At 55.7% G+C, this 65,820-nt stretch overlaps 1 protein-coding gene across 5 annotated transcripts; it reads left to right on the top strand.

Moving 5' to 3' along the window:
• Positions 1–24,941: 24,941 nt before the first annotated feature.
• Positions 24,942–63,243, top strand: KCNJ12 (potassium inwardly rectifying channel subfamily J member 12). Of its 5 annotated transcripts, XM_055576258.1 has the most exons (5): positions 24,942–25,540; positions 45,588–45,673; positions 52,352–52,470; positions 56,407–56,586; positions 58,544–63,243. In XM_055576258.1, the coding sequence occupies exon 5, from the start codon at positions 58,604–58,606 to the stop codon at positions 59,885–59,887; it is 1,284 nt and encodes a 427-aa protein (XP_055432233.1). In that variant the 5' UTR covers positions 24,942–25,540; positions 45,588–45,673; positions 52,352–52,470; positions 56,407–56,586; positions 58,544–58,603; the 3' UTR covers positions 59,888–63,243. The 5 variants fall into 5 exon arrangements, with proteins under 5 accessions (XP_055432233.1, XP_055432231.1, XP_055432232.1 ...); XM_055576256.1 differs by lacking the exon at positions 45,588–45,673; XM_055576257.1 differs by lacking the exon at positions 56,407–56,586 and having other exon boundaries at positions 24,943–25,540; positions 58,544–63,242.
• The last annotated feature ends 2,577 nt before the right edge of the window (positions 63,244–65,820 follow it).

The raw sequence follows: 65,820 nt of genomic DNA, 5'->3' as shown, positions 1-65,820 counted from the left end.
ATTAGGTCATGGTTCTGTAATGCTGCTCTCCTAGCTGCCTGATCAGCTGCTTGGTTCCCTCATGCCACTTCCGTGTTCCCTTTTTGGTGTCCTTTACAGTGGGAGACTGAAACCTCAGTGTGCAGATGGACTGCCTCCAAGAGTCTAAGAATCTGATCACCATATTTGATTGGGGGCCCTCGGGTGGTCAAGGGGCCCCTTTCTTTCCAAATAGCCACATGTGCATGTAGCACCAGAAAGGCATACTTGGAGTCAGTGTAAATGGCTATTCTTTTTCCTTTTCCCAGCTCTAAAGCTCGAGTCAGGGCTACGAGCTCAGCTAATTGGGCTGAAGTACCTGGTGGCAGAGGCTTAGCCTCTATGGTCTCAAAATTGGAGACTACTGCATACCCGGCTCTTCTTTTTCCATCCAAGACAAAGCTGCTTCCATCAGTGTACCGGATTTCCTCAGGATTGGTCAGAGGATCTTTTGACAATCCCTCTCGGGGTTTTGTCCAGTGGTCCAAGGTTTCTAGACAAGAGTGAAAGGGCAGAGAGCCCTCGGGGGTATATAGGAGGGTGGCTGGGTTAAGAACCTCACAAGGAGATATAGTGAGGCCTGGATTTTCCATCAGCATTACTTGATATCTAAGGATTCTTTGATCAGACATCCATAAATGGCCTCTCCCATTTAGGAGTTGTTTTACTTGGTGGCTGGTAAAAATAGTTAGTTTGCCCCCAAAGGAGAGTTTTAAAGCATCTTCTATCATGATTGCAATAGCTGCAAGATTTCGAAGGCAGGGGGGCCAACCTCGGGAAATTGGATCGAGCCTCTTGGATAAGTAAGCTACAGGCTGGGGCTCAGATCCCAACCTTTGAGTTAACACTCCCAAGGCTATTCCCTCACTTTCATGGACATAAAGTTGGAATGCTTTTTCTGGGTCTGGCAACCTCAAGGCAGGTGCCTGAGTTAAGGCCTGTTTTAGTGTAGCCTCTGCCTCCTTTTGAGGAGTTCCCCCCATCAGTGGGATTGAATCATCTCGTCCCTTTAAGCTTTCATATAAGGGCTGGGCAATTAGACCATAATTGGGTATCCAGATTCTACAATAACCAGTTAGCCCCAGGAAAGCTTGCAATTGTTTTCGAGTCGTGGGGGGAGGGCAACTGGAGGATTCCTTGTACCCGATCAGAGGACAGCCTCCTGGACCCGTGTGTAATCTGAACTCCCAGGTAAGTGACCTTTGTCTCGACCATCTGTGCCTTAGCTTGGGAGACTTTATATCCCCTTTCTGCCAAGAAGTTTAGAACCTGAATTGCATGTTGTTGAGCACTTTTCTCACCTGGAGAGCAGATTAGTAGGTCATCTACGTATTGTAATATTTTCCCATTAGGTCCCAGGTCCAGATCTAGGAGATCCCGGCTAAGGGCCTGTCCAAACAGGTGGGGGCTATCTCTGAACCCCTGAGGTAATACTGTCCAAGTCATCTGTTGGTGTTTTTCTCCTGGGGCCTCCCACTCAAAGGCAAAAAGGTATTGGGATTCTTTAGCCAGTGGTATGCAAAAAAATGCATCTATGAGATCCAAGACTGTAAACCACTTGGCACTGGGTAGGATTTCTCCCAAGATTACATAGGGATTGGGTGGGATGGAGGGGGACTACAACTTCATTTATGATCCGGAGATCTTGAACCAGCCGCCAGGTTCCGTCTTTTTTCTTTACTGAGAGAACTGGGGTGTTACACGGCGAACTGGTGGGGATCAATAGCCCACAAGCAAGTAATTTATTTATTAAAGGCTATAGTCCCTCCCGAGCCTCTCTTTTGAGAGGATATTGTTTCCGATTAGGAAACCGAGTGGGATCTCAGAGGACAATGATGACCGGTTCAGCTTGGTGGGCTCGTCCAGGAATCCCCTGGTCCCACACCTGGGGGTTAATTTTGTCTTCCCATAGTTTTTGGTCCCTCTCTATTGAAGGTGTAATCGGTTCTTCAGTAGTAACCAGGAGCTGTAGAGCTCTAGGGGCTGAAAAACTTCCCATCACAAGGGTGGTCCCCAGTTTAGTGAGTATATCTCTTTCGAATAAGGGGGTAGGACACTCAGGGACCACCAGATACTGGTGGGAAAATATTTGCCCATCCCAGCAACAAAGAAGTGCTTGGGTGAATCTTTTACTAGTTGCTTTTCCTGTAGCACCCAAAATGGTACAGGTTTGGGAAGAGAAGGCTCCAAAGTAGGAGATCAAGACAGAGTAGGTAGCCCCTGTGTCAACCAAGAAATTCTCGGACCTACCTGCCACATCCAGTTGCACCCTTGGCTCCAGCCCCGTGATGGTTATCTGTGACAGGCGGGCTGGCTGGAGCGGGCCGCTTCAGTCCTCTTGAACCATCGTGAGGGTAGGCTTGGTGCTTGACCTTGAGACTCTTGGGTCCCGAGGGCAGAGTGCCGCCCAATGTCCCAGTTGATGGCATTTGTGGCAAGCCATTCTAGGAGACTTGTCACAGATTGGACATTCTTTGGCCCAATGCCCCGCCTGTCTACAGATCAGGCATCTGTCTCGTGCCTTGTCCCTCAAGGACTCGGGGTTTGCCATAGGGCTTCTCTGGAGGGCGGCCAGCATCTGGGCATGCCTTGTCTCTTTCTTTCTCTCCTCCTGGGCCTTGGCCTCCTTCTCCTGTTCTCTGTTATAAAAGGTATTGGTGGCTGTCTGGACCATCTCATCTAAAGAGGCAGCAGGGTCCTGCTGTTGTAGCTGCTGTAACTTAAGAGTCTAAGCCCAGGTTTGTAAACTTTTGGAGTGCCTCTTTTAGCCTCTCCAGAAAGGCAATGGGGTTCTCATTGGGCTCCTGAGTTATTGCTGAGACTGGGCACAGTCCCACAAGTAATCATGGGTGGACTTCCTTAGGGGTGAGTCTTTCTGAAGCTTATCCTACCCAGAACTGTTGGAACCTGAGAGCCAGTCGTCCCTGGGTCAGGGTGCAGATCCCTAGGCAGGCTGAGGTGTGACAGCCTCCTAGAGATCGAATCCCCGGGCAGGTCGAGGCATGATGACCTCCTGGGACCCCTGGAACTAGAGGATCCCTGAACAGGTTGAGACGTGACAACCTTTCAAAGACCGATCCCTAGGCAGGTCAAGGCATGATGACCTCCTGGGACCCCCCGGACTGGAGTTTGGGCGTCCCCAAGATCTCCAGTGTGACCAGTATTGGGTAGGATTAGGGGGTTGGATATTATAGAGTATTTCCCTCCCAAGGCCAGCTATTTTCTGGTTGTCTCTCCAGAAGATTGTAGAGGCAGTCTTATGGGTCTGGATGGGGCTCAGGAAAAGAGCATGAAACAGGAGGGAAGGGGGCAGAAGCCAACAGACCGACCCAGAGGTGTCAGGACAGCTCCAAGGCACAAGGTCAAAAGAGGGAGGAGTGGGTGGTTCCCCAAATGGCTGGGATGATCCTCTCACTCATTAGCATATGAATTCCATCCCCTCACAAAACCTAGCCAGGCCTAATACCATGGCCGCAGCCCTTGCCCTCGGCAATGGTTCACACCCTGAAGGGTGCCTTCTCTCTGGATCCTAACAAATCTACCTCTTATCGCTTTGTCTCTCAATGAATTTTTGCAATGAGACATCAGAGCCTGAGTTTCATTAGTTTTGGCCGGGCTTGAGTCCCGGGAGAGAGCTGAAGGACAGGAGGAAAAAGCAGTGGGAAAAACATGCGAAGGAATCCCCTTCATAGCCCACCGGAAAATTTGCTAAATATCTGACCGGTGCTCACAGTTTCATTGGTCTGATCCTTGGCACAGAGAAGAAAAAGGACAGAAGAACCCCCACCGGCTTGTGTAACAGCTACTGGGTCTCAGCAGATAGCGCCTTTGGGACATACTGAGGAGCAGCCTCTCCAGAGTCCCTCAATTGTGCCCCCTGCTGCCCACCTGTTTGCGGGAGGTTAGAGGAAACAAGAAACGAGAGATTGTAAAGGTCCGTCCAACCATAGGAGCGAGGACCTCTTACCTTAACCGGAGGTCTTCTGGAATCTGAGACTGGGCCGCGTGAGCTTTCTGCTGAGTTCGTTTTTCGCTGTCCCGGTTTCTAGCACGATGGGCCTTCCCCTGCGCTGGGTTTTTTCGTTTCTAGCGTGGGAGCTTCGCCAAGTTGGGCTTCTGCTGTGCTTGGCCTCTTCCACGCAGAGGTTGTTTCAGCCAGGTTATATCCAAGTCACGGCACCATAGATGTCACGGGAGTGTATGTTCCTCGGTTCTTTGTCTCGTCACAACAAAGATTTGGAGCGACGGACATTAAAGCCCTCGGCACGTCACAGCTCTTGGGTCTTGGACAAACCGTGCTACAGCTCTTAGGCAAATCAGTGTTATAGCTCTATTTTATTTAGACGATAGCAGGAGAGTGAGAGAGAGAGAGAGAGAGAGAGAGAAGAGCGCACGCACGCGGGAGAGAGAGTCCATGAGAGAGCGCTTTGGCTCCTCCTTTTATGTTTTTTTCCTCTACCTGGGCCTGCCCTATGCAAATTGGGCTTAGCCAGGAGTGCTATTTGTTCTGCCTGAAGTTTTCACTCTGGTCCTCGGACCTTCTTTAGCCACCGCCATTTTGGACTCCTTTTCCCTATTCTACCTACCTAACAGACACATGGGGACGGAGTCTGAGGGAGCAGCCTCCTCCAGCCCTTCTTGTGCCCCTTCTAGAGGCGACCACTGGGTTCCTTATGTGTCCTTGCTGTGTACACACAGCATTGACACAAAATTGTTTTTTGGTTATTTTGAACAGAAAAAGGCAGCATGTGTGAATGCTGCCCCGCACCTTGCCTTTCTCTCATGTGTCACCTCCAGAAGTGTTTCCTGGCCAGAGCTATCGAGCCACCGTGCTCACGGTCTCAGCTCTGTGACGCTCTGAGTGCGCCGATGTCCCTTGCGTCAGCACCCCGTGGTGGGTGTCCTGACTGTCCAACCTTTTGTTCTGCACACAGGCTGCTCTTCACCAGTGGCATGTTGGGCCCCTGTTGACCTGGGGAAGTAATCTTTCAGTGTCATATCTTTTTGCCCTTTCATACTGTTCATGGGGTTCTCAAGGCAGGAATGCTGAAGTGGTTTGCCATTCCCTTCTCCAGTGGACCACGTTTTGTCAGAACTCTCCACCATGATCCGTCCATCTTGGGTGGTCCTACACGACATGGTTCATAGTTTCATTGAGTTAGATAAGGCTGTGATCCATGTGATCACTTTGGTTTTCTGTGATTGTGGTTTTCATTCTGTCTGCCCTCTGATGGATAAGGATAAGAGGCTTGTGGAAGCTTCCTGATGGGAGGGACTGGCTGTGGGGAAATCTGGGTCTTGCTCTGATGGGCAGAGCCATTTTCAGTAAATCTTTAATCCAATTTTCTGTTGATGGGTGGGGCTGTGTTCCCTCCCTGTAATTTGGCCTCAGGCTGAACTATGGTAGGGGTAATGGCTCCCAGGACTGTTGTTGTATTCAGTGCCCCTGACCCCGTGGCAGGCCACTGTCGAGCCACACCTCTGCTGGAGACTCCTGGACCCTCAACAGGCCAGTCTGGCTCAGTCTTTTGTAGGGTCACAGCTCCTTTCTCTTGGGTCCTGGTGCACACAAAGATTTGTTTGTGCCCTCCAGGAGTCTGTTTCCCAGTCCTGTGGAAGTTCTGTAATCAAATCCACTGGGCTTCAAAGTCAAATTCCCTGGGGGTACTCATTCCCTTTGCCAGATCCCCAGGTTGGGGAATCTGTTGTGGCCCATAGAACTTTTGCAACAGTGCGAGAACTTCTTTCATGTAATTGTTCTCCAGTTTGTGGGTCATCTGCTCGGTGGCTCTATGGTGGGGCTAATGGCCACCTCCCCCATGAGTATTTATGCCACACACGGTGCCTCCCAGGTCTGCTGCAGCCAGAGCTCCTGTCCCTGTGACAGGCCACTGCTGACCCATGCCTCTGCAAGAGACACTCAAGCACTCAAAGGCGGGTCTGGCTCAGTCTCTGTAGGGTCTCTGGGCCCTGGTGCTCACAAAGTTTTGTTTGAGCTCTCCGAGCACCCCTGGCGAATATGGGGTTTGATTCTAAATGCACTTTTGCCCTTCCTACCATCTTGCTGGGGCTTCTCCTTTGTCCTTGGACATGGGGTATCTTTTTTTGGTGGGATCCAACATTTTCCTGTCGATGGTTGTTCAGCATCGAGGTGCGAGCTTGGAGTTCTCACAGGAGAAGATGAGCGCACATCCTTCTACTCCACCTTCTTGAATCTTAAGCATCCCACTGTGAGCACCCAGGCTGCTGGCGCCCTGTGGGGTGTGATTGGGTGTGAGCAGCTGATGGTGTTTCCTCTGGGATCTCAGAGTCCAGGGGGCTCACCATTACACCATGGAGCCTCCATGGGCCTGTCACTCCCACCTCTGTGCCAGGCCTCAATATGCTACTGGAAAAGAGCAGAGAAATATCTCAGGAAAGCATGAAGAGGCTGGGCCAAAGCAAAAACAACACCCAGTTGTGGGTGTGACTAGTGATGGAAGTAAAGTCTGATGCTGTAAAGAGCAATACTGCATAGGAACCTGGAATATTAGGTCCATGAATCAAGGTAAATTGGAAGTGGTCAAACAGGAGATGGCAAGAGTGAACACTGACATTTTAGGAATCTGCGAACTAAAATGGACCAGAATGGGAGAATTTAATTCAGATGACCATTACATCTACTGCTGTGGGCAAGAATCCCTTATAAGAAAAGGAGTAGCCCTCACATTCAACAAAAGAGTCTGAAATGCAGTACTTGGGTGCAATCTTAAAAACAACAGAATGATCTCTGTTCATTTCCAAGGCAAACCATATCACAATTATCCAAGTCTATGCCCCAACCAGTAATGCTGAAGAAGCTGAAATTGAACGGATCTATGAAGACCTACAAGACCTTCTAGAACTAACACCAAAAAAAAAAAAAAAAAAAAGTCTTTTTCGTCATAGGGGACTGGAATGTATCCAGGTATCCAGAGATACCTGGAGTAACAGTCAAGTTTGGCCTTGGAATACAAAATGAAGCAGGGCAAAGGCTAACAGAGTTTTGCCAAGAGAATGCACTGGTCATAGCAAACATCCGCTTCCAACAACACAAGAGACAACTCTACACATCGATATCACCAGATGGTCAATACTGAAATCAGATTGGTTATATTCTTTGCAGCCAAAGATGGAGAAGCTCTATACGGTCAGCAAAAACAAGACCGGGAGCTGACTGTGGCCCAGATCATGAACTCCTTATTGCAAATTCAAACTTAAATTGAAGAAAGTAGGGAAAACCACTAGACTATTCAGGTATGACCTAAATCAAATCCCTTATGATTATACAGTGGAAGTGACAAATAGATTCAAGGGATTATATCTGATAGACAGAGCTCCTGAAGAACTATGGATGGAGGTTTGTGACATTGTACAGGAGGCTATGATCAAAGCCATCTCCAAGTAAAAAAAATGCAAAAAGGCAAAATGGTTTTCTGAGGAGGTCTTCAAATGATTGAGAAAAAAGAAGTAAAAGGCAAAGGAGAAAAGGAAAGATGTATCCATCTGAATGCAGAGTTCCAAAGAATAGCAAGGAGAGATAAGAAAGCCTTCCTAAGTGATCAATGTAAAGAAATAGAGGAAAACAATAGACTGGGAAGGACTAGAGATGTCTTCAAGAAAATTTAGAGATACCAAGCTAACATCTCATACAAAGATGGGCACAATAAAAGACAGAAATGGTACGAACTTAACAGAAGCAGAAGATATTAAGAAGAGGTGGCAAGAATGCACAGAAGAACTATACAAAAAGATCTTTATGACCCAGATAACTACGATGGTGTGATCACTCACCTAGAGCCAGACATCCTGGAGTGCGAGGTCAAGTGGGGCTTATGAAGCATCACTATGAACAAAGCTAGTAGAGGTGATGTAATTCCAGCTGAGCCATTTCAAATCCTAAAAGATGATGCTGTGAAAGTGCTGCACTCAATATGCCAGCAAATTTGGAAAACTCAGCAGTGGCCACAGGACTGGGAAAGGTCAGTTTTCATTCCAATCCCAAAGAAAGGCAATGCCAAAGAATGTTCAAACTACTGCACAATTGCACTCATCTCACATGCTAGCAAAGTAATGCTCAAAATTCTCCAAGCTAGGCTTCAACAGTCCATTCCGTGAACTGAGAACTTCCAGATGTTCAAGCTAGATTTAGAAGAGGCAGAGGAATCAGAGATCAAATTGCCAACATCCGTTGGATCATAGAAAAAGCAAGAGTGCTCAAGAAAAACATCTATTTCTGCTTCATTGACTACGTCAAAGCCTTTGACTGTGTGGATCACAACAAACTGTGGAAAATTCTTAAAGAGATGGGAATACAAGACCACCTTACCTGCCTCCTGAAAAATTTGTATGCAGGTCAAGAAGCAACAGCTAGAACTGGACATGGAACAATAGACTGGTTCTAAATTGGGAAAGAGGTACATCAAGGCTGTATACTGTCACCCTGCTTATTGAACTTCTATGCAGAGTACATCTTGTGAAATGCTGGGCTGGATGAAGCCCAAGCTGGAATCAAGACTGCCGGGAGAAATATCAATAACCTCAGATATGCAGATGACACCACCCTTATGGCAGAAAGCAAAGAGGAACTAAGGAGCCTCTTGATGAAAGTGAAAGACGAGAGTGAAAAAGCTGGCTTAAAACTCAACATTCAAAAAATGAAGATCATGGCATCCAGTCCCATCACTTCATTGCAAACAGATGGGGAAACAATGGAAACAGTGACAGACTTTATTTTCCTGGGCTCCAAAATCACTGCAGATGGTGACTGCAGCCATGAAATTAAAAGACACTTGCTCCTGGAAGTAAAACTATGACCAACCTAGACAGCATATTAAAAAGCAGAAAGATTACTTAGCTGAAAAAGGTCTGTCTAGTCAAAGCTATGGTTTTTCCAGTAGTCATGTATGGATGTGAGAGTTGGACCATAAAGAAGGCTGTGCAGCGAAGAATTGATGCTTTTGAACTGTGATGTTGGAGAAGACTCTTGAGAGTCCCTTGGACTGCAAGGAGATCCAACCAGTCCACCCTAAAGGAGATCAGTCCTGAATAGTCATTGGAAGGACTGATGCTGAAGCTGAAGCTCCAATACTTTGGTCACCAGATGCCAAGAGCTGACTCATTGGAAAAGACCCTGATGCTGGGCAAGATTGAAGGTGGGAAGAGAAGGGGACGGCAGAGTATGAGATGGTTGGGTGGCATCACCAACTTGATGGACATGAGTTTGAGCACGCTCAGGAGCTGGTGATGGTCAGGGAGGCCTGGCGTTTGCAGTCCATGGGGTTGCATAGAGTCAGATATGACTGAACTGAACTGAACTGAAACGGTGCAGCAAGCGTCCTTGATCGGGCGTGCCACATGTGTTTGAGGATGTCTTCAGTGGGATTCCCATGTGGCTCCTACCAATGCAGGAGAGATGGATTTGATCCCTGGGTCGAGAATATCCCCTGGAGGAGGGAATGGCAACCCACTCCAGTATTCCTGCCTGGGAAATCCCATGGAGAGAGGAGCCTGGTGGGCTGCAGTCTATGGGGTCACAAAGAATCGGACACGACTGAGTGACTAAACAAGAACAAAGTGTTCATCAGGCCTGGGGGTCAGCGGTCTCTGGCAAGCTTGTCTGAATGGCCCCCATGGTGGCCATTTGGCCAGTGATGAATGTGATGCCCACTTCCCCATGCCCTTGTGGGGACTTTGAAAATCTGTTGGTGAAATGGTGCCTCCAGTCAACTGCGTTTGGAGTGCACTGGCAGAGTAGAGGTGGAGGGAGAGGGAGGGACCCCTGGTGAGGCGGTTGGCTGTCACACGGGGTGGTCCTCTGTGTCAGGGCTAGGCAAGTCTTCCTGAGAGATTGACGTCTGGCCCTCCAGATGGAGGAGTTATCCCTGCAGGCGAGAAAGAGGCAGGGGCTCCTGGCAGGTGAGTCACTGCAGGCCAGTCAGGGAGGTGTGGCTGTGAGTGTGGGTTTAGGGTGCAGTAAGGCTGTTGGCTTGGCAGGAGGGGACAAAACTGGCCTGTGAGAGCCTCGATTTGCCCTCTTGGTGCTGAAGAGTCAAGCAGGCAAAGGAGAAGGCAGGACCCAGGGAGGATGGGCAGGGCGACCCTACAAACACTGAGCACAGGGTGGAGGGAGCCCGATGTTTTATTCATGGCCGGCACACAGCCATCCATCTCTGCTGCCCAGCCTGCGCCGCCTCCATCATTCTGCCATCTCAGGCTATTTTGGGCTTGGGCTCTGCCTTCCTCCCCCATCATCCAGGCCCCTCTCCCCTCCTGGGGTGGGGGCACGAGTATCCTGGCTTGAGGTGACAGCCAGAAGCCATGCATCTACCACCACCGAGCACTTGAGCAAACTGAGGTTCCGAGAGGTGCGAGGCCCGCAAGGCAGAATGGGGGTTGTTCCTCCCATTTCAGGTGGGGGGAGGGGCCCGGAGGACCTCAGGTGGTAGACAATGTCCCCAGATCACATGGGGTGTCAAGACTGCCAGGAAGCTGGAGCTGTCCCCACCTGTCACCGGGCAGAAGATGGGCAGGGTCCCCCCTGTGCCAACCCTGGGCAGTCTGCCCACACCCATGTCCTGCATCTTCCTGGCCCCACGCACACCTGAGCCGTCCCGTTTCCCACAGCTGCACTGGCGTGTTTGCCTCTTGTCTCCCTGGGGAGTGTTGCCTCCACATCATCTGATCTGCTCACCCCTCAGTGCTCAGGGCCGTGCCTGGCACACAGTAGGTGCTGTGCAAATACTGTCGAATGAATGGTTGCCAGTTCTGTGCTCTCTGACTTCTGCCCCCCAAACCCCTTCCCTGTCAGTCTTCCCGATTCTATGACACTTACTGGGCACCTACTGAATGCCAGGCCCTGTGCAAGGGGCTAGGGGCACAGTGGTGGCAGAACAGTGGCCCTGTCCTCAAGGAGTTGACATTCAAGTTGGGGATTAATAAATATCGGGGGGACATAGTGCATTGAAAAGAAAAAGGCAGGCGAGAAGGGCTCATGCTGCTGGGTAGGAGGAACTGCAGGATAACATCTAGTGGTCTGGGAAGGCCTCCCAGAGCAGGTCATGGCTGAGCCAAGACTTAGCAGGTGAAGGACTGAATGAGAATCCGTTTGGGGAAGAGCATTCCTGGCAGAGGCAACAGCAGGTCCAAAGGCCCTGGGATGGGCTTTTACTTCCTTGCTTCCCCTCCCCCATACCCAGACCCTTGATAATCTCTGCAGTTCCACCTCCTGAATTCCAAACCTCCTCCCCACCTCCACTGCCAGTATCCCTGGCTGGACATGGTCAGTGGCTGCCTTGTGGCCACCCTGGGTCACACTTGTCCACCTAAATTCCTCTTCACATGGCACCTGGATTTTTCTGGCGCCTGATTCCAACCTTCGCAGCACAGAGATCCCCTGCTCACCCGCTACTGCTGACAGTGGGAGCCCAAACTTCAAGCGTGGCTGGGCTTCGTGGCCCCACTAGGTTCCCTCTGCTCTCCTCTTTTACGCCTGCTGTTGGTCCTGAAAACCCATGGGCCCCACTGCTGAGTCACCCTCAGGTGCCCCTCTGGCCTGGGTTGGAAGTGTCCCTGAGGGTCTGTGGCTGGGTTCCTGCAGCCCAGAGAGGAGGGATGAGCCATGGTCACAGGGGCAAAGGAGAGGGATGAACAAAAGCAGACTCAGGCACTGGCCTCTGTCTTCTCACTTGTGAGGGGGCATGGAGGGCAGTGTCCTCTCCCCAGGTTTCAAGCTGGTTTTTAGACTCCCCAGGCTACCCTGAGTGCCAGGGTAGTGGAGGAGCAGGGCTTGCTCTTCCCCTCCCTGTCTGCTACTTATCCACTTAACAGCCCTGATGACCTTGGGCCAAGAGGGGAGGGCTGCTTCTGGAGGGCCCGTCAGCCCCATTAACACTGTTAACAGCCCCCGGGGAAGTGAGGGCCACCGGGTCGGGTCGCAGCAGCGGCTTGGCCATTAACAATCCATTAGCCCCGTCCCAACCCCCACTCCAGCCGGGGACCTGCACTTCCTGGCAGAGCTTCTGCCCCCACACTAACCCTGCAGGCTCAGAGGCCCCCACCTCTACTCAAGGGCTGGCTAGCCTGTGTAGGGCTGAGGAGGACAAAGGCAAGGAAGAGCCTGGCAGGTGTGAGCTGGTGGCTGGACCTCTGAGCAGGGGGTGATGGCAGGTAGGGAGGGGGTGCGCTGTGGGGCCAGCAACTCAGCAAAAACTGCCCTCTGTCCCTTTACCAAGTAGGGGTTGTATGCTGTCCTCTGCGTCCTCCCTCCAGTGTGCGTGAAGTGCCTTTTACCCAGGAGCAGCTGTGCCAGATCAGGTAGGCAGTCAACAAATATCCACCGAGCTCACAGCCAGTAATGTTCTATCAGACCTTTGGTGTGAGAACAAGACATAGACTCCCCTAGTTACCGAATTCATTCATTCGCCAACGCTAGGTCTCCTGAGCTTCCTGCCCGCTTCTCATACTTTCTAACTGGGAGAGTCTAATTCTATTTATTGAGCATCCACTGTATGCCAGGCCCTGAGCATAGCAGTGAAAGGGACAAATATTCCCAGGGCGGGGTGGAAAATAAACATGTAAAGCAACCAATGGGGCAATTTCTGAAAGAAAGTGTCGTGCAGGATATAAAACACGGTCTCCCGTGAGCAAGAGTGGGGGGGGGCCTCTGTGGTCTGAGGACTTGGGCTGGGGCTGTTGAGGAGGACACCACTGAGCTGAGGCCCGGATGGTAAGAAGGAGCCTGGCAAGTGGAGCGCTGGGGGAGGAGTGCTCCAGGCAGCAGGGACAGCAAGTGCCAAGGCCTTGGGGTGCTGAAGGAAGCCCAGAAGCCAGTGAGAAGCACAGCAAGAGGTGGGCGAGGGCATGGGGGGCACTGAGGACCCCGGGGGTCTGGTTTCTTGCTACGCACAGGACAGTTGCCGGCAAGCTCAGAGCAGTGCTGGACTCCATCCAGCTCATTTCCAAGGGCTCGTCTGGCTGTACGTGGCTGCAGAGGGGCCAGCAAGGAGGCCTGAGAGGTGGCTCTTGCCGGTGTCTTGGTGATCCTCAGGCAGTGGGGGTGAAGGGTGGCTACAGACTTGGACTTGCTTGGAGTCCGAGTCATCAAGAGTTAGAAGCCTTGCAAATCTGAGGATTAGACGCTCCCAGTTAGAACCAGAATGAGAAGCCTCCGGGCACTTGGCCTCAGACACTGACAGGAAGCTCAGGAGAACTGGCTCCTGGCCTTGTGGCCTCAGCCCCCTGGGTCAACCTCCACCTCTGCCTGAAACAGCCTGCCCCCAACTCTGACTCAGCTGCCCCTGAAACTACCATGTCTGACCCGCTCTAGGGCCCCAGTGTGTTGGCGGGCTGCAGGGCTGGCCCTGAAAGGCTGCTCTGCCTGTGTCCCTCGTGGCAGGACTGGCCAGTGACCCAGGCTGTCCACACTGAGTGCTTCGTAATATTCCTTTTCCGGCTCCTCCCGAGGCCCTGATGAGATGCGGGCTGCTGCCCTTTGGGCTTCATGCAGGAAGGAGCTGAGGTTCAGCAAGGGTCCAGATCGGCCTTTGCCAACCACGGGGGACAGGGTGGAGAGGAGTGTGAGTGGGTGCGGTGGGAGGGCGGCCGCCTGCCTGCCTTGCTAAGGGAATGGTGGGGGGAGGGGAAGACGGTCTTCAAGTGAGGAGGAATGTCAAGGGGTGTTGTAATTGGGATACTCCAGGAAGTGGTTCAGTGGGTGAAGAATCTGCCTGCAATGCAGGAGCTGCAGGAGATATGGGTTCGATCCCTGGGTCAGGAAGATCCTCTGGAGAAGGGCACGGCAATCCAGCCCAGTATTCTTGCCTAGAGAATCCCCATGGACAGAGGAGCATGGTGGGCTACAGTCCATGGGGTCACAAAGAGTTGGACATGACTGGCGCAAATGAGCAGCACGGGATAAAAACTGTTAACACACGCTCAATTATTTTATATCAAGCCCATCAGGGTGAGGAGAGACCCCAAATCTCAGCAAAGTTGGTGTGTGTAGGGGGGCGCTGGTGCTGGGGTGGGAGGAATGGAGGTTTCTTCAAGTTGCAAGGCCAGGAGGGTCCTCTTACCCCACAAGCTCATACACTCATGATGGAGGAATTCCACGTGCTATGGGGGACACCTTGGTGAGGATCCCAGAAGCAGACAGACCCTTTCTCCTTGACCATGCTAAGTGGAAAGGAGGGCCTCCTGGGAAGGACAGACCAACATTTATCTCTGTCTGGGTCACCACCAGCTTCACACCCTCCATGCCTCTCCACACCACCCGCCCTCGCCCTCCTGATAAGGTCCCAACTCCCTGGCCTGAGTGGTCCTCATCATCTTGTCTCATGGTCTCCCTCCGGCCCTGCCGGGTCCTGCCCTGAGCCGCTTTGATTCTTAACCAGGCCTGGTAGGTTCCTGCTCCCTGGACCACCATCTTCCTTTTGCTCACAGCTGGAGAACTTGATGTCATTTTTTTCCTGGTTTGGTTCAACTTTTCTCCTCAGTAAATCACCCCATGTGTCTCACCTGCTGGCAGGAGTCCCTGGTATGTCCTTGGCCCTCAGTTACCTCATCTCTTCAGCTGGGATGGAGGCTGGACTGAAATTTCAGAATTTTGAAGTACCTGTGCCGGGAAGGATCAGGGTCTCCAACCCACAGGCCCTCGAGAAGGTTTCCACAGTGGTCGGCCAGAGATCAGTCATCCCCAGGAGCTCAACCCTCAGCAGAGCCTGGCCCTTGGCAAGTAGTCAGGGTAAGTGACGAAAAGCTGAACATTTGAATTCCATTTTAGAATTAAATTTTAAATTTCAAATTAATTAAAAGAAATGTATTTGGCTGCACCAGGAGTTGTGGCACTCGGGATCCTTAGTCGCAGCAGATGAACTCTTAATTGAAGCATGTGGATCTGGTTCCCTGACCAGGGATGGAACCTGGGCCCCCAGCATTGGGAGTGTGGAGTCTTAGCTACTGGACCACCAGGGGAGCCCCTCAAACTAATTTTTTAAATCATGATTTGCCTTCACAAATATGTCTGGGAATGGAACAGTGGCTGGGAAATGGGAACCTGATGGAGAATCATTTCTGGGGGCTCCCAGGAGCCACCCCATGGGCCTCCACTTCCCCATCTGTGAAATGGGAACACTCAGGTCTCCATGGAGGACTGAGTGTGTTAGAGAGGTTCAGTGTTATTGACAGTAGCGGTAACAGCTCCGCCTCCCGTGGAGACAAAGGTCAAGATTTCTCCAGGCTCCAGAGGAGGCCCTCCTGAGCCTCCACCTCCTGAGTCCTCATTCACCTACCTATCCCTCAGTTTCCTTTCTTCCTCATTTACAGCATCAGTTTTTTCATTCACCTCTCACCTCCATCTGACTTCAACCTCCCCGCTAGATGGAGGTGAGAGGTGAATAAAAAAAACTGATGCTGTAAATGATTAAGAAAGGGAACTGAGGGACAGATGGAGGGTCAATGGATAGATGAATGGATCAATAGGTGGCTGGATAGACAGGCAGATGGATGGATGGATCAATCGATGAGAGGATGGGTGGGTGAACAGATGGCTAGGAGAAGGACAGTTATAACGATGATGAGAAGAAGCAGCGATGATGCACAGAGGGATTCATTTGTGCCCCGCCTGCATTTCACATACTCAATCTCATTAAATTCCCATTTCTACTTGGTGAGGGAGGCATTTATGCCCCCATTTCAGAGATGAAAAAAGCTGAGTCTGAGATGTGAAATGACTTACTAAGGGCTCACAACAAATGACAAAAATCCTTTCTCAACCTCCCTCTGTCCTCCTCAAATGATGCTGGGGGTGAATGTGAGCCCAACCTTCAGAGCCCCTGAGACCAGCAAGGCTGAAAGGGGCCCCAACCGGGATGGGGGGCCCAGGTAGGGGCAATGCCTCCTCACCTGGTGTGAGCTATGTGCTGACACAAAACTCTGGATTCCTCACTGCACGCATTTTGTGCCTAAGATCTGGTTTGATGGAAGGCTCAGGAGGGATCCCCGGACAATGGTGCCCCAGCTCTGGGCACTGCCTTCGCAACTCGACATGCCCCCGTCCCGATGAACACACACACACACACACACACGACACGCTGACCAGAGCCCCACCCAGACGGAAGCAGCCCCCGCCTGCTGCTCAAGGACAGAAGAGTCCTGGCTACTTGCACACCTCTTGTAATGTGGCTCTGACTACTCCAATGGCAGCTCTGCCCGGCTCTGAGCTGCTCTGGCGGTAGGAAAAGTTGCGCTTTCTTCTGCAGGAAGAATGGGCCAGAAGGAGGCTGACTTTTGGCCTCCAAGAGACTTTGATTCCACGCCTGCTTCCTGGTCCCACCACCAGCCATTTGTCTTTTCTGTTCTCTCTGCCCAAAGGCCCTCCTTGCTCCCATTCATTTTGTAATGCTGGGCCTTTAGGCACCTGAGGACTGGGGGGAAACTGAGCCCTGAGACGCTTTGAGGAAAGGGGCAGCAGCTGTTGTGAACCTCAAGTCTGGAGTCAGTACTTCGTGGCCGTGTGGTATCAGACTCGAGGTCTCTGTACCTTGGTTTCCCTCAACACAAAGTGGCCAAGATGCTCTCACAGGGAGAATGGGGGTGTGGGTGGAGAGGTTGCCTGGAGAACTCAGTGTGTTGAACCCAGGGATGAGTTGAAAATATCCTGAGGTCTTGGGGCCTCCCCAAGAAGCCTGCGTTCTGGGCCCCCATATTCAGCTGAGCTGCCTGCTTTGGGAATTGGACGAGGGGCTGCTTTCTTCAGGCCACCTACCTGCCCCATTACAGAGCCCCTTGTGGACAATGCCTGCACCCTCCCAGCTTCCCCAACCTGGGCCCTCTCATCTCTTTTGCTGCTCTTCTGAGTGCTGGTTTTGGGTGCTGGAGATTCTGGCTTTCCAGGGGTGTCAGGAGCCTCAGCCCGGATGCTGGGGAGGGACCGAGAGCTGCACCTGGGGAAGAGGGCTCCCTGGTGGACTTGGAAATGGCAAGGCCAGCAGTGAAAGCACGAGGTCTCTTAGGGCACCCCCAAGGATAGCACCTGCCCGGCCCCCACCCCAGGGCACAGAATCCCCTTCTGGTCTGACCCCCTGCAGGAAGTAGTAGTACTTCATCACCAAGAAGAGTCACAGAAGTGCTCATATCCCACTCTTGGGGCTGGGGTTATGGCATTTATGTTCATCTCTGGCCCCAAAGTGTGGTTGAGATGAAATGTGCCGCTCAGCTTGGAGCTTATGCAGATAGCTGCGCTTAAGGAAGGGTGAGCTTGGGGCTCTGAGGTGTGTGGCCATAGGCCCAGGACCAGAGTTGTGGTGCTGCCTCTCTGGGGCTTTCTGGCCCTTTCCTGTGCCTTAGACACCTCCTCAGAATCTTAGTTCTGAATGCACCTGACATCCAGGATCCCCACGGGGCCAGTTATCACAGAGGTTAAAAAGCTCACTGTGATATGGCAAGATGTGAGCTGTGTGTGCACACCGATGATAAAGCTGAGCGGCACGTTTCATCTCAACAACACTCTGGGGCCAGAGATGAACACAAATGCCATAACCCCAGCCCCAAGAGTGGGATATGAGCACTTCTGTGACTCTTCTTGGTGATGAAGTACTACTACTTCATCTACTGCTACTGCAGATACCAGGGTTTGCTGCTTCAATTTACAGCTGAAGGAAATGCTAAATTTCAGCTGTGCTTGGTAAAAATAGTGATAGTCTCCCCATTCAAACACGTGGGCCCAAGTCCATCCCTGACATCTTGCCTGCTCCCACCCTCTCTGCCAGGAAGAACAGCAGCAATAATAATGCCACATCCAGTGATGGATGGTGACAAGTGACGATCACTGGTCTTTATGGAGGCCTTGCACTGTGCCAGACACTGGGTGAGTGATTTTTCTGTGTCTTATCCTTACCATTTCCCTGGTGGCATAGACAGTAAAGAATCTGCCTGCAATGTGGGAGATCTGGGTTTGATTCTGGGGCTGGGAAGATCCCCTGGAGGAGGGCATGGCAACCCACTCCAGTATCCTTGCCTGGAGAATCTCCATGGATAGAGGAACCTGGTGGGTTACAGTCCATAGGGTCGCAAAGAGTCAGACACAACTGAAGCGACTAAGTACACACAGCACATTCTTACCATAGTGCCAGCAGGGTAGGCACTAGTATGGTCCCCATCGTGCAGAGGAATAAACTAAGGCACAGAGAAGTTAAGTAACTCAGCCAAGGTTACTCAGCTTGTAAGTGATGGTATCAGGATTTTAATCCAAGCCTGTCTAACCCCAGAACCTGTAGTCATTCCTGAACCCTCTGTTCACAGAGGGATGTTCCCTGGGACTGGGCTGGGCTCTAAGGATGTATAGTTGATTCTGTGTTTGTCCTCCCCATCCCTAGGCTAATGGATTTTAAATGGAGGCGGTACTAACTGTCCCCAGCTGTGGATGAGCCAGTCTGGGGGCAGGGTTCCCTCCAGCTCTGAGCCTGTGGCCAAGATGCCAGTAGGGGTAGCAGTGGGCCAAGAGAACAGGGTAGGCACAGGTGTGCAGGCTCCCACAGACCACTGGGGAACCACGCGCTCCCGTCCCTCAGGCCAGCAGCTCCGCCTGGCCCCTGGCACAGGGCGAAGCTGTCCCCAAGGAGCTTCTGTGAGATTTAGGTCATCACAGAGTGTTTATTAATCACCACAGACAGGACGGGGTTGGGCAGCTCCACGGGGAATCTGGAGCCGGAAGGAGAGCTCACAGGAAGGAGCGGTGGGGGGTGGGGGGAAGGCGGGTCAGGATGGCTCTCTGGACCAGCCTCCTGGGCAGCGTGGAGCCTCTTCTCCCCTCCAGCTTTTATTTTATTTATTTTTGGCTATGCTGGGTCTTCCTTGCTGTGGGAGGGCTTTCTCTATTTGCAGGGAGCAGGGGCTACTCTCTAATTGTGGGCACACAGTTTCTCATAGCAGTGGCTTCTTTTTGCTGTGGAGTATGGGCTCCGGGGCATGTGGGCTTCAGTAGTTTTGACCCAGGCTTAGTTGCCCTGCGGCATGTGGAATCTTCCTGGACCAGGGATTGAACCCATGTCCCCAGCACTCTAAGGCAGACTGCCAACCACTGGACTACCAGGGAAGTCCCTTGAAGGTGGTGTAAAGGCACAACTGACCCACAGAGAACAGTGCATCTCCCTCCTGTCCCTAACCTCCTGATCCTCCTCTGGGGAGTCAGTTCCTGGCGTCTTTCCAGAAGGTCTAGGTTGTGTGTGCGCACACACCCTGCTTAAGCAACATACACTGATGACACCCAATCCCGTCTCTTCTGCATTGTGCTTCTTCACTGTGTCTTAAAGAATTTGCCCCATTAGGTTCATTCAGCAAGTATTTATCGAGTACCTACTGAGTGCCGTCTTCTGGCACTTCCAGACCCTTGTCCTTCCAGACCAGAGCATGGTCCTCACTCCCCAAAACTGTGTGCTCCTCACCTCCCCGGGTGTGGGATGAATCCCCAGCATCAAGGGATGTGTCTTCTTAACTTGGCCGGTGGTAGCCAGACCATGGTTGAAATGTCAGGGCCTGGCTGCAGGCAGGGAGGTGGCCCAGGCTGGAGGTGGTTCCGATGCAATGGAGAGGGAGATATCCAAGCTGGAAGGGGGATGTGTTTGGGGAAGGTGGGGGGGAAGTCCCCTCTGCTCTTGAGGAGCCCCCAGTCTGAGGGAGAATCAGGCTTGGAGAAGGATAGTGATGTGGAGTGGGCAGCTGGCAGGCTGTGGGTGCCTGGGGCAGGCATGGGACCCAGCCTGGGAGGGCGGGGCACCAGCAAGGCCGAGGAAGCCCCTACTGTGCTGGGAGAGCCGCGTCTTCTGTCTGCTCTTCCAGTGAAGCATCTGAGGGCCACCCAGGTGCTGGGCGCTATACCTGGGTCTCACCGCACCTGCTCCACAGCAGAGGACACAGATGTATGGGAGGGGAGGGCAGGAGCCAAGTCTCCTCCCTCCCTCCACCCCAGCCCTGCCCCTGTTAAGAGCCCAGGCTGTGGGTGCTCCTTATATAGGCGCTTCCACCCAGGCTGATCCCTGAGACGGGACCTTAGGACACCAGGGAGCCTTGTCCACCCTGTCACTTTATTACATTTACAAGATAACTTGACTTAAAAAATGCTGAAGTGATAAATGCTTTCTGCACAAAATTAAAAAGAAAAAACAAACAAAAATGACCAGCCCTGAACCCCACCTGTTGTACTGTGCAAACCACTCTGGTTCCTCAGGGTGGAGGCTGAGCTCCTGCTGAGGGGTCTGGTGGGGGGTGGCACAGGGGCAGGGACCCTCCAGGCTGGCCTGAGCCCAGAGAACTCAGGAAGCAGGGTGGACATTTGCCTCCACACAGAAGTGAGTGAGGGGAAAAGGCTCCAGACCTCCAGAATTTTTGCTTGGCTGATGCAAATCTATCTGTAGCTGTTCTTAACATAAATAGGATCACGTAATAGGCCCTGTTCTGCTTCTTGATCCTCTGGGGGCTGGTGAGGAAGCGGAGATGGTGGCTTGGCCAATTCACTCTCCGTTGTCTGGCCGTACAGATCTACCTTTATTTCGGAGTCAGGCCCAGTTCAGAAGAGAGGAGATGGAGGCAGAGAGCTCCAGCCCCGCCCCCTTTTGAGGAGGGAGGGGTGGGGGGCTGGTCCTGGGGCAGAGGCTCCATAGGTGGGTGATGGCCCCTGTGGAGACTGCGATGGGCGCAGGCAGTGCCCACTGGGTGGATTATCCCAGGGGGAGGCCTCCTTGGGGAAAGCAATTTTTAACTGTGAGAGCTGAAGCGACTTCCCTCCCCTCCTCTGTTGCCCTTTATTTCTGTCGGCCTGGACCTGCAGGTCATAGCCCCTCCGGAGGAAGGGAGAAGGTCTTGGACCCCCACGGTTCTGCCAAGGAGGAGGAGAGAGAGGTTCGGGAAGTCTGGGGGTGGTGTGGAGGCCTTGCTGGACTGCTTACCTCCTCAGCAACCCCTTGATGCTAAGAGCAGAGCCCAGGGATTGCTCTAAACGGGCTCCCACGGCCACGTCTGGAGTCCGTTTTTTTGCACTCTCACCTCTGCATTCCTCTGAGAGGGGGTCCTCTCAGGTCGGCTGAGCCCACAGTGGGGCAAACGTGTCCCTAGCTGCCCCTGGGGACAGAGTTCATCACCCAGCTAATTTAAAGTCTTGGGGCTGGTTCTCATTGGTTGGCTCCAATCACATGTCCACCCCCAACCAATCACAGTAAAGCTCACAGCCAGGCGTGGGTCACTTGTCTTCTGGGCTCACTGTGGTTCCAGCCATCCCTCCAGCAAGCAGGTGGCAGAGGGCACAGGGTTGGCCTGGGTAAGATTCTAAGCAGAGGGGCCCAAACAGTGGGAGGATGTGGACCACCGAGGCCTCCCAAGTGGCCCAGCCAGTACGGCACCTGCCCAGCGGACAGGAAACACTGGATGGAGTGGCCTTCACCCTGGTGCTGCCCCCTGACCTCCAGACAGCTGCAGCCGCGGGGCAGCATGGGGAGGAGGCTGAGTGCAGAGCCTGCGGGAGGGAGACGTCAGCCAGCCCGCTCCAGGCTGAGATCAATGCCTTGCTTCCTGACCGGCTGGGCAGGACTCAGTGTCCTGTTTCCAGGGCTGCCCTCCGTTCCTGGAGTTCTGCTCTCATCAGATAGATGCTGAGGGTCAGCTCAGGGCCTGCAGGTGCCCGGAGACGGGGGAATGCATGGCCAGGAGCTCCCAGCTGTCTCTTTCTGGACCTCTCCCTGCAGTCATGTCTCCACAGCAGCCCTGACATAGGACCTTAGCCTCAGCCTGCACACCTGTCACATCCTCCCCAGGCAATCCCTTCCTACTGTTCTGGGGCTGTGGGCTGTGAGCAGGTTCTCCCTGCCCTCATACAGCTGACATGCCTTGGAGGAGACCGACAGTAAACAAGATGCTGCAGAAAGTGGCCTGCTGGGAGGAAAGCAAAACAGGGGAAGGGAGGCTGTGGGCGGGCCTCGCCAAGAGGTGCCCTGAGGTGCCCCTGAAGGAAGAACAACCTGGGAGGAGGGCTCAGCAGCAGAACCAAGCTGGTGGCATCTGAGGCCTGGATGGCCAGGCAGTGTGTTGGGAACAGGGAGGTTGAGGGTGGGGAGCACTGGGACTTTGGTTCTCTATCCTGCCCTGGGAGGCCGTGAGCCCCTTGTATGTTTTGAGGGTTTCTTGCTGAGGAAGGACAGACCTGGGCAGGTTCCTGGGAGGAGGCAGTTCCTGGGGCTGTGACATTGAGAGGAACCTTGGGAGCCTCAGGGCGGCAGCCTGCAGGCGAGGTACCAGTGAGGCACTGCCTGGTTTCACATCCCAGTCACTGGTTAATTGACGCTGGTATTATCATATTAAGATGCCAGTGTTACAGGAGCTGGCAGCTCTGAGCCTGCTGGCCACTCAGCCCAGTAAACCCTAGCCTGCGGGGTCCCCTCCTCACCCACCCCTGCTCCTCATGGCTCTGTGGCCTCAGGAGCAGCCCCTAGTCTCTGGGCCTCACACTTCTCAAATAAAGGAGTGGCTCAATTGGGCCAAGGGGCTTTTTGCCCTTCTGGCCTGTATGTGGCTCTGAGAGTGCCCGTCTCAGCAAATGTTTCTTGAACAGCTACTGTGTGCCCCACTCAAGGCTGGGAGGGCCTGGGCCCCACCCTGGAGTAGAAGAGAGTATTTCAGAGTAAGGTGTGCTGGGAAGGGCTGGCTGTAGCCAAAGCTCCTGCTCATCTCACTGGCTTCTCACACAGCTGTGGGAGGGGGTTTGTTTCACAGAGAAGGAAGTGTGACCTGCCTCACAGGGCGAGTCGAAGTTCCCCTACCTGGCCCTGCTTGGCCCCCTCCACGTCAGAAGGAGGTGTGATGCCCCCCCACTGCTGTGGGCAGTGCCCTGGAAGGGCCATGAGCTCTCTGTTCACAGGTAGACAGTGCCTGCATCTGGACATGGGAGTGCCTCCCCAGGGAAGCTGGTGACCTTTGTTGCCCAGCCAAGGGCCCATAGGCTGCTGGTGGGTGTGATTAGGGTTAGGAATTGAGTTCCCACCTGGCAGGCAGGTCAGGAGGGAGTTGCAGAGCCTGAGGAGTCAGGCTTATACCTCTGCTGGATGACCTTGGGAAGATGCCAGCTTCTCTGGGAAATGGGTCTGATAAAGGTTTTGGGGGAGGCTGGGACCCCAGGATCCAGCTGAGTAGCTCTGAGACTGGCCCTCTGGGTGGGGGCTCTGTACTTGGGGTTGAGGGTGCCCTCGTCCCAAGACCTGCTTGAGTTCGACACAGAGTTGATCCAAGGTATTCCTGTCTATTCCCCAGCTGAGACCGTTTGCTGGAACTGTCTCCCAGCTGAGGGGTATCTTGGCTCCTCTGGGGACCCTGGATGTCTTGGGGCCCCTTCCTCCTAGGGTGGTACTCTGTCCTGTCTTCTGGGAACCTGGGCACAGGAGGATGGGGAACTGAGCCTTTTCCCTCCTCGGTCACCGTGAGGGAGAGGGAGGAAAAGTTTCCTGAGAGCCTTTGGTCCCCAGGGAGCTGGTCTCCGAGCAGGAGAAAACCAGGACACCAAGTACCAGTGGGCGGGGGGGAGGGGCTGTGGCTGGGATCTCCTGGGATGCCCCTTCTCTCCGCTGCAAGCTGTCAAGGCAAGGGCGCTCAATCTGGGGGCAGATATACTTTTGAACTCGTGAAACAGGGCCAGTGTCGTGGTAACAGTGGAGTGTGGTTGTGAGCCAGCGCTCGGTCAGCGTTCCGCCGTGAGCCTGCCGAGAGTGTTGGGTGAGCTTGGTCCTCAGTCCTCACTGTAGCTGCACGACCTGGGCGAGGAGAGTGAGGCACGGGGAGGTGAGGGGATCTGTCGCCACCGCTGGGCAGAAGACCTGGTGTGGCTCCAACTCTGGACAGCCTGGGGTGAGTTTTCTGGGTGGCCTTGGCCAGGCCAGACCACCAGCTGCCTGGGGCTGGGAGCCTGGGGCTGGTGGGGCCTATAGACCGCTCTGTCTGAGCAGCCAGCAATCTGGGCGGTGGCCAGAAAGCCATCCTCCTTGGTTAGAATCCTGCAGCCAGTCTCCCTGCTGTGCAGACACATAATTATATTTCACATTAAAGGGGAAGCTGGAGGCTGAGGGGGCCAGAGAGCTCTTTGAGGCTGCTGCTCTGGGCACAGACCTACCTCCTTGGCCCAAATCTGTGGCCCCTGAGCTGAGCAAGGGTTCAGACTGGTGATAAAATGGGGTCTCCCTTTTAGGCCAAGGTCCAGCAGGGCAGGTCTGTGTGCGGGGATGAAAGGCCTGGGCCCTGCCAATGGCTGAGAGATCTGAGGCCCAGACAATAGGCCCCAGGAGGCTTGAAGGGCAGGCCTGTGGGAACAGGCTGGGAAGAGGCAGAGGCAGGGGTGGCAAGAGAAGAGGGTCACATGGGGGTCAGGTCCTCTGAGAAAGAGGGCAGGAGGAGGAGCACAGAGAGAAAGCAGGAGACAGGAAGAGTCAAGCAGAGCACAAGATGAGGAGAAAAATTCTATTAAAGAGGGAGAAATATGTATGTCTGAGTGTGCACGCCTGTGTGCAACGGGAAAAGAGTCCATGGGAATGTGCAAGTTGAGATCTGTGCACAGGTGCCCTCCTGCAGCCACCAGCCTGCACGTGGAAGTATGAGTGTTTATCGCACCTGTGCACCTGCAACCGTCATGTATGTCACAGCATGCATTCTGCATGTGTGGATCCAGACGCCTGAGCTCGTGTACTTGGCTGTGTGTGCCTTCGCCATGCACCTGTGTGGGTCCCTGGGAGGACATGCCTCCGCCTGTGTGTGTCTGTGTGTGTGTGTGCGCGCGCGTGTGCACGCTCGCGCGCGCGCTCCAGTGCGCAAGTGGCTGGTGGTGTGTCTGTGTGTGGAGGGGGGCCGGGGCCAGGGACGCCCGGTCAGGCCTGGGTCTGGTGGGCGGGGGCGGCGGCGGAGCGGCGCAGAGCGGGAGTGCTCTCGGCTGAGAGTTAGAGTTGTTGCCGAGCTGGGTTCTGGTGACAGCCGGGCGCGGAGCTGGGAGCGCGCCGAGCCTCAGTCTCCTGCCGCCTCCTCGCCCTCCATTCCACTCTCCCCGCCTTCTCCGGGCCTTGCCTCTGCCACCGCCTCCCGGGGAACCGTAGCTGAGGGCGAGCGGCCGGAGCGGGCGTGGAGGCGCGGGGCGCCTGGGCGTAGGGGAGCGCGCCGGGCCCAGCCTGGGATCAGATAGCAGCAGGCGGGGGAGGGGTTGGATCGGCCGCACGAGCCGCCGGACTGAGGGACGGAAGCCAACCGCGCCGACCCGAGCGTGCGCCCCGCGACCGGGGGCGCCGTCCAGGCGCGCGCCCCCGACCCGCGGCTGGACCGGGGCGATCGGCGGCCCAGACCGACGCGCCCCTCAGCATGGAGCGCCCCCGGGGGCTGCCCTGAGGCGGCGGCAGCGATGCAGGCAGCGCGGCGGCTGCCGGGGCCAGGAACAGCCGCCCGAAGCTCGGAGGACGCGGAGCGCGCAGTGTCCAGGGCACTGACCGAGGTAAGCGCCCGGGGGCTCGGCTCCAGCTCCCCGCCGGTCCCCTCCCGGGCCGACCGAGCAAGAGAGGGTGCCGCAGCAGGGCAGGTGGGACGGCGGGCTTGGTTCGTCCTCTCGTTTTCTGTTTTTTTCTTTTTCCCCCCTTTCTCCCCCTCCCTGGTGAGCTATCGGAGGAAATGCTGACTGCAAGCTTTTCTCCCCTGCCATGTCTCCAGCCACCGCCACCAAGGAACTTCGCTTCTTGCTAACCTTCGTCCTGGGGGCGCTCCGGGAAACTTTGAGGCGCCCACGGTCCCCTTCTGGACGACTTGCACGAAAAGATTCGGGAGGGAGCGTGGGAAGGCACTTTCGTGGGCAGCGTCAGTCTTACCCATGACCTTCTCCGGAGACCCCCCGACTGAGGTCGGGATGCGGAGGGGAGCGCGGACTACTGGCGGCCAGGAAAATGCCCCCAGGCCCAAGGGCTGCGGGTCCTTGGAGTCGGCTCTCTTTCTCATCTTCTGTGCTCTAATGGAGCAAAAACATTCTGGAAACGGTGTTCTCCGCTGGCGAGTGAGCTAGCCAGCGAGTCCAGGCGCACCTTTTTTTTTTTTTCCTTTGCTTTTAGAAATCGGCTTTGATCGCGGAGAGGGGGGGCGGGGGGGGGGGCTTGGCTGAGAAGCCCGGCGGATTCAGGGCCGGGGTCTCCTCACCGTGCTGCGGTCTGCTCTGGACGTCCTGGGGCGCGGGGAGGGGCCCCGGAGAGAGCAGCTGGGTGCAGAGCTCCTGTGGGGCTTCAGATGAGATTCGAGGCCTGTTCTGACGAGTGTGCACATGTCTTGTGAATATTTAAACACCTGTGTTCAGAACGAGAGAGCATAGGCAAGTGTCTCTTTGGAGGTGGTCTTTAGTTCTGCCTCCCCATGGCCTGAATCTGCTAGGACCTGGCCACCCTGCTTCCCGTTTCCTGGGCTGCTCATCCTCCCGGAGCACTGCACTGCCTGGGACCACTGCCCGCTTCTTCTCTGCTCCCCCGTGCCCAGGACGGGCCCTGGAATAAAGTTCCGGGGACCTCCTGTCTCCCATATCCATGTCCCGTCCCACAGCCCGGGGTTTTCAGGCTTCCTTTCCTGGGAGCACAGAGGCGCCCACACGCCGCTGAAATCAGCAGCCGCCTCCTCGAAGGTGTGAACCCAGAAGGTGGTAGCCTCTGGCCTACCCCTCACCTGCTCCCTAGGTGCAAAGGACAGTCAGGCCCTGGCTGCTGCCCGACTTAGACCCCAGCCTCCCCTTGTGCTAGTTTGCTCCTATGCAGTGCCTCATCAAAGGTCTCCGTCCCGACCGCCACCATGTGGCCAGGGAGGGCCAGGGAGGGGACAACCCATGGAGTGGTGGGGCTTTCTGGCCTTCCTGTGGCATACTTCCTCCGTTGTGAGAAGAGCACCCCCACCTCGTGCTGTATTCCTATCCCAAAGAAACTCCCCAGCAAAATCTGCCCCTCAACTTTCGGACAGCCCCTCCCTTCCAGGTAGGCGGCCGGGTTTTGGCAGCTCCAGAAAGGGGGCTTCCATCATGTGGGGCCAAGACCCCAAGGGAGAGCAGGGTGCAAAGGGGAGGGGCCTGTTTGAGCATTCTTGGGGACAAGAAGGGGGCACCAGTATGCTGGACAGCAGCGGAAGTCCCTCTTCTCTACTGATGTACCGCTAAGAACATGCACTGGGCATTCTACAAATGCTGGGTGTTTACAAACACCTGTGTGTGTATATGTTTGTGTGCTCAGTCATGTCCAACTCTTTGTGACCCCATGGGCTGTAGCCTGCCAGGTTCCTCTGTCCATGGGATTCTCCAGGCAAGAATACTGGCATGGGTTGCCATTTCCTTCTCCAAGGGATCTTCCCAACCCAGGGATCAAACCTGGGTCTTCTGTCCTGGCAGGCAGATACTTTACCACTGTGATTGGGGCATACCTGGCACATCTGAATTCCCAGTCCTGGACCTTACCTTGTGCCCCCTGTCCAGGTGAGGGTAGAGCAGAGCCCCCTCCCTAGCCCTGAATGGGATGGACCATCCCTTGGTGAAAGGGGCAGAGCCTGACTTTGCTGGTCTCTCCCTGGACCTCTTCCCATGCCCGACTGCCATGTCAGACCCTCATCGGGCTTCAGGTTGCTCAGGAGGGGACCCCCTGAGATATGTACCTGGTGGAAGGATGTTCAGTGAACTGTGCTGTACTGGGAGGAAAAGGTGCCCAGGGAGGGGTAAGATCTTGCCCAGAGCCACACAGCTTGTCAGGAGTTTGAGCATAAAACTCCACCTTGCTCTCCCTAGGCCAGAGGGCTGCCCTGTTGGGTTTCCTGTCTCAGGGCCATGCTGCCCCTCCTCTCGAGTCTGCCCAAACAGGACAAGGGAACACTGGTGGCCCTGAGGCAGTGAAGTAGTAGCGACAGCAGAGGTAACAGTAACAGCGGTCACAGCGAGCGCAGCGCCCTGTACTTGTGAAGCACCGGCACCGGCTTGGCTGTGAGCAGATTCCTCTGGCCTGGCGAGGTCTCAGGTGCCCTGGGCCATGGCTGGCAACACCAAGCACGGCACCCAGAGCCTTGGCACAGTGTCTGGCGTGGAAGCAAATGCACTGTCACTCCCAGAAACCTCTGTGGCCATTGTCTGGCTCCAGGCTGGAGGCTGCTGGAGCCCCCTCAGGGCCAACCCGAATCCCACTCAGCCTGCTGCTCCCAGCTCAGGTTGGCTGTCCTTTGACTGGGTTCACCTGGTGCCTGTTGCTGGGCCCCTGCTGGGGCTTTTGCTGTGAGGGACACTGGGCACACCTGCCCCTCCCCTGGGGCTGTAGCTGGAGCCTTACCACCGCTGACCTGGAGGAGGGGCTGGGGGAGGCAACTCATGGACAGCAAGGGGGTGGAGGCTGGGCTGGCCACTCGGAAGGTGTGGTGGGTGTGGGCTTGGTCCACAGGATGGCTGCTCCAGAGGAATTTGGCCGTGTGGTAGGGAGACAGCCAGGGGAAGGCCAGAGATGAAAGAGAGCCAGCCTGAAACTGGGCTGCGGGCAGGGCAGGAGGCTCCGAGGCTTCAGAGAAGCCGTGGGGGTGGGGATGGGGTTGGGGGTGGGGGTGAGGCCAGGCTCAGGCAGGCGGGTTTTCCAGAGGATCTGGGGCCGAGAGCAGAATTGGAGCCCTCACTGGGCACTGGCTGAGGGCCCAGCACTCTGCCAGCCCATTTAATTTCCTAATGGTCAGCCAGTGCAGAGGGTGGCAGTAGCTTTTGAGTCCCAGGGAGGCTCCCGGAGAGACTGGAACATGGCTCCGACCCAGAGCCCACCTTCCTGCATCCCCCTGATACCCTGCCCAGATGTGTCTCTGCGCCAGACTGACCGTGGCGGCTCCTGCACCCAGGGCTGGCCCCCTACAGGGCCTGCTGCCTGCCCGCCATCCCAGCTCCCAGGTTGCTGTGTCCTCAGGGCCTGCTTAAGGCCTCGCATGCAGTAGGAGCTCTGTAAATGTTCAGCGGGTCTGTGTCTGGGCTGCTTTCTCTGCCGCAGAGCCTCAGCGGAAGTGTGCTCCTGGGGTGGAGACTCTGGTGCTCTCTGCTGAGCTGTGGCCCCAATGCAATGTCTGGCATACAGAAGGTGCTTAATAAATGGGTGTTGAGTAAATGCAGACCCGGCCCTTGCCCTCAAGGATCTCCTTGTTTCGGGAGAGACTTTGGGGCAGACAACTGGGGCAAGTGCAGCCGGTGGTCTGACTGTGGCGAGTCACTTCTCCTCTTGGGCCTCAGTCTGTCATCTGTGAAGTGGGATCAAAGCATCAGGCAGGGAGGCTTCTGAGATGCCCAAGACGGGACAGTGAAATGTGAGCCTCTGTGAGTGCCTCTGGGGGTTCCTAAAACAAATGGGGTGTGGAGTGGAGGGGCTCCGTGGCAGAGGGTGTGGGCTGGTGCTGGGGCTTTTGCTGTGAGTGACACTGGGCACAACTGCCCCTCTCCTGATACCCTCCTCCCCTTGGACAGGTGGGGAAACTGAGGCCCAGCGAGGGCAGCCGAGTCACCTCCCGACTCCACTGCCTCCACTCACCCCACCTGTGTCCCGCTGCTCCGTCTTCCTGCCCAGCTGCTGAAGTGGCAGCTGCAAAGGCTGCATGAGGCTGTGGGGGCCCTGGGCCCCCAATTAGCCTTCAGTCGGGTAGCACCACATGTGGCTTTCTTTGCGTGGCCTCTAGGGTCTGGGCTCTGGACCCTCCTCATCCTGGTCCACCGGGCCCTGCAGACTGGTCCTCCTTGTGCCTTCGCTTCCTCTTTCCCTCAGGTCATCCTGCTCCGTCCCCTCTGCACCTCCATCACGCAGGCCAGCTCCTGCCCCAACACTCCCCTGCAGATGTCCACTTGACTCCGCCCTCATCACCTTCAGGTCTTGCCTCTCCTGCTCCCCTGGGCAAAGCGGTCCCTCATGTTTATCTTGTTTCCTGTCGGTCTCCCTTGGAGTGTTAGTACCTTGAGTGCTCATCTCCTGAACTCACCTCTGGGACACAGCCTGGTCCCACCCGCTCACTGTGGCCATGGTCCCCAACTGTGGGGGCATCCTGGGGGAGAGGACAGTGGGACATGCTCACTGTGGGAGTGGGCAGCCTGTGGCCTGAGAGGGACAGCCCCAGCTGGAGGTGGCAGGTCTCTCTAGGAGCAGAGTTGGGGGCAGCAGTTGAGACCCCCTGCCTCTAAAGCCTCCTCACAGCATCTTGGAGGCATCCCTTGGAGAGCTGGGCTGGGTGGGTGAGTGGGGTGAATGTGGAGATAGCGAGGTACTGAGCTCTGTGTGTGTGTTTGAACAGCTGATGGCCGAGGTCAAGGAGGGGCTGTGCCCCGGCTCCCCGCCCACCTCCTCTCCTTCCAGCTGCAACCCAAGCCCCCTGAGTTGGCTGCTCCAGCCTGCAATTCCCCAGCACTTAAAGTAAAAATAAATCTCTGCCAGCAGCTGGCATTCTGGGTGGTAGCAGTCACGCCATCCCCTGCCCCGACCCTGTGCCTCTGGGCTCTTGGTTCCAGGCCAAGCTGGGCCAGGGGTGCCTAGGGGAGCTGGCTTCATCTGGCCTCTTTCCAGGAGCAGAGGTGCCTCTCTGGGTCACTGTCACTGGGAGGGCAGAGGAGGATGGATGCTGGTGAATCCTGCGGGAGCTGGGATCTGGGGCCAGGTAGGGCTCAGAGGTGGGGCTTCCCAGGGGCCTGGGCCATGACCTTGTGGAGGCAGGGTGTAGGCAGGGCCCTGGAGCCCCTCTCACATGACACCCTCGTGATGGGCCCTTGGATCTTGCTATCCTTGCTGGGCTCTCTTTCTGTTCTCAAAGAGCCCTGGAGGTCTCCGATGGGTGAGTTTTAGTGACACAGGCCTCGAGGAGCTCAGAATTCAGCATTATTCATTCTTCTGACAATTAAGTCTCCAGCAAGCATCATTGCTATGCCCTGTGCCTGGGGCTGGGGCCTGGGAACTGATGTCTCGGTTGAGGGGATAATGAAACAAGTGAACAGACACTTAAGGAAGCATAGACTTTGTCATATTCTTCTGCTAATTATCACAGCTTTTTATGACAAGAGTGTTACATGCTCATGGTAAAGCATCAGAAAATTTTAAGGATAGAAATGAATTTCTTTTTCTCAACCTTTGTCTTCCCCTCACCCCTACCATGAAGCTACATGCACTCGAGGTGACTGTCATTAGAGAACTTTCTGGGTTGTCCGAGTGCTTCACCAGTACATGTCGGCAGCGCCCTGTGTCTCTCTCCCCATCCCCGTTTCCATGTTTCTCATCTTCCACCCTGCTGTCCATGCTGGTGCCCCGGGCCCCATCCCCTGGGGCTTCATCCTATCTCCTTCGATGGTGTTGGCTTGAGGGCTAAGTCAGATTCTTGGGACCATGGAATCTTAGCTGTGGAATCTAGGAATGCACAGCCACCCGAGTTCCCAGGCGGTGGGCTCTGAGTTGTGGTCATGGCCTCTTTGGGACAGGGAACCTGGAATTGCAGAGTTGCTGTATCTTGGCCCTGGGAGGTGTGTCGGACCTTTGCTGGGGCACCTCCTTCCTCAGCTCCCTCGGGCAGCAGTTGGAGAATCCAGATCTGGCTCCACCCTCAGAAATCCTGGTTCCAGGGACCCGGGGTGGAGCCCTGGCTTAGCACCCGCTGGGAGGTCACCCTGCTGCAGGCAGACCTGGGCTGTCCATGCCTTCTGGGTCTTAGGGACTGTGTGGCCCAGCATGGACAAATGCGAGGCTGAGGCCGGTGTCGTGCCTGACCCTGAAGGGGAAGCACTGGCCAGGTTGCTCTTCTGAGGCTCTGGAGGTGGTGGGGGTGGGGAAACAGGCCTCTGCTGGGGACGGTCACCCTCAGTCCACCACCGAGCTTCCTGCTGGGTGCCACCAGCACTCCTGTCACCTGGTTTGGAGGAATCAGAAGGACGCTCCCCGCCTGGCCCCACTGAGGGCCCCCGTGGAAAGGGTCTGAGAGGCTGAGTTGAGAGGACCGCTCGGGTGCTCACGCCAAGCCTCAGCAGTCCTGCTTGTGAAGTGGATGTGAGCATCATGCCTCCGTCTGGGAATCTGTTTTCTTATCCCCCTTCCGCTCCAGCTCTGCAGTCAGGGCAGCCAGGGCAGCCTCCTCGCTCCCTGCCCCCAGCCCCTCTGCCATGCAGGCCGGAGGCTAACTGTGCCCATCACCTTGGCCCGCTGTGCCTCAAGCTGTCAGCAGCACCTGCCTGGCCAGGGTGGCCAAGTCTCCCCCAACCCCCACCCTGGCTCCAGGAGCCTTCAGGACCATTGGAGGGGATGCCTTCAAAAGTCCTTGGGGGCAGCCACAGAATGGCCTGTCCCCTCCCTGGGGGCTTCATAGCAGAGGAGACCCCAGCCACCGTCTTCCTTTCCTCTGCTGGCCCTGCCAGCTATAGCCTCGGGGCACTTGTGGGCTTTGCCCCAATCCTGCGGCAGATGCCCTGACCCTGAGGCTACAGAGCGAGGTGGCCAAGCTCTGGGTCCTGTCCTGACTCAGCTGCCCTCCTGGCGGGCCTTAGATCAGACACTGGTGGAGGGGGTGGTGGGGGAGCAGCACCCCTGGGAGCTGTGACCTGAGCCTATGGTCTCAGTCTGCTCATCTGGGAACTGGGAACATGAGGGCATGAACAAATCTGCACAGCTGACATGTCTGCACTGCCCTGCGTGGGGCTGCCGTCCTGAGGACATCAGTCAGCTAGGTCCCAAGGGGAAAATGGAAGTGGGATGGTGGGCAGCAGGTGGAGTCTGTACTACTTTCTTCCGTAACAAGTCAAAACAGACTGGGGGCTTAAAACAGAGCAGGCTATTGTCTCTCAGTTCCAGGGCCAGAGTCTGAATTCAAGACGTTGGCAGAGTCGCTTCCTCCTTGAGCCCTCCTGGGGTTCCTTGGCTGGTAGACATGTCCCTGCCATGTGTCTTCATATGGCCTTCTGCTCCCTGAGTCTTCTCTCCTCTCTAGAGGACACTTGTCATTGGATTTAGGGCCATTTTTCCCTGATGACTCAGTGGTAAAGAACGCGTCTATCAATGCAGGAGACTTAACAGACATGGGTTTGATCCCTGGCTTGGGAAGATCCCCTGGAGGAGGGCATGGCTGTCCACTCCAGTATTCTTGCCTGGAGAATCCTGTGGACAGAGGAGCTTGGCAGGCTACAGTCCATGGGGTCACACAAAGTCAGACATCACTGAAGTGACTTAGCGTATATGATCCAGGATGATCTCATCTCCAGATCCCTTGCTTAATTATATCTGAAAAGACTCTTTACCTAAATGAACTCACATTCACAGGTACTGGGTGAACATGTAGTTTGGAAGAGCCATCACTCAACCTGGGTATGCTGTCCTGCATCCTGATTTTTTTCTCCTTTAAGAAAAATATGTAGTTTTTAGCAACGTATCTTGGAGAGAGAAGCATATTCAGTATGCTTGGCTTGTGCTACTTACCAGCTGTGTGTCCTTGGGCAGATTTCTTGACTGTTCTGTGTCTCTATTTGCTCATCTGCAAGGGGAGGTATCGATGGTCCTCCCCCCCATCAGACTACTGGGAACTCTAAGTGGAAATGCACGGGAGAGGTGTAGTAGTTGGCAGCTTTGATCAGCATGTCCATGAGCAGAATGGTTTTACAGTCACCTGCATTGCGTGCATTGGGCTGGATTTCTGGTTTGTGAGCAGCCTCATCACCCCACATAACACTGCTGTGATCACCTGGGTCGTGAGGTCCCTGTGCCAGGACCATGCAAGCAAGAAGTCCGCGTGTAGCCCTGCTGGGTCACAGGGCCTGTGCCTTAGCGACTTTTAGAGCCACTAGCGATGTGCCCTCCAGGGTGGTCGCTGCCCTGCCCCTCGGAGAAAGGACGAGACTCTGTCCTTGCAGCGCCTCCATGGGCACCTTTCTTGTTTTAGAGCCAGTGGAGTTTTTCTTCCTGTTGAAATACCTTTCTATGGTTCCCTTCCTGGCTGCTGCTCGCTCCTGCTGAGTGGTTATTTCCTTAAACTTTGTCCTTCCCCAGGTTGAGGTCTTTCCCGGTGCCCCTGCCACATGTGGCACCCTTTCTCATCCTGGTGGGTCCTCATGGTTAGACCCAAGGATGATGAGCAGCTGCCCTATTTCCAGATGCCAACACTGAGGCTCAGCTCACATAGCAGCCCAGCCTCTCTCGTTTCTAATAGTCCATCTGTCCCTGCAGCCTGCAGGGCCTCCTCAGGTGTCTTGGTTTCCCTGCAAGCCTGCTGTCCCTGGAGGGAGAAAGTTGGGTTTCAATCTTCCTGTGTCCCCGTCCTGGCTGCATTCCTAGGCTGCCAGGCAGAATCCCTTTGGAGATGGTTGATGTGCTGTTGAGCCGCTGGGATCTGCTGGCCTGAGGTTGCTGCCCCGGGAGCTTGGGTGTCCTCAGCCCCCTCCCTTGGCTCCTGGTGACCATCAGGATATTTTGGATGCTTCAGCAAAATGCCTGCCTTGGCGGTGACTTCAGCAACCCATGGTGTCACTGGGTGCCTTTATTTCTCAGGAAGTGCTCTGATGTTTCAGTGAGACTCTGTGCCCAAAGATAATAATGAAGATGACTGTTTACTCTGTGTTCTGGTTCCAGGCACTGCGCACAGTGCTCTCCCGAACTTTGTCTCATTTGATTCTCAAATGTACTGGCTGGGAGAGGGGCAGGGATTGAGAGATGAGGCACCAAGGGAGGCAAGCGGCCAGCTGGAGAAGCGCCGAGGCTGGAGGCCCCAGGACCTTCCAAAGACATGAGGTCCTGTGGGAAGGCCACAGGTCCTGCTGGGCTCTCCCTTGAGGGAAGGCTGAGACCTGGGCTGAGGATCCAGGTGCAGTGTTGGGCATGAGCCAGGTTGGCCTGGATTTAAGTAGGGCTGCCCCTTGCCCTGTTTGTGGCTCCAGGCAAGCAGCTTCACCCTTCTGAGCCTCACTATTCTGAGAAATAGGGCCAAATCTGCCCTTTCAAATGTGATTCTGCATGCCAGGTTTCAGGAGTATTTCAGAAGCCTAGAGGGTGAAGGATTCTCAGTGGCCTGTCCATTTTACCAGTGGGAATATTGAAGCTCAAGAGGGGGAGGGGCTGAATGACCTTCCCTCCTCCATCCCGAGACCTCAGCCACAGAACCTGGGCTGGTCCAATCTCCCTCATCTTTACTCCCACAAAACTAGGATAGGAAGACAGGTCATTGTTTGAGCAATTGCTCTGTGCTGAGAGGCTCATGCAACGGAAAGATTTAGGCCAGGGCCCTGCTAAAGCTCTCAGGGTAGGGATCAGGCCTCCTTTATCCTTTCCTTAGGCAAAGATGAGGCTCCCATCTATCCATCAGCCCCTTGTCCCAGGAGCCCCGACCCCTCCCAGGGCTGAATTCTGTGCTTCAGCATAGGTGGGTGTGTTGGACTTTCCGCAGACCTTCCTGTGAGTGCTGCTGAGAGGCTGGGATGCGAGGGCACGGCAGAGCTGCTTGGGGTGGAGCAGTGCTGCGCTGCCCATCAACCCATCCCCCATCCACTTCACTTTGGATCAAAGTTAAATGAATTCACGTGGCCTGAGTAGAGGTCCTTGGCAGGGACTGGGGCTGGTGGAGCAAAGAAGGTACCTCAGGGGAGGGGTATCTGGCCCTGGCCCCACATAAGGCTGTGGTGGCGCCCGTGCCCCGCAGGGTGAGTGTGCAGCCAGTGGAACTTAGAGAGCCCTTCGGAATTATCCCTGGTGCCCTGGTCCCCTGCCGCCTGCTTCCTGAGCCCACCCTGTCCCTCCTGGACATGCAGGAGATGAGATTTAAAGGGCATGACCCTCTGCTGCTCTGGTGCTGCCTGGACCCCTCTCTTCCTCTGGTCCCAGACCCACCTCCTCCCTCTCCATCCAGAAGCTGCTATCTTGGTTCTGGGGCCCTGCCTCCCCTCTGGGCTCCTGGACTCTCAGCTGACAGTGTGGCCGCCTCATTACTGAGAAAATCAAAGTGGAGTCTTCCACTTGCTCCCACTGCAGCTCCCACCTCCCGCCACCTGCACCCCTTCACCCAGCCTGCATCCCTTCCCTGTGACTGGATTGTTGTGCTCCATGTCCACTCGGCCCCTCCACTCTCACCCACCCAAGGCCAGCGCTGTGGTGTCTCCCTCTCCCTGCTAGAGCCTTTTCTACATGCTGCACCCATTCCATTCAGAGGTGACCACTGAGGGCCTGCCATGGGCCGACGCTTCCTCCAAGCACCAGGACATACCAAGGGAGAAAACAAAGCCCGGCCAACATCCGTTTGTAATACAAATTCTCAGTGAACTAGGAATCGAGGGAAACTTTCTCGACTTGTTAAAGGCACCTACAGAAATCTAGAGCTGACATCCTACTGAACGATGAGAAACTTCCCACTAGGATCAGGAACAAGGCAAGGAAGTTGTCTCTCATGACTGCTTTTCAACATCTTACTGGAAATCCTGGCTAAGGAGGTAAGAAAAGGAAATAAAAGATATACAGATTGGGAAGGAAGACATAAAACTGTCTCTACCCACAAATGACATGATCATCTATGTAGAAAATCTGAAGAAATTGACACAAAAGCTCCAGGAAGTATTTCCGTGCTCCGTGCTAAGTTGCTTCGGTTGTGTCCGACTTTTTGCGCCCGATCCCATGGACTGTAGCCCACCAGGCTTCTCTGTCCATGGGATTCTCCAGGCAAGATTACTGGAGTGGGTTGTCATTTCCTTCTCCAGGGGATCTTCCCAACCCAGGGATCGAACCCTGTCTCCTCCATCTCCTGCACTGACAGGCAGGTTCTTTACCACCAAGCCACCAGGGAAGCCCATGGAACTATTTGGTGCAAATGTAATTGCAGTTTCAGATGTGAATTTTAAATCATTATAACTAGGTTCAAACACATCTTGATTACTCAAAATAGGAACCATTACAATCAATACATTTTTGCCAATGAGAAATAAGGAAATCAGTATGTTTATTCCTGTAGCGTAAAAACCCGTGTTTTGGGATTAGATGAACTCTTGGAAAGCATTTTCTGCCTCCTGCTGGTTGTAGAAGTGTTTTCCCTGCAGAAAGCTGTCGAGAAGCTTTAAGAAGTGGTAGTTGGTTGGCAAGAAGAGGTCAGGTGAATATGGCAGATGAGGCAAAACTTTGTAACCCAAGTTGTTTAACTTTTGAAGCGCTGGTTGTGTGACATTCAGTCTCGTATTGTCATGGAGAAGAACTGGGCCCATTCAGTTGACCAGTACGGCTGCAGGCATTGCAGTTTTGGGTGCATCTCATCGATTTGCTGAGCATACTTCTCAGATTTAATGGTTTCACCAGGATTCAGAAAGCTGTAGTGGATCAGATGGGCAGCAGACCACCGAACACTGACCGTGACCTTCTTTTAGTGCAAATTTGGCTTTGGGAAGTGCTTTGGAGCTTCTTATCGGTCCACCCACTGCACTGGTCATCACCAGTTGTCATATAAAATCCACTTTTTGTCACATGTCACAATAATCTGATATAGAAATGGTTTGTTGTTGTTGCATGGAATAAGAGAAGATGGCACTTCAAAACAATTTTTTTGGTTTTGGTCAGCTCATGAGACACCCACTTATTGAGCTTTTCATCTTTCCAATTTGCTTCAGATGCTGAATGACTGTTAATGGTTGACATTGAGTTCTCTGGCAACTTCTCATGCAGTTGTGAGAGAATCAGCTTTGATGATCGCTCTCAGTTGATTGTTGTCAACTTGCAATGGCAGGCCACTATGCTCATCTTCAAGGCTCTCACCTCCTTTGCAAAACTTCTTGAACCATCCCCGCATTGTACCTTTGCTAGCAGCTCCTGGGCCAAATGCACTGTTGATGTTGCAAGTTGTCTCCACTGCTTTACCACCCATTTTGAACTCAAATAAGAAAATTGCTTGAATTTGCTTTTTGTCTAACATCATTTCCATAGTCTAAACTACATATAAAATAAATAGCAAGTAATAAGTCATTAGCAAAAAAATAAAGCAAAATATGCACATTAAAATGATGTATAACATCACCACATTTATTTAAGAATGTATTCCAATATCAGATGGCAAAGGTTAACAATGCAAAACTGCAATTACTTTTGCACCAACCTAATAATAAGCAGTTAAAGCAATGGCACCCCACTCCAGTGCTCTCGCCTGGAGAATCCCATGGATGGAGGAGCCTCGTGGGCTGCAGTCCATGGGGTCGTGAAGAGTCGGACACAACTGAGCGACTCTCCTTTCACTTTTCACTTTCATGCATTGGAGAAGGAAATGGCAACCCACTCCAGTGTTCTTGCCTGGAGAATCCCAGGGACAGGGGAGCCTGGTGGGCTGCCATCTATGGGGTCGCACAGAGTCGGACATGACTGAAGTGACTTAGCAGCAAAGCAAGGTTGCAGGATACAAGATTAATGTACAAAAGTCAATCACTTTCATCAATGGCAACCCACTCCAGTACTCTTGTCTGGAAAATCCCATGGATGGAGGAGCCTGGTAGGCTGCAGTCCATGGGGTCATTAAGAGTCAGACACGACTGAGAAACTTCCCTTTCACTTTTCACTTTCATGCATTGGAGAAGGAAACGGCAACCCACTCCAGTGTTCTTGCCTGGAGAATCCCAGGGACAGGGGAGCCTGGTGGGCTGCCGTCTCTGGGGTTGCACAGAGTCGGACATGACTGAAGCAACTTAGCAGCAGCAGCAGCAGCAGTAAACAAGTGAAATCTAAAATTAAAATCACAATACCATTTGTATTAGCACCCCCACAACAAAACTGTGCTGCGCTCAGTCGCTCAGTAATGTCTGCCAGGATCCTCTGTTGATGGGGATTCTCCAGGCAAGAATACTGGAGTGGGTTACCATGCCGTCCTCCAGGGAATCTTCCTGACCCAGGATCGAACCTGGGTCTCCGGCACTGTGGGCTGATTTTTCACCTTTTGAACCACCAGGGAAGCCCATGAATACTGGAGTGGGTAGCCTTTCCCTTCTCCGGGGGATCTTCCTGACCCAGGAATAAAACCCGGGTCTCCTGCATTGCAGGTGGATTCTTTACCACCTGAGCTACTGGGGAAGCCCTCAAAGAAACTACCTAGATATAAATCCAACAAAACTCTGATGAATGAAATCAAAGAAAAGCTAAATAAATGGAGAGATATTCCATGTACATGGATGGGAAGACTCAATATTGTTAGATGTCAGTTATTCCCAGCTTGATCTATAGGTTCAATGTATCCCAATCAAAATCCCAGAAAGTTATTTAGTAGGTATCGGCAAACTAATTCTAAAGTTTATGTGGAGAAGTGAAGGACCCAGAACAGCCAACTATTGAAGGAGAAGAGCAAAGTTGTAGGCCTGATGCTAACTGCCTTAAAGACTTACTATAAAGCTACAGTAATCAAGACAGTGTGGGATTGGCAATGGAACAGACAGATAGATCAATGGTGCAAAAGAGAGAGCCCAGAAATAGACACGCACAAACATAGCCAACAGATCATCGACAGTGGGGCGAAGGCAGTACAGTGGAGCAAGGATAGTCTTTCAACAAACCGTGCTGGAACCACTGAATGTCCACATGCAAAGGACGTAATCGGGACACAGACCACATGACCCTTCACCAGACTGGGTCATAAATGTAAATGTAAGGCACAAAGCTACGGAACTCCTAGAAGACAGTGTAGGAGAAAACTAAGATGACCTTGGGTATAGTTAACGGCTTTTCAGATGCAATATCAAAGGCATGATCCATGAAAGGAATAATTGACAAGCTGGATGGACTTCATTAAAATTAAATGCTCTGGGAAAGATGATGTCAATAGAATGAGAGGGCAAGCTTCAGACAGGGAGAAAATATTTGCAAAAGACACATCTGATCAAGGGCTGTTATCCAAAATAAACCAAAAACTCTTTAACACTCAGCAATAGAGAACAAATGACAGACAATAGGAAAAAAATGGACCAGAGACCTGGACAGATGCCTCAGCAAAAGAAGATACACAGATGGCAAGTAAACATATGAAAAAATGCTCTATATCATTTTTCTGCAGGGAAGGGTAAGTCAAAACAACAGTGAGACACCGCTCCATACCTTTAGAAGGAGCAACAGGAACTCTCATCACGGCTGATGGAATACAAATGGTACAGTCACTTTGGAAGACACTTTGGCTATTTCTTATAAAACTAAATATACTTTACTGTATGACCCAACAGTGATACGCTTTGGTATTTACCCAAGGAAGCTGAAAACTTATATCCACACAAAACCCTGCATGCAGATGTTTCTAGCAGCCTTATTGGTTATTGCTAAAACCTGGAAGCAACCAAGATGTCCTTCAGTAGGTGATGGATAAATGAACTGTGGTCTACCCTGACAGTGCAGTATCCTTTAGCACTAAAAAGAAACGAGCTTTGAAGCCATGAAAAGAGATGGAAGAACCCAAATGCATACTTAGCCATATGCATAAAAGCCAGTCCTGAAGGGCTGCATGCTGTGCCATGTGATTCCAGCTACCAAATGTTCTGGAAAAGGCAGACCTATGGAAACAACAGGCAGATTGGTGGTTGCCAGGGGTGGAGAAGGGGAGATGGATAGGCAGAGCACGGGGTTTTTAGGGCAGTGAACTGTTCTGTGTGATACTGTCGTGGCAGATACAAGTCTTTGTCCGTTTGTCCACACCCACAGGCTGTACAGCACCACGAGCGGGTCCTGATGTAACCTGTGGACTCTGGGTGACGGACCCAGGCAGGGCCATGGGTCATAGTGAAGGTCCTGCTCTATTGAGGAATACTGATGACGGGGAGGATGTGCATGTGCGGGGTCAGGGTAAATGGAGCTCTCTATTCCCTCCCCTCAATTTTGTTGTAAACCTAAAACTGCTCTAAGAAACACTCTTGAGCAAAAAGAGAATCCCGGCCCTCACATGTTCATGGGCGACTGAGTTAGTGACCAGAGAACCTGTGAGAGGGCAGGGTCGTCTGAGCAGAGATCCATGTGGACTTGGGGAGGAACCAAGTAGGGGCCTGAGGGGAGAGGCTGGGGTGGACGCTGCTCACCGGGTCAGGTGTGTCAGGCTGCAATTGGGTTCATGTCTTTTTGGTGTGTGCCTTCATAGGAGTGGATTGCAGTGAACTGAGGAGCCCCTGAGGCCCGTGTTGCTGGGAGTCCAATAGAGTCACATCGCCCACTCCAGACCCAAGTGGAGCCATGGGAACCCTGGGTCCCACAGGCCTGGCACACAGTAGGCACTCAGTGTGTGCTCACTTAAGGGGCACAGTTGTGGACATGTGTATGCCCTGCAGTGCCCAGTCCCCCAGGCGTAGGCTCCCCAGGGAAGGGTGGGTCCGCCTGCTGCAGGGAGGGCAGAAAGGCAGGCAGGGGACAGGAGCCCCTCCTGTGGCACCCCTCAAAGGCTGCAGCTGCTCCAGTGGGAGGCAGGGGCCCAGCTGGCCCCCCACCCCCTAATCAGCCTGTCAGCACTGAGGAGCTGGCAGGAGCTCCCATCAGCACTATGCTGGTGGCTGGATCTGGAGGGAGTCCAAGCCACCTGGCTCCCCTTGGCCTGGGGTGCGGGTGCTGTGGGAGTGCAGGGTCTCACGGACCCCCACCCTCCTTTCTGTGTCCCCATTCCTACAATACAGCATCCTCAGGGGGTAGAGCCCAAGCAAGTGGGTTCAGAGGGTAGGCTTGGGACCAGTCTTGTAGACAGGGTCAGGCTGTGAATGGATGGCCAGTGAGCAGGAGAGTGCTTGGCTGTGTGTTCTGTGGCTGCGCAGAGCCGTGACTGTGGAGGGCACGTGTCTGAACGTGTAAGCAGGAGTGAGGAGCTCGTGCACCGTGACAGTGACACGGATTAGCCAGTGGCGCAGGTCAGGGAGAGCCGTGCCACTGCGAGTACGCAGCACCTGAGGCTTTGGGCCCCTGCGTGTTGTGCTCAGACCCTCAATAACTTTTAGGTCCCAGTGCCTTCTGCTGTCCCCCGTCCTGCACTCTGTCCCAGCACCTCCCCAGCTCATGGGTTTTCTGACCCCGTCACCTCTCCACCCCTCTCCCCAGCTGCAGGGAGGGCGGGCTCCTGGGTCTCAGGAAAGCATGCTCCTGGAAGCTTCTGCTGCCTTGGGCTTTCGTAGGTGTTGATGCATGGCTTCCCTGAGGTGACCTTGGCAGGTGCCAGTGCTCTTCTTACCCCATTTACAGAGGAAGGCATGAGGCTCAGAGGGGTTTGGGGACTTTATGGGGCCTGAGGTGCCCCCTCTGAGCCTCTGTCTAGAAGTCTGGCTGTGGCTGATAGAGTAGCCTTCAGAAGCCCGGCTTCAGGGCCCCAAATGGTCTGTCCCCACATCCCTGGCTACTTTCAGGGCTGGCCTGCTCACCTCGCCCCCATGCTGCCCTTGCTCATGGGCACAGAGTCTCTGCAACTCCCTGCCTTTGTGCCAGGCCTGGCGCCTCTTCTTTGCTTATGGGGCCATCACTGTCTGCTGGCTTTTAACCTGGTGTCAGGACCTTTAATGCCCCTCTGGGGGCCTGAGACCCCTGAACCAGTGACCTAGCAATAGGAGGTGGAGGCCTGAGTGGCAGGAGGCTGGTGGACCCTGGACAGTTAGGACCCCCTGCCCTTCCTTCCACAGCTGATGGCTGAGTGCCCACTGCCAGGTGCTGGGCTTGTCCCTACAATCCATTATACAGAGCAGGCCTCAGAGACCTGATGCAGCCTCCAGATACCTCCTGCTCCACCTTCCAGCCTCCACGTCTCCACTGAAGGCCTACCTTGGGGCTAGAATGTGGCTTCCCTAAGCTCAGGGCTGGGAGTGCCACCAGGGCTCAAGGGGGCTGTTGCCATTGCTGATCACAGCCCACATGGTCTTCAGTGTTCAGAGGCCACCTTCCTGTGCCTCAGTTTCTTCTGATGTCAAAGCAAGATTCTTGGGAGGCTTAAGGGAGAGCATCGAGATAAAGTCCTGGTGGGCGTGCACACTCATTTCTAGTTCTGCACACAGACATCAGCCCTCGCTCCTGCCCAGCATTGTGCTGGGTGACTCCAGCGATGAATCAGATTCAGAAGCTCGGTATACCTAGTGTGGCCAGGGTTTGTATGACACAAAGAAACCCAGGGGCCATGGAGGGTCAGGGGGTGACCTCAGACCCAGGCCAAGGGATGAGGCAGAAGTTGGCCAGTGGCTGGCACCCTGCCAGTGGAAGCTGCTGGGGTTCAGCATTGCCAGAGGCAAACCATCGGAAAACGTGCATTCATCTTCTTTCCAGAAACTCTTTCTAGGCCGTGCTAGGGCCACAGAAAAGGGCTGCATGGACATGCTCGAGGACTCCTGGGGCCTGGCAGGCCTGGAAACAGACCATGAAGGCACAGCATGGCCAGTGCTGAGTGAGTGGGCCCCTCCTGCTGTCCCCCTGTTGCCTGGCACAGAAATGCTGCTGCTGCTCATGATGGTGATGGTGGTCACTCTTCTCTAGGCTCTTTATGAACTTGTCGGTCCTCAAAGCAGTCACATCTGAATGCCCGCACAGTACAGTTGGGGAACGAGGCCCTGAGAGGCCAGTGACCTGCCCAGGGCCTGGCCTCGTCTGACCTGCATCCCTAGGATTGCACGTAGTCGGCACTCAGGCAGGGTTGTGGACTGGCTGGGGGAGAGTAGGAAGGGGCTATGCCCTGTGTCCGGGGCACTGCGGGCCCTCACTGGGCCCCCGAGGGGAGGCCCAGGTGGAGGTGTCCCTCACGGGTGTCTGCTGCCCTGGCTTTGGGGTCGAGTGGAATGAGGAGCTGTTTGGCTCTCAGGCGCTTGCTGAAGCTGGAGTGGAGTCCGCCACACACCTGGACAGGCCTGCAGGAAGGCAGGGAGACCATGGCTCAGAGGGGCTGCCAGGTGCCTAGACATGCAACCAAGTAGTCAGAGATGGAATTTGAGCCCAGAACTGGCACACTGCAAAGCCCATGCAGCTCTGTGGGTTGCAGGTGGGCTGCTTCCCGCTTTGCAAACGTCAACATGAAAGCCTACTCTGTGGCCACAGGCTGAGCAGTGACTGTGAAGGCCCAGTACTTGGCCCCACGTCTTGAGGGCACAGCCCCTCTAGAGGGCCTGTCTGCACCTGTCTTACAGATGAAGACACTGAGGCTCTGAGAGGGGCCTGGACTGCCTTTCAGTAGCCAGAGTTCTAGCTGGCTCAGTTCCCAGGGTCTCAGGAGAAGCCAGAGATTATGGGATGCCTAGGGGATGGGCAAGGGATTCCCGGAATCCCCCATCCAGTACCGCTGTGGCCTAGTGAGGGGCCCCTTGTCTGTGAGGGTGATGGTCAGAGGTTAGCAGTAGGATGCCAAGCCTCTTCACACTGTCCCTGTGCTGACAGCTGGGCCCATGGAGGCACCAGAGCCCGGCAAGCTGGCCTCCACAGCTGTTTGGAAGGTGGGCTGGGTGTTGAGGCAGGGCCACCTTGCAAGGTGAAGGACCCCCACATGGCTTCTGCTTCAGGTAGCAGTGGGGACTGGCTATGCTGAGCCATTCTCTCCCCCCGGGGGTTGCTCCCTGCAGGCACCGGAGGGTCACCAGGGCATGGGCTGGGGCACATTACCAGGCAGGGTCATATGTCTGGCTTCCCTTCCTGGCTGCATGACCGTGGGCAAGTCCCCTCACCTCTCTAAGCCTTAGTTTCCTCTTCTGTAAAACAGGAATCGTAATGAGTCTCCCACCTCTGGGACTCAACTGGGGAGGTCTGTGCTGTGCAGCGAAGGCCCAGGTTTGGGGGCGGCCTGGCAGGGGGTTCGTCCCCAGCTCGCCGTCTTATAGGCTGTGTGGCCTTGGAGAAGCCACTTTAGCTCTCAGCTTCCTTATCTGCCCGCTGGAGACAGCAGCAGACCCTACCTCAAAGGGCTTTCTCAGGACGCAGTGAGCAGGCAGGGCAAAGCCCCTGTAGCTGTGAGCGGAGGTCTGGCCCAGGCTCCTGAGCGGAGTGTGCGCACCTCGACTCCGCCTGACGCTGCCGGGTGGCTGCCTGCGGGGAGCGGCGCCCGGCTGGTTCCGTCTGATGAGATATAAATAGCGGGCAATGTTTGCGAGCAAGGATCCGCCTCCCTCCCCAGCCGGCAGGGCAGCGAGGCGGACGAGCTGGTCGTGGGGACGGGAAGGGGACGGGAGCTCGTGAATAAATCATCACACGACCCGGGTTAGTGCCCCGGCCTCAAGGCGGCGGTGCAGTTAGCGCCTCAACAGGCGGGAGAGGGTGACGCGTGCGGCTTGGCCAAGCGGCCCTGATGTGCCTGGCGTCTGGAGCGCCCTCTTCTGGGGCCTGGTGAACCTGCAGGGCGGCCCCACCCAGTCCCCGTCCCTGCCTGCTGCCTTCCCAGGTGGACTCCCCGGCCTCCGAAGGGACCCCACACCACGGACTGTCTGCCCACTGGGTCGAGCACTCGTGTCCTGGCTCTGGCAGCCCTCACTGGCTCAAGGACAGACAGGCCAGGCTGCGACTGGAGCCTGGGCCAAGCCTGGCCCTCTCAGCCCTCCTGCTCCTCTTTGTGTTCAGTGGTTTGATTTTTTTTTTCTCTTCTTTTGAACCAAGGCGCCCCAGCTTAGCCAGCTCCTGTCCCATTACCAGGGTGACCAGGCCAGCCATATCCTTCACCCCACAGCTGCAGCCAGGGTCAGGTGAGGGACTTCAGTGCATGCACATGCATGTAGCCTGAACATGTGTGCATGGCTATGTCACACCGCCTACACACGTGTGTACACACAGCTCACACATACAGATACACGTGTGCAAGAACAGACACTTGGAGACTCACCCCATGGTGTCCAGCCCTGATGTGATGGAGGCACAGATGTGCCCTCGTGAGGACACAGCCCAGGCCCCTTTGCTGATGTTCCCAGAGGAGCAGGGGTGTGTAGACGTGCACCGGTCATTGTGTGAGCTTTGTTCCTCATGCCCTGGTCTCTGCATGAGCGCCACCTCTGGCCACGCAGCTGTGTGATGAACCACAGCACCCTGTCTCCTGGCCACTGCAGCCTCCAGCTCCCACGGCACCTGCTTCCAGCTGCTGTCCTTCTCTGGTCACCTCCCAAGTAAACTGCCTGCTCCCAAACCCTCCACTCTAGATCTGTTAATGGGGAAACAAACTGGGCCCACGTGCGTGCACACTCTGACGCTCCTCGAGTCACACGCACCCACACCCCAGGCCGTCTGTCCACGCAGGATGTGTGCACATGTGTGTGCATACCTTTGTGTGCTGGCTGGGGTCTGGGCACTCTGCGTAGACTACCAGGCAGGCAGCAGAACTGGGTCCCTTTCACAGATCTGGAAATGAGACAGAGATTAGTCATATAAACACGTAGCTCAGATGTAGAGGAGGGCAGGCCGGAGCCAACGAGGCCGGGACCGTGTGCGGGAGGACTCCCCAGCCCCGGCCGCTGGCAGCGCTGACGGTGCAGATGAAGGCGGAGCAGCCTCCCCATCCTTGGCTTCTGGTCATGGGCCCCAGCCCCTGGGTACGCATGGCCTCTCCAGGATGTCCGGCCTGAGGATGGCACTGACTAGCCTGTAGCCTTGGGGCACTGTATTCTGTCTCTGACCCTGTTGCTTCCTCTTGGGGAAGAGTCTCAGGATTGTTGAAAGGTGCACACAGTTGGTGCTAAATAAAAGTTCCAAGTAGGAGAAAGCTTTTCCTGGGGCTCTCAGGGGCCACCTTTCCTGCCCTTGGGGAAACCGCCCCCACAATCTACCTCATCTTCCTGGGCACGGGCTCAGAGAGGGCCAGTGGCTCAAAGCCACGCAGCACAGCAGGGCCCAATATGGCCCAGACGCCAGGCCCCTGCCCCCTAGTCTTGGGCTCTCTGCAGCCCCTGGCCTCCCACAGTACTGGTTTGCCATGAAGGAGAGGCAGCCGGGGAAAGCTTCCTGTAGGAGGCAGTCCTGAGCCCTTTGGAGAAAACTGTGGTTTTTCCTGGAGACATCTGGGCCAGACATGTGGTCAGTGCCCGAGTCTTGGTTTCCGTGGCCCTGAATCTGGACTCCAGTGATTCCTACCCAGCTCTGGGTGGACCAGCTGTGTGACCCTGGGCATGGTGCTCACCCTCTCTGAGCCCCAGTCTGTTGTGACTATCCGAAGGAACCATAGTGTGAATGGAAGTAGCACGTGTCAGTGTCCACGTGGGTGCACAGTTCCAGTTGTTAGGGTTGGAAAAGCATCTGTGGCGGAGGCCAGTGTGAGGCTGTGTAGGTCACAGGGTCAGACGCCCTCTAGCTTGCTGCCTTGCCACCCTGAGCCTCAGTCTCCTCGAGCAAGACAGGATGTGGGAGCGTTTCCTCCAAAAGCCATTTCTAGGGCGTGGATCGTTCTTACTGCTGGCAAATGAGAAAGAGGAGGCTCGGGTGCCCCGGCACACACAGCTCCAGCCCCGCTGCCTCCCTCCAGTTCCTTGAGCACATGGAGCAACATCCCAGCCTCAAGGTCTTTGTCCTTGCGCATATTTCCAAGAACACTGCAGTCTCCTCCTGCAGGCCTCAAGTCACGTGTCGCCCCCTCAGAGAGGTCTTCCTGTGCCCACTCTGCTTCAGATATGACTCGGTTCTTTCCTCCCCAGCATGGTTTTTGTCTGCCTTGCCCACACGCAGTCTTGGCCCTGAGTACCGTGTCTGCATACAGTGGAGGCCCAGGCAGTGTCTGCCGAGGGAGTGAATGCCCCGTCCGTCGAGCAGGCGGAGGCCCAAGGCCTTGGCTGTGCTCCTGGAGCCCAGCTCTCCAGAGGATCCTGGGTGGAATGATGGGTCTTCCAGAAGCCCACCCTGTTTTCCTGGTCTCCTGATCTCCGAGCACAGCTTCCGGCCCATCCCAGGGTGAACCCTGGACCTCAGAGGTCTGTCAGGCCTTCCTAGTGAATCTTCTGTTCCCAAAATAAAGCCAGATTTACAAGATGAGGATGGGGAGAAGAGGGAAGCTGAGAAAACAAGTGTCCCTCTGCTCCCGTAGCAAGCGTCCAGGTCCACGGGGCACTGAGGCCAGGAGTCAGGCCGTGTCCTGCCTGACCTTTGCCTGGAAGGCCTCACACTGTGCCCAGCCTGCCGTGAAACAAGGTGGCCCTCAGTCAGGAGGGTTCCTTAGGGAGGAGGTGGCTGGATGAAGAGGGACAGAGGCCAGGTCATGGGTGCGGGGCTTGGATCTGCTGCTCAGGGCCTGGTGTTGGTGGACACAATGCTTCTCTCTGCAACTTACTTCCTTCTTGCTCAAAGACACGTGGGCCATCTCACCTGGACTGTTCTTGGGTGCAATGCTGGGCACTCAGCAGAAGCTAGGCATTCAATTCCAGAGTTCTAAGAAACGTGCTGCCAGGACCTGGCAGGGAGCAGCAGGGGACCCAGGGAAATCTTGAAAGGCTTCCTAGAGGAGGCATCCTTGGAATTTGAAAGATGAAACGCAGAGCAGGGTTTTCCGAGGTGAGGACCCAGCCCAGGCTGAGGCTCTGGGTGTGGACACTCCTGAGACGCCCCCCACTGAGGATGGGGGGTTCACACTCCCACTGTGTCCTTTTCTCTTGTTGATTTATAAGAACCCTTTATATACTAAGTATATCAGCCCTTTCTATAGCAAACGTATTATTTACCGTCCATTTTGCTTATAATGCATTTTAATAAGCAACACCACGAATATTTTTACAGTGGCCAATTTTCCAACCTTTTGTTTCGTGGCTTTTCACATCCCAGGGCATTCCTTGCTCCTTTGTCTCAGGTCTGTGCTCTGCTGTGCACACTTAGAAACTGTTTGAGACTTAAGTTGAAGATTGATAAATTACAGCTGTAAGGAAAACAGACACCACGGTGCCTTTGCTCACCACATGGTCCCTCCCACCCTGTCTATCTGCTCTCCCCTTCCTGCTTGGAGTGAAGTCCAGTCCAGGCCCTCCATGGAGGGACCTGTGACCCTCCCAAGGCGAGTCAGAGGCTCAGAGATGAGGTGATGGGAAGGTGTAGGGGGACCAGGATATCCTGGTATTCCAGCTCCATGTACTAACCTGATGAAACCCATCATGACCACATGAAATAGATAACATTATTCATCCCATCTCACTGGTGAGAAAACTGGGCTCAGAGAGTTATGACTTGCTCAAGGTCATCCAGGAAGGGACAGAGACAAGATTGGAATGCAAGCCATACTGCCTCTGGTTTTATACTTTCAAACTCTTCTCTGGCGCCCATTGCCCTTGGGGCCAAGTCCAAACTCATTAAAATAACGTGCAGGGCCTCTCGGCACCTCTGCTTCTACACGTCGGTGTGAAGTGCACAGGCACTCAGCACCTCGTCTCCCTGCTTTTATGGTCTCTTTCTCCACCCTGCTCAGCCCCAGATCTTTAGGATCCTGAATGCAGGTGCTGGAAGGGCCAGCCCCCTCACGTGTAGTAGGAACACAGTTCAGAGTTGGGCGAGCTTTGCCCAAGGCCTAGTGTGTGAGGAGCAGAGCCAATGTGCACCCTGCTCTCTGGGACCCCGAGTGCTCCTGACAGTGCGTGGTCAGTCTGAGCTGGGCCCTCTCCAGGGAGTCCCCTGCCCCCGACTGGGTCATATTCCTCCCTTGGCCTCCAAAGGTTCTGACCGTGTCTCTGACCCTGCCTGTTGTGGCTGCTACCTAGCTCGCTGTCTTCCTGCTTGATGAGGTGCCCCTTGTAGACAAACCCTGCTGATCCATCACAGAGCCCTTCGTGCCCAGGTGAGTCCAGCAATGAGCGAGCGCTCAGGAAAATTTGCCTCCCAGAGGGAGGTCCAGAGAGGGATGGGGGCCTGCCCTAGGTCACACAGTGAGTTTGAGCAGAGCTGGGGGCCCCATGAGTAATCCCAAGATCCCCCAGGCCCCACTTGGTCCCGGGACCCAAGGAGGCCCAGGGATGGGGCAGTGTCTGTAATGGCCACTCTAGCAAAGGGCACAAGGAGTCTCTGTCCTCTGCTGTTTCCAGGGGCCCGGGGCCAAGGACACCCTGTCTCCCTTCTGCTCCTACTCCTCATGGAAGGATGTTCTCAAGATAAAAATACCCTCAGAAGTATTTCCTGGTGCCTGGCGTGACCTGTCTTCCACACTGGGGGCCAGAACTTCCTGCCCTGGCTTCACCTTGGGGCTCAGAGAGTGGACATTTATCCCTCCTGGCCGCTTGGTTCAGCCTAGCCTTGTGGTCAGTGCATCCAGCCCCTGTCTCCAGGCCATGGAATCTGAGGGGCCTGAGGGGTTGTGGTCGCTGTGGTTCCCGTAGCCGGCACTTACTGGGCACCCTTGCCAGAGATGACACCCTGGGCACAGAGCTGGGGGTGGGGGCAGGGCGGCCAGACCCAACCCCTGCAGAGCTCAGGGCTCTCCTGCTTCAGTGCCTGTTGGGTGTGTCCTGAGAGCAACAGACCGGGCCACACAGGAGGGTGTCGTCCTCTTAGAACACTGGGACGGCCGGCACTTACTGTGCATCTGCTGTGCTGGACACCCTCTTTGTAGCCTCCCCATTTTGCAGATGAGAAGCCTGAGGCCCAGGGAAGTTCCCACTGGGAGCTAGGGGGTGATCAGGCCTCGAATGCAGGGCTGAGGCTCGCTGGTCCCCGAGCCCCACCCTCCAGGGGAGGCTGTCGTTGGTGAGGACGGTGACTGTGGTGGTGGAGCCGTGTGGTGCCCGGCTGGTGCCCAGGGCACTTCCCCCATGGCATTGGAGCAAGGCTGAGCAGCAAGGGGAAGGGTCCTGCCCCTGACTGACAGGATGGTCTTGGGGGGAAAGCAGAGGGCTCCCCTCCCTTGCTGGGAGGCTGAGGGACAGTCTCGCTGTCAGGTCAGGTCATCCCCGTCAGCTGAAGACCCGCCCCTGCTCTGACCTTCCCTGTTCAGGACTGTGGACCCCCCCTCAGGAATATGTGTAGTGAGCCTCCGAGGGTTGGGGGTCACATCTGTCTCATGGGCCGTGGCCGCTGCAGGGGAAGACGGAGTGCTGGGCTTTTGTCCCTGAGCTGCCACTCACCCTGTGTCTTTGTGACCCGGGGCAAGTCCCTGCTCTGCTCAAAGGCTCTGTCTCCTTCTGGAGCTGGTTTGCTTCCCTCACAGGAGAACGCCCGTTTTAGGGAGCAGGGAGGCAGAGGCTGAGAGCCCGGGGAAGGCAGGCCGAATGACCCCAGCAAGTGGGAGGCAGGCGCTCCTTCGTCTGCCCTCCCCATGGCCAGATGTCATCTCCCCTGCTCAGAGTTCCAGCTCTCGGTGACCTCACCCTGCTCAGCCTCAGTTTTCCCATCTATCCCTCAGGGTGGGCTGTGAAGGTTGGAGTATCAGTGAGGCCAGGAACCCAGCACCCAGGGCCAGACACAGTGGGTGTCCACTCCAGGAGAAGGACAAGAGGTCAGAAGCCCTGGAACTAGTCCTCTCTCAAAAGTCCAGCTGCCTGTTGGGAGTCTGGGGTCGAGCCTCCATCTTTCTTAGAGGGGCCAATGGCAAGGCCCCTGGCTGCTGCTTTGGGAACCATGAGGATGGGGAAGCAGGGGGCTGAGGGCTGGGTGTCTTGAGGTGAGCCTGGAGTGAAGGGAGACCAGCCAGGCCACCTCCTAAAAGCATGAGCAGGTGCCCCGAGCCAGGAAGTGACTCAGCCAAGGTCATACAGCTGGTGAGAGGCAGAGTTGCAACTGAAACTGGGTTTGTATGCTTCTAAACCCACCACTGGCGTTGCCTGAGAAAGCTTGTGATATGGGGCTGACTCACCACCAGTTCCTTTAATCCCAGCTGGAAGATCCAACGTGACTGTGGATGCCCGCCAATGGTGGCTGCGAGAGAGTGGCCTGCATGGGCACTGTGGCCAGAGGACATCTCAGGTGGACTCGCCTCCAAAGACTCCCTGATGCCCCCTTCCCCCTGCCCCCTGCCCAGACCTCATGGCATGCTGAAGAGGAAGGCAGGGGCTGTCCGCTCACAGCGGGGCCTGTGGTTGTGTGCTGAAGGCTCTGCAGGGAGCCAGGTGCGCAAGCCACACCCTGAGGGCCTCTGAACTGAGGAGGTGCCCCGTCTCTGCCGCAGGAGCAGCAGCGGCTCCGACTTCATAGGCTTCTGATGTCGTGAGGCTTGCCTGAGTTGGTGTCTGTGAAGCGCCTACCAAGTGGCTGGCATGCAATGGGCATTCAGTAACTGTCAGCGGTCACTTTCTCTGGGGGCCCGCATCATACTGCCTTTCTCTGGTTCTGAAGGGTTGTTATGAACAGACTCACAGGGTCCTCCACCTTCCACGGGATCCTGGGAAAGCAAGCAGAAATGGGGGTTTGTGTGGGAGTTTATGACTGTTGAGCTCCCCCCAGCAAGGAGAATGGTAACTGTGCTCTGTCACCTTCAGGGTCTTCCAGCCGCTGAGGCCTCTCCAGCTGGTGGGGCAATGGCAGCCACAGCTGATGCAGCCTTGAAGACGGTCACTTGCTTGGTGAGCACCGTTACTTAGAAGATAGGGCTCCAGAGGTAAGATTGGGGCACGGGTGTGCACCTGTCCACCCAGTCACCTTCCATCCAGACACTCATCTCTTTACCCACCTGCCCATCCACCCAGCTATGTGACCTCTCATCCACCCTCTATCCATCATCCATCCATCTAACTCTTCATCCACCTACCCAACCCATCCAGCCATCCTTCCATCCATTCACCTCCCCTACCAGCTATCCAGTCACCCATTCATCCATTCATCCACCAACCCACCCACCCATCCATAGATTCATCTGTCCATCTGTCCTTCCACTCATTCATCCATCCACTCAAACATCCATCCACCCACTCTGTCCATCCGTCCATCCATCCGCTCAGTCCATCCGTCCATCCACCAATCCACTCAAACATCCATCCACGCAACTCATCCAGACCTTTCTCACCCACCTAACTGACCCACCCCTCTAGTCATCCTCCATCCATCCATTCACATGTCAGCCCCGTTTATCCATCTACACGCTTGACCACCTATCGGTACATGCAACGGTCTCCTCATTCATTGATTCATCCATGCCTCTGTTCAGCAGCTTGTTCTTTTGTCCTGTCTGAGCAGCAAACATTTACTGGATGCCTGCTCTGTTCCAGGCCTTCCTCAATCTCTCTGGACTTCTGAGATTGGCCAGAGATGGGGCCAAGGCAAAACCAACTCTCACACAAGGTGGAAAAGCACCTTCTGGTCCTGACAGAAGAAGCCCAGGGCCAGAGAATCTAAAAGGGCCTCAGGGAAGTGGTGGGCTTCCACTGGTTCCTAACTGATGGATTTCCAGCATTCCCATTAGCTGTGATTTGGAGACTGGACCACGTGGGGCGAGGGTCACCACAGGAACATCCATAAGGAGCCTGTTGCAGTGTCCAGATAGCAATGCCTGGACAGGAGGGGTCTGTGGGCAAGGAGTGGGAGGATGGCTTTGATCATTCAGGAGATAAAATGCACAGGACCTGGGGAGGGAGTGGATTTGGGGGCTGAAGAGGAGGGAGGAGGCCAGGCTTGTTGACTGGGGTGACTGGGGAAATGGTTGGGCTGCCCAGTGACCTCACAGGGTGCGGGGGATGTGAGGAAAGAAGGAGACTGAGGGGGTAGGTAGGGGGAAGGGGGTCAGCTTTGGAGAGGAGGAGGAGCCTGTTGGCTCTGCGGTGCTGGGAGGGCGTGGGGGGGATGGGCTCAGGGTTGGGAGTCCCTGCTGCGGAGCAGCCCAGAGGCCTGAGGAAGGCCCATGCCTGAGGGACCCTGCGAGCTTGGTAGAGCAAGCGCCCCAAGTGTGCTGTTTGTAGTGGGGAGCTGCTCCCTGGCCTGCCACTGCACAGGCAGAAAGACTGGTGCTGGTGGCTGGAAACTGGGCAGGTGGGCCTGGAAGTGGGGAGGGCCCAGGGACAGCTGAGTGTCGGCCAGGCCCATCACCAGCACACAGCTCTCCTCAGGCCTCACATGGGCCTGGCAGGGGCCCCACCCTGAAGGCCTGCACAGTGTTGACTCCAAATGTTTGTAGCCTGGGGTGACATCTGGGGAAGGGGAAGAACTGTGTCTGGGAAAGGTGGGCAGGCACAGGAGATGGCCATCATCACTGCAGACTGTGAGGGCAGAGGTGTTGGGCTCTCCCCAACCAGCCTTAGCCTGCTTACTGGACCCTGAGGTGCCAGCCTGCCCTCCCCATGCCAGGGATGCCCCTCTCCCACCTTTGCACCTTGAGCTGCCCTTTCTCCCTGTGGTGCACCCTCCAAGCCTGGCCCAGACCCCTTGCTCCCTGTGTGACTGGGTGAGGCATCCTTCTCAGAGCCTCCATCTCCCCACCCGCGGATGACGGGTTGCATTTTTCAAGCCCTTGTGCTGAGTCTGATAGATACTGTCTGGATTAGAAAAGAGGGCGTGGCCACCACAGGCTGTAGTGAGAAAGTGCTCTGTGATGGATTAATGATGTCTGCCTTGGGCAGGGACTGGGGAGGAGGTGTTTGTAGGTTACATGCTGGCTTTCCCTGAGACAAGTGCTTTGTAAGGATTCTTCCGGTTGACCATGGACTTGTAAGGACTTGACCGTGAGGTAGTGAGTGCCCCTTCCCTGGATGTTCCAAGCGGGGCCTGAATGGCCATAGATCAGGGGTGCTTGCAAGAGTCTTGCCTCTGCTTTTGTGTGCTGAGAGAGGGGCTATTTGTGTCTTATCACCACGTGGCATTGCAGGAACCCTGAGGACTGAGGCTAGGAATACAGTGTCATGTCCACAATCTGGCCTTGGGGCTTGGAGGAGATAAGGAGATGGGAAGTTGAGTTCTCTTCAACCTCCCACACTAGGTGCTCACTTATGAAAGGCTGTGTGACCCTGGGTAGGTGACTCAAGCTTTCTGAGCTTCAGTTTCCTCACCCAGAAAGTCATAAGAAGGGATTACATGAGCTATTTGAGCTCTTAGTGCCTTGAAGGTAGTAAGTGCCTGACAAATACCGATCACTCTGTTCACACCTATGCAGGGGTCCTGCCACCTGGGAATCCTCCCAGGGAGGGGGACACTGAGCCCCTCCTCAGTGGCCCCTCTATTGACCCAACTAGTCAGTGCTTTCTTGGCTTTGCCCTGGTCTCCTCTCGGATGCTGCAGAAACCTGAGGCCCAGAGCCTCAGGGGACCTGGCAGAGGGTGGCCCACTCCATCCGGAGGCACCTCCTGATGACTCGGCTCCACCGGTAGTCATGTGTTAGCTGCCTGCTTAAAAGCTCCCAGCCCAGTCCCTGCTGGGGCACTGAGTCTGCTGGGTGCCAGAGCCTCTGTGTGTGGGTGCTGTGGCCGGCGGGCATGCCGGCTCTGGAGACGCTGGGATCAGGACAGGTTTGCCACCCCTTGGGGCTCTCTGGGTCCAGCCCACTGGGGGTGCCTCACACTCCACCTCTGCTACTGTAGTTACCTGTCCTGGCTCAGGTGGGAGATCCCAGTGCCTGTCTCCCCTTCCCCTCCTAGCAACATCTGGGACCCCTGACAGTCAACCTGGGCTTCCACTGCTGTGGTGTTAACTATTGTCTTTATCATGTATCTCCTCCTGGCCCATGAGGTGTTTTGTGACCTGGAACAAGTCTCAGCCTCAGTTTTCCCATTTATAAAATGGAGAGCTAGCCGCCTTGCTTGCTAAGGCCTCTTCCAGCAAAGCGAATCTAGCTTCCTGTCTGTCTAATCTAACTGTATGTACCCGCTGAGCAGGAGCTAGATAGACCTGTACATCCCTGGTTGAGGATATTGTTCCACTTTTCTTTTTTTTTTTTTTTTGGCCATGCCCTGCAACTTTCGGGATGTTTGTTCCCAGATTAGAGATGGGATCCAACTTAGGTCCCCTGCAGTGGAAGTGCAGAATCCTAACCACTAGACCGCCAGGGATGTCCCCCACATTTCTTAAACCGAGTCCTTAAAGACCACAGAGCCCTGCAACCTTGCCTTCTGTGTATGGAGGGTCCCTGCATGTTTGGCAAGTTTGTGGTGCCAGGGCTCCTACTGTGGGACTTTTTCTCAGCCTTTCTTGGTGGTGGTGTGTTCACCAAGTGCCTGTGAGGACTCCCCACACCCCTGGCATCTCATGCACACACACACATACACACATGTGCACACAGAGCTGTCTGCTATGTCTCTGCTCCTTAGCTTCCAGGGGTCTTTGCCTGGGTGACTTTGCTCCAAGTACCAGTTTCCAGCTCTGAATAGTGGGGGAGTGGGCTGTGAATGTGGATTTTCTCTATGGTTTTAGAAGAAACATCAATAAAATAGGTCTGGGTGGGGCATAGGCACCCAGCCCAGGCAGAGATGCCAGTGGTCACTGTGATACCCGCCACCTGCCTGGGAGCTGGCCAAGTCACAGCCTCCATGTGAGGCTGCCCAGCTGCTGGGAACAGTCGTGCCAGTCTGGGCTCTCCTGGCCTTTGATTCTTTTGATTCTGTCCCCGTTACAGGCCTCAAGCTGCTCAGAACCTTACCCGGAGCAGCCGTGACCTGCTGGACATCCCGCAAGTTCTCCCGGCCACACAGACCTGCCCCTTGCAATCCGGTGGCATGCTGCCGGCTTCTGAGTGCCCCATCCTGGTCACCTCTGCTTGGAAGGCCCAGGAATCTTGGGCTGGGCTGTCTTCCAGGCATGGTCCCTGGGGTACCCCCACCGCCAGCTCCTTGCCTCCTGGCTCAGGCAGAAGCAGTGCCCACCATTATAGCCTCAGGCCTCAGCTCCTTAGACCCAGGGTGAGGTAGTCAGCTGCAGCAGCTGTAGGGGAGAATTGCAGTGTGAGGAGAGCTGCCGCAGAGCCTGGGGTCCCCACGGTGGGAGACACTGTGTCAGACAGAAGTAGTTCTGAGTTCAGCTCTCCTGCTTACTACTTATGTGATTTTGGGAAAGTCATTTGACCTCTCTGGAACTCCATCCAGAGAGTAGAAACAGCCACAGTAGTTACCTCCTTGGGCTGCTGAGGAGTGACCCAGGAGTGTTTGCTGACAGGTCTGGCCTGCTCTCCTTGTGGACGGATGAGCTGGGAGGATTGTGTACTTGCCAGACCTGGGGATCCAGTGACACTGGCAACCGGATGGCCCCTGGGAGGGGTCTGCAGCCTGGCTGGTTGAGTGGGATCCACCTTCACCTTCTCCCAGGTGTTTGGAGCAGAGGTCAGAGGTGGTGCCCTCTCTGCGGCTCTGGCTGTACCCCGTCCCACAGACCAGGGCTGATCCCAACTTAGCCACCTCCTGGCTGTCACCTCCATTCCCTTTCTCCTGGTTTGGTTGCCCTGGGACCTTCTCTGGGGCCTCAGCATCTCAGGGCATTCAAGTGCTCCCAGGCTCATCTGGCTCTGACCTCATGATGCGACTGGTTTGGAGTTGGAGAGGCGTGGGGTCCATCAGTGCCCTGCCACGCCATTCCCGCTTGGTGCCTGACACGGAAAGCCACATGGCCTCTGTGCCTACCCATGGGCCCAAGTGGAGTTGGGATCTCCCGTCTACAGATGCTGCCCCAGAACCAGCAGGGCCATGGGGAGGGGTGGCTACCTGTGCATCTGGGGCCTGGATGCTTGCCCCCAGCAGTTAGAATGGGATTTGTCTGGCCATGGGAACAGTGCCGTGGGGTGTGGCCTGGGACCGACCACCCAGTGTGTGAGTGTGTGTGCCAACCAGGTGCTGTGCTGAGTGGGCTGAGGACGAGGGCTCTTATTTAGAGCTGAGGAAGGCAGGGGTGGCAGAGGCCCCCAGGCTGAGGTCAGCAGTCAGTGACCCCTCTGGAGGCTGACTCATGGGCCCCCTTCTAGCCACCTTTGGTGATGGGGAGGCCACAGGCCTAGCTTATGGGCAGTGAGAATAGGCACCTGGGGGAGAGTGTGAGTGTCAGGAGGGTGGTGGGTCCAGCTTTGGGTGTCCATCAGGCCCAGGTCCAGGCCCCAAGAGTGAAACTGCCGTGAACAAACAGCAAACCCCTGTACTCAGGGAGCTGGTGCTCTTGTGGTGGGATGGCTTGTGCAGCCCCGAGCAAGCTGTTGTTGTGGTCACTGGTGTTATGGGGTCAGGGAGGGACGTGTGGGATTCGAGTGGGGGTTCTGGGGGGTGTACAGTTTTCTCAGGTGCAGGGAGGCCCTGGGAGATGCCCCCGAGGCATCAAAGCCAGGGCTTAGAGGAGGGTGTCCAGGTGGGCCCAGGGGCGAGCAAGGGCGAGGCTGGAGACGAGATGGACTGACTCCTGGTGGCTGCCGTGGGCACTGGCACCAAGCAGGAAGGCCAGCATGGTGGCTTTCATGCTGGTCTTCATGGGTGATTTCAAGGACTCAGGCCAGGAGGGTAGAAGAAGGAGCTGGATCCTGAATCCTGAATATATTGGAAAGCAGAGCCCTTGGTGGGAAAAGGGGGGACTGAGGAAGAACCCAGGGCTCTTGTCTGGAGCAGCTGGGAGTTTGGAGGCAGGCGGGGAGCTGGCTGAGATGGGAGGGAGGACCACGAACTGGTTGTGGGTGAGGCTGGGTCTCCACAACCATGGCTGGACCGGGGTGGAGGCGTGGAGGTTGGGGGGCAGCTACTGCGCCGGCACCACCATCAGCCCTGCCATCCTCTCTGTTGCAGGAGCTGCCCAACCCTGAGCCAGTCTGGGGTCAAGCGGGGTCCGCTGCCCCCACCTCCTGGATGACTGCGTCCGGCCGCACAAACCCCTACAGCATCGTGTCTTCAGAGGAGGACGGGCTGCACCTGGTCACCATGTCGGGCGCCAATGGCTTCGGCAATGGCAAGGTGCACACGCGGCGCAGGTGCCGGAATCGCTTCGTCAAGAAGAACGGCCAGTGCAACATCGAGTTCGCCAACATGGATGAGAAGTCGCAGCGCTACCTGGCGGACATGTTCACCACGTGCGTGGACATCCGCTGGCGCTACATGCTGCTCATCTTCTCGCTGGCCTTCCTCGCCTCCTGGTTGCTGTTCGGGGTCATCTTCTGGGTCATTGCTGTGGCCCATGGGGACCTGGAGCCTGCCGAGGCCCACGGCCGCACGCCGTGCGTGCTGCAGGTGCATGGCTTCATGGCGGCCTTCCTCTTCTCCATTGAGACGCAGACCACCATTGGCTACGGGCTGCGCTGCGTGACCGAGGAGTGCCCGGTGGCGGTGTTCATGGTGGTGGCGCAGTCCATCGTGGGCTGCATCATCGACTCCTTCATGATTGGCGCCATCATGGCCAAGATGGCGCGGCCCAAGAAGCGTGCACAGACGCTGCTATTCAGCCACAATGCGGTGGTGGCGCTGCGTGATGGCAAGCTCTGCCTCATGTGGCGCGTGGGCAACCTACGCAAGAGCCATATTGTGGAGGCCCACGTGCGGGCCCAGCTCATCAAGCCCCGGGTCACGGAGGAGGGCGAGTACATCCCGCTGGACCAGATCGACATTGATGTCGGCTTTGACAAGGGCCTGGACCGCATCTTCCTGGTGTCTCCCATCACCATCCTGCACGAGATCGACGAGGCCAGCCCTCTGTTTGGCATCAGCCGGCAGGACCTGGAAACAGATGACTTCGAGATCGTTGTCATCTTGGAGGGCATGGTGGAGGCCACTGCCATGACCACGCAGGCCCGCAGCTCCTACCTGGCCAACGAGATCCTGTGGGGCCACCGCTTTGAGCCTGTCCTCTTTGAGGAGAAAAACCAGTACAAGATCGACTACTCGCATTTCCACAAGACGTACGAGGTGCCATCCACACCCCGCTGCAGTGCCAAGGACCTAGTGGAGAACAAGTTCCTGCTGCCAAGCACCAACTCCTTCTGCTACGAGAATGAGCTGGCCTTCCTGAGCCGCGACGAGGAGGACGAGGTGGACGGAGAGCAAGACAGCCTCGGCCCCCAGGCCAGGCGCGACTTTGACAGGCCGCAGGCCGGCACAGCCCTTGAGCAGCGGCCTTACAGACGGGAGTCTGAGATCTGAGCTGCCGTCGGTCGGCCGAGGTGCAGCATCTGCCCCGCCAAGGAGAGGCCTGAGCCCCTCGAGGGCTCTGGGTCTGAGCAGGATAAGCTTGGGCCCTGGTTGCAGACTCAGTAGCGTTTTAGATGTTTTATGTTTCTTTACAACGCCTGGGAATGTTGGCGGGAGAGTGGGTGGCTTGTGCTGCCTCCGGAGCTGGGGAAGGCCCAGGGGTGGGGAGGTGGCCTCCGGGCACTGGGCTGCAGGAGCCAGGGCCTTCTGCCTGAGGAGCGAGCTGCAGCCTGTCCAGAGACGGCTGACCAGCCACCCGACCTCTGAGGGCGAAGGCCAGCAGGCAGTAGGGTGTCTCACTGGTTTTTACCTTGGGGAGAAACACCAGTTTCGGCTTTCTCAATCTTAGTTTGAGTAAGACTGTTTACAAAAAAAAAAAAAAAATTAACATGTGATTGATTTTTATAATTTGTTGGGGGGGGAGAAAGGACAGTTAGAATCCTGTTAGTCTGCTAGGATGCAAGTAGCTGAGTGGAGTTTCCAGCAAGTTCCCGATGCTGGGCAGGCCTCTCTTCCGTGAAGACGGCGCGTGTGCCTGCTGGTGCCGCCTGCAGGGTAGGCGTGGGGCTCACCCCCATTCTTTGTGCTCACAAAGTGAATTGGATTTCATTTGTGATGGCAATACCGAGACCATGTTAATGATCCTAATGGAAGCTTTCCAGTGTTCCTGGGGTGGGGGTAAGGGCCAGGAAGAGTCTGGGAAGAGCTTTCAAGTTTGACTCTGTACCTCCTGCGAGGCGTATCTCAGGGCCGGGATGGGACCTGCCACCTACCGCCCCCAACCCTGACCTGCCGGGTTCTCCTGTTTGCTTCTCTCTCCTTTTCTGCCCAGAGGCCTCTAACCCTTCCCCAGAACTGTGGGGGTGGATGGCTCCATGGGAAGGAGAGCTGGGCTCCCCAACTCCAAGGAAGTGTTTCAGCCCCATCCCCACGGGGCCCCAGCATGAGTCGTGCCTTAGAGACCCTGGGAGTTTGGCTCCAGTTGTCACTGTTTTTATTGGACTCACGTGTCCTCTCCGCAGCCCCCAACTCCACCATACTCCTTTGTCTGCAGAGGTTGGGCTGACCTGGCACCCCACCCTCCCAAGGCAAGCAGTGCAGGTGTGCCCGGGCGGGGCCCAGCCGGGCTGTGCCCTGATGCTAAACACACAAGAGTGTCCTAGGAAAGGTGAGCTTATCAGCATACACCTCTGGGTCGGGTAGAGGCTTGGGTTCCTTGTTTGTCACTGGCTTTTGGCTCTGCCAGCCCAAGAGCTGCCCAGCACAGGCTTGTTCTTGATGGAGAAAGCAGCTGTCAGGGGCCAGGCCTCAGGATGGAGCCTGGGCCTTTCCTGGGACTGCTGAGAGCACTGTGCTCACATATGACTGGGCTATTCAGTCATTAGAGAGCTGGCATCTCCCCAGCCCACCTGCCCAGGTGCTGTGGGACAACTCACGACCAGGAGGTGCTAGGACTCCAGCCCCTCCCCTCCTTCAACCCCAAGGCAGCTGGAGGCTTGCCCCAAGGTCAGGGGCCATGCGGGTCCCGGCACGAACTGTCCATTCCCAGCCAGACAGCCCTGCCCTGGCCTCACTGCACCCTAACTTTCAGTCAGGAACAGTCAAAAGGGTCAATCCCAGGCAGGTGGAGGCTGCTCGTCCGCTTAAGATCTACTGGATGGGCCTCTCTCCTTCCCAGCCCTGAGCCCCGGGCTTCTTCAGCCTTAGTCGGGGCGGGGTGGTGTGGAGTCCCCGTGGGAGCCATGAGGGTAGCAGATGGCCCTGGTTGCTTGGGGCTGGCACACAGGCCTGCTGGGCCAGCCCTCCACTCACCGCACCCAGGCCCCAACTGTCTGGAGTGGTCTGGGGCACCTCCTCTCAGGCCTGCCCACCTCCCAGGCTCACACTGGACGGCTCAGGTCACAGACTCTGCAGGAGGGCCACTCCGAGCTGCCTTTCATCTCTCACCAAAGGCAGATGCTGTGTTTTCAAACTCCACTATCTGCTTTTTGCCTCCTCTGTGTTTATTTATTTATTTATTTATTGCTTGTGCTAAAGACCAAAATAGTCTCCCTCTTTAGTGCCCTTGAAGCAGGAGGGCAGATGGAGCAGCTGTGTGTGCAGAGGCAGGATCAGGTGGTGCCTGGGGCGTGTGTGCCTGTGTGTGGGGTATGGAGTTGTGAACTCACGGATTGTTCCGTGTGCCATGTGCTGTGTGTGTGCGGAGCATGTGTGTTGTGTGGGAGTCTGTGGGCACACAGGTGTAGGTCATATGTGGCCCGTGTGCTGTACAGGTGGGGGTACAAACTTGCTCTGCTCCCAGCCCCTGGCAGTGGTATTTCCAGGAAGCTTCCTGGCAGCCTGGGCCTGGTGGTGCGGGGGCTGGAGCTGCCCGAGGCGCCCTCTGCCCAGAGAAAGCAAGCTGCTTATGTGGGGAGGGACCTGGAGCCAAGTGTGTGAGAGCCGAGGCGTGAATTCCCATATTGAGTCATCTCATCCATGTGCCAGTGAAGTGTGTCCACTGACGGCTTTTCCTGGAAGTGCTCGAGTCTGTGCATGGGAGTGTTCTGCAGATGTGTGCCCACGACCATCTCCACATGTGTGTGAACCCAGGCAGGTGGCGTCTGTGTATGATGATCCGTGTGTATCATGGGTCTGTTTGTGTGTTTGTTGGTTACTATGTTTCCAGGCTGCGGGGCTGGGCACACAGCACTGACAGACCCCAGCTGTGGTCCCACCAGCCCTCTACCCCGACTCTGTCCACATGGGCAGGTAAGGGGCACGGGTGACAGGGTGAGGCTTCTGTGCATGTTGGCACAAGGTGACAGCCACACGGGTATGAGTCTGCCACCTCCAAAGGTGAGCATCTTCACGTGACTGCATGTTAGGAGGCCTGTGTGCATCTGTCCACAAACACATGTACATGCACGTGCCAGGCTCCGGCAGCAGAGCTGCACCTGTCCGCCGAGGGTGGTGTGTGTGTCTACGGACCGCTCGTGTCCGCTCAGGCCCAGGTGTGTTTCTCAGAACACGGCGCCCCTGCCTGCCATACCTGCTGGTGCTGTGCCGCCCAGTCCCTGCCCCCATAGGGTCCCAGTGGGGGCTGGGGACCTTGTGGGAAGGAGGCCCCTGCAAAGGTCAAATCGATGTCAAATATATTTTAAATGGTGAAACGAGGAGAATTTTCATGTTATTTTCAACACAGAGCGTCTGGAGATGTAGGCCATGAGACTAGACCACACTACACTCATCTCAGCCTCCTGGAGCGGCGCCATGTGCAGACGTGTGTTGAGAGGCCCTGCCTGGTGTGGTGCGCACGGCCCCTCGTGTTGCCCCCGACCCCCACCCAACACCCCGTGACCTGCGCGGGGCTCCCCAGAGGCTGATGAAGGAGGACAGAGAGGACAGAAGCGGCCTCCTTGCAGACCCCTGCGTGCTCCTCAGGCTGTGACCTGGCCCAGGTGTGCCAGACAGCCGCCACAGCTGGGCCCTGGGCCCCTGCAGGGTCCTCCCCAGGCCTGTGCCTCCCTTTCCCTTTCTCCTGCAAGGGTTTGGCGAGAGCAGGGCTGATGTGTGCTGAGCCCCCAGAATGAGGCAGGCCTGGCTCCCACTGGTGTGGGGGAGCTGAGAGGGGTTGAAGTGGGGGCAGCAGGGCCGCAGAGGGCAGGCTCGTGCGGCTGCAGTGTGGACACGTTGGCCTGTTCTGGGCTAAGAATATCATCACCTCAAGGGTCTCTGTTGGAAGAAGCCCCCAAGGAAAGGATCCTTCCTTTTGCCCAAACTTTCCCTGAGTGGAGACCCCTCTGTGTCAGTGAAGATCCACGCCATGATTCCGGGCCGCTGGAGAGGGAGCCGGGTGGGGATGGGACTGTGGTCCCGTGAAGGCTTCTTGGCCCGTGTTCCCGTGGGTTGGACCCAGAGGCGATTGGCTTGATGAGGGGGGCGGGTGCTCTCCTCCTCTGGCCCTGGAGCTTTCCCTGGGGTCCCAATGCCAGAAGCTAAGCCAGTCGTGGCCTTCCCTGCCAACCACCCCCCACTCCCACCCCCGAGAACTCTCACCAAAGCACCGCCAGGCCAGGCCTCTGGGCAGGAGGACCCGGTTCCAGCTGGAACTCAGGAGTCCCTCAGGCCAGTCCCGACCCAGTCAAACTCCAGGCCACACACCTGCTTACCAGTCAAGAGTGGCTTCCTTTCCCCCTCTGGCCTCAGTCTCCCCATCGGTGCAGAAGGGCGTTCCTAACAGCGGCCAGCCTGCAGATCTGTTGGAGAGTGAAAGAGAGAGCCCGTTAATTCAGCAAGAGCCTTGAAACCGTGCCCTTGGGTTGGAACACAAGTCCTCAGGCCCCCATCCATATGTGGCTGTGCCCACTAGCTGCCTCTACTCTTTCCCACCTCCCAGAGGATGCAATGAGTCCATCTTGGAATCTTCCCTGAAACAGGTAAAAATGGGTGGAGGGAGGGGTAGGGAGAATCTGAGATCAGGGGACAGGCTTACTGTCCTGGAGGAGGTTAGTTCTGGGTCATTGAGGGTGTTGCCCAAGGGCACCGGGAGGGTAGTTATCTGATCTGGGGTCAGAGCTAGGGCTCAAGCCCCAGCGCCCCATGTGGCCTTCGTGTCTGGTCATTGGACACAGAGGCCACTGCCCTCCTAGTCAGGACCGACAGCCTGGCCAGAGGGTCTCCCCAAGTCCACCTTCTGTTGAGGGGGCCTGCAACTCAGGAGGAAGTTGGAAATGGGTTTCCCTTCAGTGCCAAGGAGTCAAGGTCACAGCAGTGTCCTCAAAGGACACCCCCTCCCCCTCCCACAGGCCAGTCTCCACCAGGACCAGAGTGGTCTCCAAACCAGAGTCTGGGCTTTCACCCACTGCCTGTGAGCCCTCCCTGGCTTCCTTCTGCACTGGATCCTGTCTGTCCAACCTGCCTTCATCCTGCCCTCCTCATCCCCCTCCTCTGCTCCAGGCACCCTGTCCCCCTTTAGTCCCTTGAAAGCACGTTTTTGTCCCCACTCCAGGGCCTGCGCAAGGGCTGTTCCCTTTGCCTGGACCGCCCTTCCCCTCACCCCCTCACCCTTCCCCTAGACTCACCTCCCGGTCCTTCCTGGCCCCCTGCAGAGGCTCCCCGTGGGCAGGGGTGGTGTGTCTCGACCCACTGCTGAGGGCTTAGTGCCCCGAGCAGAGTAAGATGTGCTCCTTGTGTGTTCATCTGATGAAGATGGATGGGCGGAGGACGGGTCCTGTGGGCTTCCCACCCAGAGAGGGGCCTTCAAGTCTCACCAGCCTGCTGCCCCCGCTCCCAACTTCCCCCTAACCCCGTGTGGGCAGAGGCCAGCCACCAGCCATGCTGGGAAGAGACCAGTTCAGTCTGAGGGTAGGGAGGGTGGAGAGCTTGGCGCTCCAGGAAGTCTGAGCCAACTGAGGGCCCTGGGCCCCCTCTTGTCAGTGCTGCTGAGACAGCACAGGACGAGTCGTCCTTACCCAAGGCTGGGCTGGGGTCTCAAAGGCCTTCTGCCTCCTAAATGTTTATGATCAGCCATCTTTGGGCCTCAGTTTCCCTGCGTGAGAAATGGGAGCCCCATCTATTCCTCCGGTAGCATTTATGAATTGCCACCGTTATGAATTGCCAGGCACTGGAGGAGAAGGCAACGGCAACCCACTCCAGTACTCTTGCCTGGAAAATCCCATGGACGGAGGAGCCTGGTAGGCTGCAGTCCATGGGGTCGCACAGAGTCGGACACGACTGAAGCGACTTAGCAGCAGCAGCAGCAGCCAGGCATTGGAGCTCTGGGAGGAAGCAGGATAGGCCCAGCTCCTGACATCCCTCTGACATCCCTCTAGGGGTTCAGGGGACAGACAATGGTGTGAGCCTGCAATAGATCCATGAGCCGAGACTCAGTGGCGGGGGGGCGG

This window comes from Bubalus kerabau, chromosome 4 (genome assembly GCF_029407905.1).
Source record: "Bubalus kerabau isolate K-KA32 ecotype Philippines breed swamp buffalo chromosome 4, PCC_UOA_SB_1v2, whole genome shotgun sequence".
Taxonomy (NCBI): domain Eukaryota; kingdom Metazoa; phylum Chordata; class Mammalia; order Artiodactyla; family Bovidae; genus Bubalus; species Bubalus kerabau.
The sequence above is the reverse complement of the archived record's forward strand: the minus strand, read 5'-3'. Positions and strand labels throughout refer to the sequence as shown.

Coding starts and splice junctions, on each gene's coding strand:
- KCNJ12 (XM_055576256.1), top strand. CDS start 58,604: ATGACTGCGTCCGGCCGCACAAACCCCTACAGCATCGTGTCTTCAGAG.